The sequence below is a fragment of the Spermophilus citellus genome, assembly GCF_964194105.1.
Source record: "Spermophilus citellus genome assembly, chromosome: 5".
Classification (NCBI taxonomy): Eukaryota; Metazoa; Chordata; class Mammalia; order Rodentia; family Sciuridae; genus Spermophilus; species Spermophilus citellus.
This window is the reverse complement of record NC_138186.1, coordinates 68481998-68554086: the sequence shown is the minus strand read 5'-3', so window position 1 is coordinate 68554086 and position 72089 is coordinate 68481998. Positions and strand designations below refer to the sequence as shown.

Sequence of the window (72089 nt, the reverse complement as noted above, 5' to 3'; positions counted from 1 at the left end):
ATAAATAAATAAACAACAGAAATTCATTTCTCAAGTTCTGGAGGTTCAGAAGTCCAAGATCAGATGCTAGCAGATTCATCATCTGGTGAGGCCTGCTTTCTAGATCATAGATGGACCTCTTCTTGCCATGTCCTTATGTGACAGAAGGGACAAGGAGCTCTCTCCAGGTCCTCTTTTATAAGGACACTGATTCCATTCTTGAGGATTCTGCCTTCATGACCTAATGACCCCCCAAGAGCTCCCCCAATATAATAATTGCCTTTATCCTCAAAGATACATTCCAAGATCCCCAGTGAATGCTTGAAACTGAAGTCAGTACCAAACCCTATACACAAACTCTGCAATATAAGATGGCTCCTTGGTGGCCAGGTAGCAGAGAGCACATAGCATGAGTACACTGAACAAAGGCAGATTGGATGGAGACAGATTTCATCATGCTACTCGGAACAACCTGCAGTCTGAAATATAAATTGCTTATTTGGGGCATTTTTCACTTAAGATTTTTAGACCATGAGCCAGGCACATTGGCTCACGCCTGTAATCCCAGTGGCGTAGGAGGCCGAGGATCACAAATTCAAATCCAGCCTCAGCAATTCAAATCCAGCCTCAAGCGAGGCCCTAAGTAATTTAGCAAAACCCTGTCTCAAAATAAAAAATGAAAAGAGCGAGGGATGGGTCTCAGTAGTTAAGCACCCCTGGGTTCAATTCCCAGTATCAAAAAAAAAAAAAAAAAAAAGACTTTCAGACCATGGTTGACTACTGCACAAATGAAACCATGGATAAGGGGGCACTGCTGTGGTATCACATTGAGAATTAGGACTCAACATGTGAATTTTGATAGGACACAAACGTTCAGTCTATAGCATCAAGAGTCCTTTATGTCTTCTTGATAGTGTTGCATTTTCATCTAATATAATTAGATTTTTCTGTCCAGAAGATTTTCAGAAACTTTTTGACAGTTAATCGCTAGATTTTTTTTTTTTTGAACCTTCTCATCATTGAACTTTCTCAGCTGAGTCTTGAGTTACCTGGAACACGCTCCAGGTCAGCATATTTGGAAATGAAAGTGACCCTTTTAGGATTTCACTGAGCCAATAATGAATATATCAGTGGAAGTGAGATTTTAGTCATTATCCTAGACTAAGATCTTTTTATTAGACCTATTCCAAAGTGTCACTCATCAGCCTTGTTCCATTCCATATTTAATATGGAATATTTAATCATAATTCAATATGGCTAAATTACCTACTTAGAAAAACCTTTAAACTTTCTGTCCTTTCTAACTGCTCTTCATCTACTTTTAATTTTATGGTTATTTTGTCTCTTTTTTAAGCATTTAATTCTTGACCATCTGGCTTCCTGGTTTCTGTCTTTTTCTGTATTGGTTCTCTCTTCTCTAAAATTAATGAAATTCTCTGGGTCAAATAGGAAGTGTAACTTGTGCCAGGTGCAGTTACACACTTTTCCTACTAAAGTTTTGTGAGAGATGTTAATATTATCTCCATTTAGAGACCAAGCTTCCTGCACAGGATCTCTAGGGGACAAACTCAAATCATATCCAAACCATGGCACCTTGCTTCTGCATTCTCCCTTTCAAACTCTTACTCTTATAATCCTCCGGTAGAGCCCCTGTACCATAGAGGTTTGACATTGCCCAATTTATGAATTGCTATCTGCTCAAATGAACTCTTTGTTTGTATGTGGTGCTGAGGATCGATCGAACCCGGGGCCGCACGCATGCCAGGCGAGCGCATTACCACTTGAGCCACATCACCAGTCCCTTCAAATGAACTCTTAATTTTTTTTTTTGTACCAGGTATTGAACCCAGGGGAGCTTGAAAACTGAGCCACATCCCCAGCCTTTTTTTTTATTAGAGACAGGGTCTCCCAAAGTTACTTAGGGCCTCACTAAATTGCTGAGGCTTGCTTTGAACTCACAAGACTCTGCTTCTGCTTCTGAATTACAGGTATATGCTGTCACTCCTGGCTCTTTAAAATTTTAATATGCCTAAATTTATCTTTTAATAGAGGCAAATGTTTTCCTACACCATAGGCCAATCCATAGAATGATTGACATCCGGTCAACACCCTGCCCTGAGGGTTGGAGCTGTGTCTAGCACCTTCTTTCCAATGAACAGCAACTGCTCCTGTCTTTCATTTTTCTTTCCCTCCTTGTCATTAATGATCACAGTCACCATCCTTCTGTTTCACATGTTCTTTTTTAGTCCTGTCCATGCTATTAGGCCACTTCACAATACGTAAGGATTTTGTATGTATCTCCCTTGTCTGATACAGTGTTTAATTTTTCAGGGTCTTTTTTTCCCTAATTCTAATTGGATGGAGGAGATGGGTAGAGATGGCCATTCCCATTGCTATAATAAAACAAACTTTAGAGAACACTTAATGTAAATATAGTGTTACATACGGAAGACAATGGCTTCCATTTCAGTGTTGATTGTCTCTAGGAAGAATCTCTGATCTACACAGTTCTCCACACTGGTAACTGGGCTGCACTCAAAACTCCCTAAGAAGCTTATCCTGTCTCTCCCTGAATTTCAGTGTGTTCATCTTTTGTAATGTTTTAAGTGGAGTCTTGCTCTGTCAACCATGCTGTCCCTGAACTGCTGGTCTGAAGCAACCCGCCTGCCTCAGCCTCCTGAGTAGTTAGAACCACAGAAGTGACCCACTGCACCCAGCAAAATTTCAGTGCACTATGCAGTCAACACTGGCAAGCTCGAAGTCTGACTTCACCACCTACAAGCATGAGGTATCACATGAGAAGCTCAACCTTGTTGTTGGTAGAATACAAGCTTCCCGAGGACAGGTTCAGTACTTAGGAGCCTGGCAATTGACTGACAGACAACACATAGACCAAGGAAAGATAAGACATTTCATCTGATTTCACATTCACAACACACCTATACATGGGGTGCTCAATGATGAGTAACGCAAAGGAGTGGTGGGAATTTGGATATTTACTTACCTACTTTACTTAGTTAAGTAGGGAGAAGGAAGGAAATGCAAAAGGTCTCTGGGAGAACAGATGGATTTCTCTAGGAAAGACAAATGGGATTCTAGAAGAACAAGTGGGAGGTAAGAAAGTTTGTGATGTTTGTTTATGCAGGTGTGAGCAGTCTTTCCATCTTCTTTGTGGCCATGAAACTCATGAAAAGGAGATTTATGGTTTATAGCAGGTTTACTCATAATTGACAAAACTTAGATGCAATCAAGATTTTTGTTTTTCAGTCCTAGTGATGGAACCCAGGGCTCGAGCAGGCTAGACAAATGCTCTACACTGAGCCGTGTCCCCAGCCCTTTCTATTTTATTTTGAGACAGGGTCTTGCTATGTTGCTCAGGCTGACCTTGAACTTGTGATGCGCCTGCTTCAGCCTCCCAAGTAACTGGGATTACAGACATAGCACCTGGAAAGATGTTCTTTAGTAGGTGAAGGAACTGTGAGGCATCCAGACAATATAATATAACTCAAGCTAAAAAGAAATGTGGTGTTGGGCCAGGGTATAGATCAGGGGTAGAGCACTTGCCTAGCATGTGTGAGACCTGGCTTCAATTTCCAGCACCAAAAAAGGAAAAAGAGAAGGGAGTTATAAAACCATGAAGAGTCATAGGGAAACCTTAAATGAAGGTCACTTGGAAAGAAGGCAATCAACTGGAAACTCTAGAAAAGGCAAAACAATGGACATAGTTAGAAGATCGGTGTTTGCCAGGGGACAGTGTTGGGTGATGTTATGATTTAGATATGAGGTATCCCCCTAAAACTCCTATGTTATTGCAGGAATGTTCAGAGCTACGATTAGATTATGAGGGCTGAAGCCTAAGCAGTACATGCTGGTTTGAATGAACTAACTGGGTGGTAACTGTAGGCAGGTAGGTATGGCTAGAGGAGGTGGGTCAATGGGGATGTCCCCAGGATGGATGCATCCTCCATGCAGTCCCCACTGCCACAACTTCCTGGCCAACATGAAAGGAGAAGTGCTCCTCCATCATGCCCTTCTGCCATGATGTTCTGCCTCACCTTGGGCCCAGAGCAATGGAGTTGGCCCACCATGGACTAAACCTCTGAAACTGTGAACCGTGACAAACTTTTCCTCTTCCGTATTATTCTTATGAGGTATTTTGGTCACAGCAATGAAAAGCTGACAAACACAGGTGGGATGAGGAGGCAGAATAAGATTTTTAGGGCAATGAAACTAATTAGTATGATACTACAATGGTGGATATATGTCATTATAGTTCGGTCAAAACCCACAGAATGTATAATACCAACAGCAAACTCTAGTGTGAACTATGAGCTTTGTGTGGTCAGTGCAGGTACATACAAGTAATGCACCACTCTGATGCAGAATGTTAATGGTGGAGGAGGCTATGCATATATGGGGGTAGGGGTACACAGAAAGTTTCTGTAATTTCCACTCAATTTTGCTATAAACCTAAAACAGCTCTAAAAAAATATATAGTCTGAAAAAGAAAAAAAATCAGCATGTTTGGGAAAACATTTGACCTCTAAAGATTATATACATATGTGTGTGTGTCTGTGTGTGTGTGTGTATTACTAATTTGTCTCCAGATATATAAAACAATGCAAGTGTTCCAGAGTCAAGAATCAAAGAGAACCTGTGAAGGTTTTCTGTTTAATTATCATTCAAACAGAACTACTAACTTTTCCCAACCTGGGCATGGGTACGGGAGGGAAGTTAGGAAGCTCAGTAGTTGTAGAATTTTTAAATTCTGAGGGCTTTCGTAAAATACTTTAAAGAGCTTATAAATGCCCTCTCTATTTCAGGGTTGGGATTGGATCTGTTTGCAGCCTGTTGGTTGTTATGCCAGATTCGTGGGACCCCAATAGATGTCCAGGAGCCGAATCCGATGCAAGCCCACAAGAGTCTATTGCAAGCTTGAGCCTGGATTCACAACCGTTCCCCACGCAGTGGTCTGAGGGAGTGAGTCCCGGTCCTTTGTTCAGTGAGATTTTATAGGTTTTGGAGGTACTCTATGCGTCACAACATCACACAGCAATTCATTCCATACCGTGGGAAAGTCAAACAATAACTCTTTTTTTTTTTTAAGAGAGAGAGAATTTTAATATTTGTTTTTTAGTTTTCGGCGGACACAACATCTTTGTATGTGGTGCTGAGGATCTAACTGGAGCCGCGCACATGCCAGGCGAGCGCCCTACCGCTTGAGCCACATCCCCAGCCCCAAACAACAACTCTTAACATTGATTAGCACATTCAATGGCGAGAACAAGTTGGGTAGGGGTGATTGGTTAGTACAAGAGGGGGATTCCTTTGAACTGATTGGTTTAGGCCACCAGGGGTGTACATGCTAAACTACATGGTTTCCCAACATGTTATCAACCACCATAAATTACTAGGGGGGTCACCTGGCATTCCAGGTATTTTCCCTGTCTCATGCTGATTGGTGGTTGCTAAGGGGGTTGCTATGGGTCCTCACCTAGCCTAACTGAGTCAGGAACACCTGGCGCCACAGATCTCTCCTGTTATTTACAGACAAACAACTCAGCAGGGTGGGTAGTGCTTAAGAGAGCTCTGTAGGTTTTTCCAAGGACAAGGGTCACACCCCCTTCCTTGGCCAGGCTTTGCTCTGATGCTGACTTCTCAAAAATGGAGTCACATTAGTTTCTCATGATGAGTGTGGCATTTCTTGTAGCTGACCTGCACCAAGGACAGGGAGATAGCACCAAAGTATATAGCTAAGAGATGGCCACCCCAAGAAAATGCCATGCCCCAAACCAAGAATATGAAGGGCTCTTGTAATTAGGCAATACAGGCTGCTGCCTCCTGCCGTGTTCCTGGCTCCCACTCCCCTGCAGGGCCTCCTCTCCCACTGGGAGGCCCTCCTAACTAGAAATGTTCCCACAGGCTTTCTTCTTCAAACTCACCTTTCACAGTCCTGCAGCACAGAATCAGGCTTGGTGCTGACACTGAGCCAGGGCAATGTGACATGGTCAACTAGGACTGAATGAGAATGTGATGGACAGGAAGAAGCCAGCTCTGGTGCCTGCTCTGGAGGAGGCTGTGAAGGCCAAGGCTGGGCATTCACACCACCATGTGTGCAAAAGTGACCAGGTCTAGTCCTTTCATTGCAATGATGAGGGTGCCCTGGGAAGGGTCATATCAGTAGAGGGTTGGGACATGGTTAGTAGGAAATCAGAACTGCAATACAAAGTGATACAGGTGTCAGCAATCACACAGCCAAATCTTCTTCTGGGACTCTTCAAGTACAAGAAGATTGTGTTTTGGCTATTGGAGCACATTAAGAAGAGCATGATGCTCGTGCAAATATAGCTGAACATGTCCATGGTTAGTGGCCTCAGGAAACAACCATGGGTGATGTTGACCACCACCGTGTGGGAAGCAGGCCCAGTTGAGCCATGTGCTTGAATTATTCGCCAACTGTAGTATGCCACAAGCCTTGAATAGCTTGTGGTCCTCCAGCAAGTGATGCTGAAATCCAGGGGAAACAGGGTCATGTGAGATTCCAGGATGGTGCTGCTTCCTTTTTTGCCATCTCTTGCAAGGGCCTCTCCAATTGCCATCAGTTTGGAACTCCAAACACAGAATCATGCTTCATACCCCAGAACCTGATATCCTTTAAGAACTCCACCAAGACCTGGGTGGACTTCTCTGTTGGCCAGCATCCTACGGTCTGCATGGGTTTGGAAGAAAAAGCAGGAGCTTCATGGAGATGACAGGTAGACAGCTAGAGGAAAGCATGGTCTCAGCTGAGTCCAGTGTGGGCCAGCACACAGCCCTATTAGTTGAGGACAAGAAACAAAGCTGATGAAGCCTCTGAGGGCCTCATTCCTTGCCCCAACACCCACCTTCAAAAAACAGGGAAGCAGGGCTGGGCTCGGTGGCACACGCCTATAATCCTAGCGGCTCAGGAGGCTGAGATAGGAGAATCATGAGTTCAAAGCCAGCTTCAGCAATGGCAAGGTGCTAAGCAACTCAATGAGACCCTGTCTCTAAATAAAATACAAAATAGGGCTGGGATGTTAGAGATGAGGCTCAGTGGTAGAGTGCCCCTGAGTTCAATCCCCAGTACGAAATAAATAAATAAATAAATAAGGTTCCAGCAAGCCTCCCACCAGCTCCAAGTACTCTGTCATCTCCAGCCTTTTCCCTGTCAGCAGATCAAAATTTTTTCTTCTTGCTCTTCCTTCTTTCTGGATTCATCCTGAGACCTAAAGAATGAAGTGGGTGATGGAGAGGGGAGAGGATTTGTCAGAAGGAACAGGGCTCACCCAGAGATGTAATCAATCCTTTCCTCCCAAGGTCGTGGCCGGTTCTGGCTTTTCCTATCAAAAAACACAAACTCCTTCCCTGGGAGTTTGGGTTTGGTGCCCACACTCTGAGAAGTTGGAGCTCCATCAAGACTTTCTGCAGTCACCTGCCATTGTTCCTATTCCTAATAATCTTCAGGAAGATAAAAAGTATGCAATAGGACATAAGAAAATTTATAAAAAGGTAGAAAGTAGACAAAATGAAGGACAAAGGAACATAATTATAATCTAAAGTTCTGCATACCTTTCCAGGCCTGTCACTCTCCAAATTTGTTATTCCTCCAGACCTGTCACTCTCAAATTTCTGGGAAATCTGCAAATCTTAGTTACCATAAATTTACCCACTTATAAAAATTACCTTGCACACTGGTAATTAACCTATGTAATAAATAGATTAAGCAAAGAGATTTGATATTTTAAGAAGCCTATAATCTAGGGTACTCTCCAACATTATCTACTGATGAGATAATCAAGACCACATCAGTCTAAGGATGCTACCAACCTCAAGACCACCATAAACCAGCTTGTGATCAGCAGACTGACGTCATCCCCACATATCTTCCCATGGCAACCCCTCATCAATTTTCTCTTAAAAAAAAAGAGCTTAAGAACCCCAAAAGTTAGAGGTGGCCTTTTTTTCCCTTGAATATGTCTCTGCTTTCCTAACTCTATCTGAATTTCTAAGAGATGTGTCTTTAAATTAATTTCTGCCATGTTCCTCAAGAACCCTAGTCATAGTGAGGCACCATGGCACACACCTGTAATTCAATCAGCTTGGGAGGCTGAAGCAGGAGGATTGCAAGTTCAAAGCCAGCCTAAGCAATTTAGTGAGGCCCTAAGCAACTAGCAAAACCCTGTCTCAAAATAAAAATAATCAATTATTTTTTTAAAAAAACAGTGGTGGCAGGGATATAGCTTAATGGTAGCTATAGATATAGCTCACTTGTCTAGCATGCATAAAGGGAATAAGTGAAGGGAAAAGAAGCTCACCTGAACTTAAACTATTAAGATGCATACAGAAATACAAAGTGAGCTGAAAAAAAGAAGACTGGCTTCCAGATGAAAAGGATTCTGTCTTCATGGAATACATCTACATGCGTTAGGCAGGAAAGGAGTTAGAAAGCGAACTGTCATCTAGAGAAGTGTCACATTTATCTTCATTATTCAAACAATGGATACTGTTTATTGAGCTCTGACTATGGGAGAAATTTTTAACATTCTCTTAGTAACCTGTGGAGAGGGATTGTTATGGCCCTTTGCTTAGAAGAAAATTCAAGTTCCAGGCAACTCAGTGGTCCCTACATCTCACATTCCTGACAATTATGACATAGTACAGAGGTCAGCAAAAGTCACAGAGCAAATATTTAGGTTCCGTGGGATGGAGGATCTTTGTTGAATCTTCTGCTCCTTCTTCCTCTTCTTCCTTGAAGCTGGGAATGGAACCCAGGGACTCAAACATGACAAACAGGTGCTGTACTAATGAGCTACATCCCTGGCCCCCGTTGAAACTCCTTAACTTGGCTGTTGGAACAAGAAAGAAGTCAGGGGCTGGGGATGTGGCTCAAGCGGTAGCGCGCTCGCCTGGCATGCGTGCGGCCCGGGTTCAATCCTCAGCACCACATACAAACAAAGATGTTGTGTCGGCTGAGAACTAAAAAAAAAATAAATAAATATTAAAAAAATAAATATTAAAAAAAAGAAAGAAGTCATACAGAACATGTAAATGAGGACTGAAGTAGCCTTCCAATAAAGCTTTATTTATAGACACTGTAATTTGAATTTCATGCGTTTTCTCAAGCATGGTGAATACTTGATTTTTTTATTTATTTATTTATTTTTTTTTTGTACCAGGGATTGAACTCAGGGGCACTCAATCACTGAGCCACGTCCCCAGCCCTATTCTGTATTTTATTTAGAGACAGGGTCTCACTGAGTTGCTTAGTGCCTCACCCCTTGCTGATGCTGGCTTTGAACTTGAGATTCTCCTGTTTCAGCCTCTTAGCTGCTGGGATTACAGGCATGTGCCACTGTGCCAGCATATCTTGATTTTTTGGGCGTTACTGGGGATTGAACCCAGAGGCGCACTAACACTGAACTAAAACCCCAGCCCTTTTTATTTTTCATTTTGAAACAGGATCTCACTAAGTTATCCAGACTGAACTCCAACTTGTGATCCTCTTGCCTCCTCCTGAGTCACAGGATTATAAGCATGTACCACCCTCCCTGCCTGGCAATATTTTTATTTTTTTTTCCAACCATTAAGAAATGTAAATATTTTTCTGCTGGGCATGGTGGCACACTCCTGTAATCCCGGTTGCTCAGGAGACTGAGGCAGGAGGATCACAAATTCAAAGCCAGCCTCAGCGATTTAGCAAGGCTTTAAGCAATTTAGCAATACCCTGTCTCAAGATAAAAAATTTAAAAAGGCCTGGGGATGTGGCTCAGTGTTTAAATGCCTCGGATTCAACCCCTAGTACCAAAAAAAAAAAAAAAAAAAAAAAAAAGTAAACATTTTTATTAACTTTTTTTTATACTGGAGACTGAATAAACCCAGTGGCACTTCACCACTGAGCTACAACCCCAGCTCTTTTTATTTTTGAGACAGGATCTCACTAAATTGCTGAGGCTGGCTTTGAATTTGTGATCCTCTTGCTTCAGCCTCCCAAATCCCTGGGATTACAGATGTGTGCTACCATGCCCAGTGATATTTTTTTCCTACCATAAAAAAAAAAAAATGTAGACTATTTTTTTTTTAACTTGAGGGTTTACAGAAACCAGCTTTACTCGACATCTGAGTCATAGTTTGTAGACCTCTGATTTATTATGTCTCCACTTTGAAAAAGCAGTCATTGATTAAAAAAAAAAAAAAAAAAAAAGGCAATTCCAAGGAGAGGGGTTTCTCACTCACCGGACAAAAGTGTGTGGTGGAAATGGACAGTCATGCTAATACCTAATCTTCATGGAGGACTACCTTGTGCACCATGCTTTATGTAGACTCTCATATTATCTAGCTTGTCCAAGATCACACTAGTGTGTGGTGAGTGGGGCTTTGAGCTCAGGGAGTCTAGAGCCTTGGGGTGGACTCATTATGCTGAATGCCTTCATCTGCATTAACTTCAGACTCTCTCTCCTCTTTGACCTTACCCTCCACCAACTCTAGCCCTTCCTAGTTCCTCAAAAAGGCCCACTTTGATTGGCCTGTGCTTCCTCATTGCCAGTTCTTTAAGTGCTCCCCCACCCTCTCCTTTTTTGAATTCCTTATATTCCTTTGGGTCTTAATTCAAATTTTACCTCCCTAAAGAGGCCTTCCCTGATCACACAGTTGGAAGAAAAAACAGCAAGGACACTAGGAGCACATCCCCATTTGTTGGCCGCCTCCTCATCCCTGTACCACAGTTATTTCTATCTGAAATTTTTATTCAGTTTATTGTGTCTTCAGTTAGATTGCAAGTCCTTGACCTTGTCCATATTTTACCATGTTATGCAGTTTGTACGACGCCTCACACACAGTAGGTGTTCAATAAATTCTGACTCCATGATTCTACGTTCACCAAGTAATTTAACTTGCGCTCTAATCTCATCTATTGGGAGAGACAATGAAAAAGTTTTCATTGTTACATGAAAACTAGTGGTCCCTGTACAGAATGAATTCTTGAAATAGATAATGATTCTGCTTATAATGATATCAACACCACGTGAAAATCTCTGATCATACTGCACAAATACTTCTGGGCAAGCCAGGTATATTTTGCACTATAAATTAGTAAATCATCATTCTGTTGTCCACTCCAGTCTTCTGCAGAAGGTATCACTGGTCCTTGAAAATGGAAGATTGAGGGCTGGGGATGTGGCTCAAGCCGAGCGCGCTCGCCTGGCATGCGTGCGGCCCAGGTTCGATCCTCAGCACCACATACCAACAAAGATGTTGTCCGCTGAAAACTAAAAAAAAAAAAATATATATATATATATATATATATATATATATATATATATATATAAATTCTCTCTCTCTCTTTCTCTCTCTCACTCTCTTTAAGAAGAAGAAGAAGAAATCTTAAAAAAAAAAAAAAAAAAAAAAAGAAAAAGAAAATGGAAGACTGAATCTGGCCACTAGGCTCTGAGGTGATATCATAGATTTTCCTTCATATTGGTCCTGTAGGTCACCCAAACATAAACTGTGCTTAGCAAGTTTAGAGAATGGTGTCCTTGACATTCTCACATCTGTCTTTCCAAACTCTCTCTTTTTTTTTTTATTATTACTACCCCTACATTGTTTTCTCACCTTCCTTCCTTCCTCCCATACAGACCTGTTCTATGATGTCCCACTCATGGGCAATCACCTTCTAATTTAGTAATCCCCTTCCCATCCTATCAGACTGGCCTGGCCAGTCTCCTATACCCTATGACACTGCTCCTATAGACCCTTTTCAATGAACTCTTACCCACCCCCACCCGCAGGCACCAGGGATTAACCACTGAGCTATTCCGCAGCCCTTTTTTATTTTTTATTTTGAGAGAGTCTCACTAAATTGCTTAGGACCTCCTTAAGTTGCTCAGTCTGGCTTTAAACTTGAGATCCTCCCTCTCAGCCTTGGGAATCTCCGGGATTACAGGTGTGCCAAAGCGCCCAGCTTCAGTGTGAACAGTTCATAGAGAATATGCATGAGTAGAAGATTTAACTCCAAACTTTTTGTGAATTGGTTACAATGTTTTATTTATTTATTTATTTGGTAGCTGGGATTGAATCCCAGGACATTTAACCACTGAGCCAAGTCCCCAGCCTTTTTTTATATTTTATTTAGAGACAGGGTCTTGCTAAGTAGCTGAGGTTGGCTTTGAACTTGCAATTCTCCTGCCTCAATCTCCCAAACTGCTGAGATTACAAGTGAATGTCACCATGCCTGACTCAACATTTTATAATTCAAAGCTAATATTTAAAAGTTAAACCAAGTTATTACTAGGTCAGAGATGGCATTGTTCAATACTCAGTCATTTGAAAACAGCTTTTCTGATTTTTACCATTATTCAGTAGAGTAGATGAAGGATACAGGAGGGAACAATATTCAAAACAATGAGAGCTTGATCACTGGGTGTGGTAGCACACTCCCATAATCCCAGGGACTCCATAGGCCAAGTTTGGAGAATCTCAAATTGGAGGCCAGCCTCAGCAATTTAGTGAGACCCTGTCTCAAAATAAAAAATAAAAAGGGCTAGGCCTATAGCTCGGTGGTAGACCACCCCTTGGGTTCAATCCCCAGTACCAAAAAAAATAAGTGTTCGAAAGAGACCAAGGATCTGTGAAATGGTGAGAGGCCACAGTAACTCATGTCTACACCTCACTTCACATGGATCTCTTGTAGGGGTCCACATGGGGCAAACTCAAGTTCTGCTTTTCAAACTTACTTTTCTGTACTGGGGGTTGGACCCAGGAGCACTACTACGAGTTACACCTGCAACCTTTATTATTTTTTATTTTGAGACAGAGTTTAAATTGTTGGGATTGGACTTGAACTTATGATTCTTCTCTTTCTGTTCTTTGGGGACCATCTGTAATTTTTTCTCTGAATCCATATTTTCTTTCCAAGGTTGGTTGAATTTGCAATTGTAAAATCCATCAATATAGAAGATCAACTGCATCATCTTATTTTTATTTACTTAATAGCCTTTGTTGTTATGTACTTTTTTAAAAACTTAAACTGCATCATAGAAGAATTTTGTTGTTGTTGTTGTTACTATGGATTGAACCCAGAGATGCTTTACCACCGAGGCAGGTCTTACTAAGTTTCTTAGGGCCATGCTAAGTTGCTGAGGCTTGCTTTGAATTCACAGTCCTCCTGCTTCGCCTCCTGAGCCACTGTGATTACAGGCGTGTGCCACTGACCATCAAAGAAAATTTTACATGATATCATAAAATGGAAAACCATTTGCCAAAATGGAAAGTAGCTAAAAATAAATACAACCGAAATAAAACCATATTTTGTTTTATTTATTTATTTATTTGCAGTGTTGGGGATGGAATCTAAGACCTTATGCATACTAGGCAAGTCCTGGTTCTACCATTGAGAAACATCTCTAGCCCCTAAAACAGTATTTTAAAATCTAGCATCATACTGTAGCCTGGTGAGGGGTGGAGTCCTTTGTTGAAAGGATGATTAGCAACCATGAGGTATCTTCTAGGTTTAATCAGAATGGCTGAAGATGCATTGAGCCATTGTTCTAGTTACAGTGAGCCTCAGACCTCTTTTAGAGTTCATTTGCATATTAAGGAAGTCTTCCAGGAGCCCACACCTTGGCTGACGGGAAGAGTTCTGGCAAAATTATATTTCTTGAGAGCCATGTGTGAGCTCAGGTTAGGGGTAGGTTTGGCTGAACATGCAGCCTTTTCTGAAGATAATGCACACTAACATCCAGAGGCGTCTGGCCCCACAGGGCAAGCATTAGGGCCTCTGCCACTCAGACTGTGCACAGACCTGGCCAGGCCCCACATGCCTCATGCAGATAGTCAAGCAAGGAAAACCAGGCTGTTTTCTTTCTTTCTACTGGAAACAATCAGGATAGACAGGCAGTAGAAGAAAGTGCCGCAGAGAGCTAAGAAACTGCTGCAGAAGTAGGCTTCCTGCAAAACTGGCTCTGCAGCTCCCCCTCCCCCTTTTAAATTTAGTCTTTACTCAAGGCTGCAGCTACTGTCCCTGACTACAGCAGAAGATTTAAAGAGAAGATAAATCCTTTAATGTTATGATGATGTGGTAGACAGAGCCCTGGAATTAAAGCAGGAGACCTGAAATCTGATGACCCTGAGTGACAGAGCCCACTGCCAGCCAGTTCTCATTTTCCGTTAATTTTTCTTTCCCGGTGTGAACTGATCAGGCTCTGAGGGCCACCGATGTAAGATGAAAGTGATAGTATTTAACCCCCTTATGAAAGGGAGGAGATTGAACTAGTTAATCCCTTGTAACCATCAGTTTAGGGATCATAAAATCCTATCAGTTAGAGAAAAAAAAAAACTGTACAATGGTGCAAATTCTGGACCCAAAGCAAGGATGAGATACTACCATGCTCACTCAAACCTCAGCCAACACAAGACTGTTGTTTATAGAGATCCGACTATGCACAGTAATGATGGTGACAGTGGGTAATTTTTATTGAGTATTTATTCCTCAATAACAGCACCATGAGTTAATTTCTACCTCTATCCCCACTTTATTTGTATTTTATTTTTTGGTGCTGGAGATTGAACCTAAGACCTTGCACAGTGCAAAGCATACACCCTTCTTCTGAGCTACACCCACCACCCTCTTTCTCCACTTAAGATGTAGAGACTAGCTGGTAGCAGTGGTGCATGCCTATAATCCCAGCACCTCCAGGAAGAGGCAGGGGGATCACAAATTAGAGGAAAGCCTGGGCAACCTAGCAAGACCCTGTCTCAAATTAAAACATAAGAAGGGCTAAGGATGTAGCTCAATGATAGAGTACCCCTGGATTCAATTCCCAATACAAAAAAAAAAAAAAAATGTAGAAACAGCTACAGTATAGCTCAGTGATAGAACACCTGCCTAGCATGCATGAGGTCCTGGGTCCCCAGCATGACTAAAATTTTAAAAATCAAAATAGATGCAAGACTGAGGCACAGAGAACTCAAGTCAATAGCATATGGTTCACAATTGTTGAACCCTGATGCAAAGACCACCAACTCCAATTTTAAATCAAATTAAAGCAAGCTTGTATTTGTGGACACAAAGAGAGCCGATCAGCGAAGGTCTCCCCAACATGGGCTAGAGACCAGCACCCCAGCTTTCCAGGAACAAGGTTTTATAGCACAAAAAGTTGCAAATGGGGGTGTCTTGAGAACTTACAGATACAGGATTTTGACAAACATGATAAAAAGGCAGATTGTAGGTTAATGATCTACATGACTTAACATTTCAAGGTAGGGAATAAATTTAGATCCTAACATCAGAATTTATGAGGCACCACTGGGGTTTCAGAGAGGGTTGTTATCTGGTCAGGGGGAGCCAAGCATAGGTGAGTTCAAGGCATGGGTAGAAATTTCAAACAAGTTTAGAAATCACAGTATTTGATAGTAAAACAGAAACTAACTTTTCATGACTTTGTGATGATATGGCTCCCAATCTTGAGATAGAATTAGGCTGGGTTCATCATCCCCCGCCCCCTTGTCTTAAGTGTCCCTTTAAAATCTTTGATAGGGTGGAGGAAGAGCTCTAAACAAATTTTAATCCCTCAGGTGACAGTTCCCAACTTCCCAGACTCACCCAAAACTGGCTTCCCTGATCCGACCTGACTCGATTTACCTATCTATATTGACTGTCTATCTATTTCTGGCTTTATGTTTCCCACTTCTAATTTAGAAACTTCTTTCTGTTGTAAGAAAAAGGAGCGACAACCATTTTGGTTTCTTCGGAGCTGAGAGGGAGTGATGTGGGGTGAAACAAACAGCTTTGGAGTTCAGGTCAGATTGAAGTCTGGTTGGAGAAGAACAGGTTGTAAAGTTATCTGAGGAGGGGTGCTTCTATGAGAGAGTAACAAAAATGATATGAGTATAAAATAAATATTGTAGCATCTAGAACATATCAATGTATATCATGAAGATGATAGAAGTCAATCATTTCTCACCAGAAGGTGTGAGGGCTGAAAAGTTATTTCCATAATGAGGCCAGAGAGGACAAGGCTTTATTTGGGAATGTAAATTTTTAACATCATCAGAGTTATCAGGAATGTAAACACAACATTTAACTTTTTTTTTTTAATATTTATTTTTTAGTTTTCGGTGGACACAACATCTTTGTTTGTATGTGGCGCTGAGGATCAAACCCGGGCCGCACGCATGCCAGTGGAGCACACTACCGCTTGAGCCACATCCCCAGCCCCAACATTTAACTTTTAATGTTGCAGATGTCCATCCCCATGAGATGTAGTTAAGCTCCTTGATGTCATCTGATCTTGTCAGATTTTTACTGGTATGACCTCCAAGTCTAGTAGAGAACCCTTTATTTCTGTTACTTAGGGTTAGATGATTATGTTAGCAAATATTGATCCTGCCTGTGTAGGAGGTTAGGAAGATCTATAGGTCTTAAACTGACCAAAACTTCTGACTTGGCAGTTTCACTTATTAGTTATTAAGCATTCCTTCCTAAGAATCTCTCTTTGTAGCCTCCAGTCTTACTTATTTTAGGGGGCTAACATAAGTGTATATCTTAAGTTATATTTAATTATTATTATTTATCTTTTAAATGCCCAGGAATGGCTATGTTTTGGTTTTAACTGTCTTTGCTAGGTGTTTAAGATTACTCTTGTTTCTATCTATTATTAAGAGTCAGCTGAGTTTCCATGGGAGTCACTCTTGGGGAAACTTGAGAACAGCTTCTTAGTTCTGCTAGTGCCATTTGCACTAGGATGGGTCCAGGTCTTGCTGAGCATGTGGTTTCCCTTGGAAGCATCAGGGATGTCTCCCTTCACCAACGACCCTCCTACTCACAGCAAGTGCACTGATTGGCTTTCTGTTCTCCAGGGGTCTCATTAATCTCCCTGATCCGGAGGTTATGTGGCCCAGAGTTGCAAAGCTCTTTAGAGAAGTTCCCTGTTCCCTGGATTTAGACTGACTTGGAGGACAAGAGTCAAATATTGGTTTTCTTGGCCCTTTTAATTTAACTTTAATTTTTAAGTCTTGATTTTAAACATCTAGCAAGTTGATCTCACCATTCTTAAATTAAGAATACTGGTATTTCGGGCTGGGGTTGTGGCTCAGTGGCAGAGTGCTTGCCTAGCATGTGTGAGGCATTGGGTTTGATTCTCAGCACCACATAAAAATAAAATGAATAAAATAAAGGTTCATCAACATCTAAAAAATATTTAAAAAAAAGAATGCTGGGATTTAACTTTTTTTTTAGAGAGAGAGAGAGTTTGTTTTTTTTTTTTAAATTGGTTGTTCAAAACATTACAAAGCTCATGATATATCATCTTTCATACATTTGACTCAATTGAGTTATGAACTCCCATTTTTACCCCAAATACAAATTGCAGAATCACATGGGTTACACATTCACATTTTTACATAATGGCATATTAGTGACTGTTGTATTCTGCTACTTTTCCTATCCCCTACTATCCCCCCTCCCCTCCCATCTTCCCTCTCTACCTCATCTGCTATTGTTCAATTCTCTCCCTTGTTTCCCCCCCCTTTCCCCTCACAACCTCTTATATGTAATTTTGTGTAACATTGAGGGTCTCCTACTATTTCCATATGCTTTCCCTTCTCTCTCCCTTTCTCCCCCCCCTCCACTCGTCTTTGTTTAATGTTAGTCTTTTCCTCATGCTCTTCCTTCCTGTTCTGTTCTTAGTTGCTCTCTTTATATCAAAGAAGACATTTGGCATTTGTTTTTTAGGGATTGGCTAGCTTTGATTAGCATAATCTGCTCTAATGCCATCCATTTCCCTGCAAATTCTATGATTTTGTCATTTCTTAGTGCTGCATAATACTCCATTGTGTATAGATGACATATTTTTTTAATCCATTCATCTATTGAAGGGCATCTGGGTTGGTTCCACAGTCTAGCTATTGTGAATTGTGCCGCTATGATCATTGATGTGGCCGTATCCCTATAGTAGGCTCTTTTTTTTTTTTTTTTAAAGAGAGAGTGAGAGAGGAGAGAGAGTGAGAGAGAGAGAGAGAGAGAATTTTTAATATTTATTTTTTAGTTCTTGGCGACACAACATCTTTGTTGGTATGTGGTGCTGAGGATCGAACCCAGGCCGCACGCATGCCAGGCGAGCGCGCTACCGCTTGAGCCACATCCCCAGCCCCTATAGTACGCTCTTTTAAGATCCTCAGGGAATAGTCCGAGAAGGGCGATAGCTGGGTCGAATGGTGGTTCCATTCCCAGCTTTCCCAGGAATCTCCATACTGCTTTCCAAATTGGCCTCACCATTTTGCAGTCCCACCAGCAGTGTACAAGTGTACCCTTCTCCCCACATCCCCGCCAACACTTATTGTTGTTTGACTTCATAGTGGCTGCCAATCTTACTGGAGTGAGATGGTATCTTAGGGTGGTTTTGATTTGCATTTCAGAGAGAGAGTTTTTTAATATTTATTTTTTAGTTTTCGGTGGACATGACATCTTTATTTTATTTTTATGTGGTGCTGAGGATCGAACCTAGCGCCCCGCGCATGCCAGGCGAGTACACTACCGCTTGAGCCACATCCCCAGCTCCTGGGATTTAACTTTAATGTCTATAACCTTACAAACATTTACCCCTTTTTATTAATTGGGTCTGTACTATCCTAACTGTCCTGTAGGTGATAGTCCTGGATTCAGACTGACTTGGAGGACAAGAGTCAAATATTGGTTTTCTTATTATCTTAAATTAACCCAGGTTGTGTGTTCTTGAAGCAAATGTGGCTTCCCTTGGGAAACATTAACAGGCAACATTTAGTTTATAAGAAAAATACAAAATAAAATTAACAAAAATAAAAATATATTTAGTTTGTGTAATAACTATCTTGAATTTTGGCTGAGTTATGTATTATATTCACTGTTTGAGATCCTAGTAATCTTAACAACAAAAAATCAATCCTTTGAACACACTTAAAATGAAATGAAGTCTGACCTGCTTTGGAGTCATTCTGACAAGCAGTAATGTGGGAAGCAGAGCATTATCTCAGGTAAGGCGGAGCTCCTACAAATCTTAGGTGAAGTGTTCTAGTTCTGAAGCTGATCTTTGTTTCTTAAATATAATTTTACAAAGTTTACACATATTGTTGCTTGAGTTCACATGAATGTTAGCTAACACAATATGATATTTCATTTAAAATACACATTAAAGAAAGGCTGAGAGCTTTTACCCTTTGGTGGAAAAGTAGCAAAATGCTTTCATGTTTCACGATATGAACCTTTCTAGGCTCTCATTAACTTAAAATATACTTAAATTGTATCCCAGTATAAAAAGTAATGTAAAACTTTATATCTTATTGATAACAGATCCGGTTATAGAACATTAAATGATATAAATAAATCTCCAATAAAATTTGTCATCCTTATAAACCCCAAATTACCATACAACTTTAGTTTGGAGAATACCAACTTGACATAATTTTCTTTTAAAGCTTCTACCTTAAAGACTTGTACACCTGAAAGATATGAACATAGTTAATATACAAATAAGAGTAATAGCACCATAATTATCTTGATACTTTTATATTAATTATGCTAGGAGCCACAAGCAAATAATATGATGCATGGCACTTTCAGTTGTAAGGTGATGCAAGCTAGCCATTGAGATGACATGATTATGTTAAGATTTACATTCATATGGAAATTGGACTCCTGCTGTTCACCTTGACTCATGTTATGGGACTCCTGGAGAGTTCCCATTGGTTGGGGAAGGATAGTAGGAGGGAATTCCGGGGGAGGTGGGGGGGGCCCTTCTGGTAGACGTGCTCGTGGGTGGACCGGTTTTTGGCTTGCGGGTGCGTAGGGAGTATTGGCGGCTTTTTCAAAAATAAAGTTTTGTTCCTGCTTGAGTGGCTCGTGATTCTGTGCCCAGCCAGACTGAGGCAAATTAAGTTTAGGTCTTAAGGAAATAACATAATTTCAAAATAACAGTTGTTGTTTAACCATAATTGTATGATCCTTAATTCCTTCAAGATTAATTGCTCAAAAAAAAAAAAAACTTGGTAAACATAATGTTATGGGTAAATTAATGTTTTAAGAAATCCTTGTTGGGCTGGGGATGTGGCTCAAGTGGTAGCGCGCTCGCCTGGCATGCGTGCGGCCCGGGTTCGATCCTCAGCACCACATACAAACAAAGATGTTGTGTCCGCCGAAAATAAAAAATAAATATTAAAAAAATTCTCTCTCTCTCTCTCTTTAAAAAAAAAAATCCTTGTCTTTTAAACATGTAGATTAAACTTTGGTTTATATCAGTATATTAGCATTTGACCTAAGGAAAAACTTCAGATAGCCTTGACTGATCCTTTTACATATGTGTGTGTGTGTGTGTGTGTGTGTATCAACTTATATAGAACTTTTAATTTCTCTTTTCCATCTGTTAACCCCCCTTTTTTTGTTCATAATTTGAAACAATCCTTGTAAGTTTCTGAATTTAGATAAATTATTTCATTTTAACAAAAAGAAATACTTTATGTTGTTTATAATACAAAAATTTAAATTGGAACAGTTGAAACTTTGGGCCTTTGTATATAGAAATCTTCAATAAACCTATATAGAATCACATCTATTTATAATTTTATGAAAACACAATGTTTAAGTATATAAAATTATACCTATTGGGACTCTTAAGTTTTTAGGAAAAACTTTTTTAGTGATGACAAAGCAACTTTAAATCCTTTCTTCCCTTCATTTACCAATTTATAAAAACATCGATAATGTTACCCAAGGAGTTAAGAGTACTTGATGGTATATTTAACAATTGGCATTTTAACCTTGTAAATTAATCATATGACTAATAAACACATTTATAAGTAATTCCATGTCAAATCTATTTTACTTATTTTTATCAAGATATCAGACAAGTATATTGAACAGTATTAGCCATTTCTTCCTTGTTGAAGAAAAGTCCTAGAACCAAGGGATATTAAACATTTTATAGACATCAACATTTTATTAGTTCCTGACCACCTAGAGAGACTTGTGAGTTAAGTTTAATTTTAAAGACATCTTTACTTTCATCTGTTTACCCAATTTAAACTGGACTATTTTAAATCACGTGAATTAAAGGTATTTGGATTCATTTTTAAAAATTTTAAAGTGCTCCTTATATATCTGCCAATTTTCATATCATGTACTTGATATATGGACATAAGCATATAGACTTACAACACATAACACAAGTGTGAATATGTTAACACAATAGTAAAGGCCTTGTAGCTTTTCTTGGGTGAAATCTCCATTGCAATGTTTAAAAACTCCATAGTTGAATAAAAATAGGACTGATTGGAAAAACATTAGCCTAGGTCTATAGGATCAAAGTTATGAGCTCAAAAACATACAGAATCTAAGAAAAAGCAAGAGTCCTAGAAAAAATGACCAGCCAGTAATTAGTAAAGTATCATACAATTTACTTTTTAATTTAGTTTAATGTAAGTTCAAGTAAAAGGCACTTTTACTTTTTTCCTAGGGTCAGAGACTGGTCTCCTACTGAACTTCCATTTGCATTTCAATGTAAGTCCTGGCTGAGGTCAGGACAGAGCTGGGGAAACTGAGATTCTGAGCAGAAACCTCATGCCTAAATCGTTTTAATCATTTTTTTTCTAGTTGGTAATTGGGCAGGTTTGGATGTCAAAAATTATAAATACCTTACTTTCTATTACTTTGGAGAACATAGCTACAATGTTAAGCTCCTTACTGAGAAGAGCCATTGGCTGTTGAGCAGGTCCATTTCCTTAAATGACCATTCCTAAGGTTACTCTTCCTCTCTCAGTGACAAACAGGTTAAATCTTGCTCCGAATCCTGTTCATAACTTAGGGGGAGTAAACCTTTTGGTAATAGGCTGTTCAGATATTTCTAAGAGATCTAAGGTGAGAGTGAGAACAGAAAAGCTGGCACTTGTATTCAAGAGAAAATTGACTTCTGGCTCCCTACATAGAAGCAGGAGAAGCATACCTGGGGCATTTGAGGCTAAAGTTTGGCTAAGTAATAGCATAACATCTTTCCAGGTGAGGTCAAACATCTGGCATAAGTTCTGAAATATCTCAATATAAAAATACATTGAGTACATCTGAGCACAAGAACAGTAATGGGAGATTTTAAACTGGCTTGTGAACTAACTATGCAAACAGAGGGAACCTGGATGTTTTCTTTTAGTCCTACACTCTGAATTGCTAGTATTTCTGATAATTATTTTATCTCTGACAAAACAACTTCCTACTGCAAGATTGTACAATATTTCAGAAAACTATTCAAAGATCAGAGGTTACAGTAAAACATCTTTTTTAGACACGTTTACATCTATAAGTGACCCATTCAGCCAAGATTGTTCCCAAGAAACAATATCACCCATGTCTTAAAGGGCCAGAAACAAATACAAACAAAAACACAATGACAGACAAACAGAAAGGATCTCCAAACTATGGCCGACAGACAGAAACCTTTAAAACAGACAGACCAGGTAGGGAAAAATTTCCCAAAGTTCCCAACTCCCATTTAACCATGACTCCTACACCAGTGGCACCACATTTCCCCATGAGTGGACCAGATGCTCCCACAAAGAGGAACCAGAAATGTAAAATCAAGGGTCTTGGGTGGCGACTTTACTGCATTCAGTTTCTTTCTTTCTTTCTTTTTTCTTTTTTTTAAGTAGACAAAGATGGAGCAATCTTTTTTTTAAATTCATACTTGTTTTAATTTATTGATTGATCCTTTTATTATTATTTTTTATTAGTTGCTTATAACAATACAATGATCTTGACATATCATACATTTGAATCAAATGGGGTATAATTTCTCATTTTTCCAAGTGTACAGGTTGCAGAATCACATTGGTTATATAGCCACATTTTTACATACAGCAATACTAGTGTCTATTTTATAAAGATGGAGCAATCTTTACAGTGCAGGGAAGGAAGGCCGTAATTTCCCAAAGCAAAAGGGGCTTGGCAGCTGCTGGGAGTCCCTCAGTCCCTCCCTTTACTTACAGGATTAGCTCCTTTGGTTCACTCTGACCCCAGGCACACTCACCCGTCTCCTAACTTTCCCGTAGTCAGCTCTCAAAAAGTTCATCTTACATCCTCAACATGGAAGTATAGTTGCTTGGAGTGCTAGGCTTCCCCAAGTCCCACCTGGGGTGTCACAATTTGTAACGAAAAGCCAGTCCTTGCCCCAAAGCCAATTAATGCCAATTTAATGATGAGGACATGGTTTTCAGAAAAAAGGAAAAGAAGGTTCATTGCTTTGCTAGCAAAGGAAGAACACAGGAGACTCCTGTCCCAAAGGCTGTGACTCTCTTGATCAAGAGGGACAAGGGGTTTCAAAGAAATTTTTCGAGAGGTACATTTGGGTAGAGGTTGCCAGGGTGCCCTGATGGTAGGTTAGGATTCTCTAGGAGATATTCATTTCCTAGATCCCCAGCTGGCATCTCCCTCCTGCAGTGGGTATGCTCAAGGGCAGCCAACTAGGGGAAGAAAAGAAAACATTGCTTCCCTAATCCTGCTTAACAAAAAGGGGGGTGAAGTTTGTCAAAGGTTCCTGAAAACACAGCTCAAAGGAGTATCAGGCTTACTTGTCTTATTAGCCTTTTTGTTGTTCAATTGTCTAAAGTTTCTACTAAAGAAGACACACCATGAAAAGGCAGAAAAAGCATATAGAACGCAGAACCAAACACAGGAGAACAAGAACCAGGCTGCCAGGGAGCAGCGCAACATCTTGCTAATGCTTGGGACAGGAGTGTATATGTTCCTCCTCAGACACCTCTCTGTTCCCACCAAACCAATACCAAAGGACAGTGCAACATTTCGCTACTCTCCTGGACAGGAGTGCATTGGTTCTTTTCGCCAGGCACCTGTTTGTCACCCACAGAAGGAATTCTTTACCAATACCAGAGGACAGTGCAACACTTCACTCCTCTCTCAGACAGGAGTGTGTATGTGCCTCACCAGGCTCCTCACCATCTCCAAAATGGTGCCACTTACCTATGGAGGTCTCCTGCCCTAAATGCTTGCTAATTGTTTTAGTGAGGCATTTCACTCCAGCAATCCTTGAACCAAAGGCACACCCTGGGGCCTTGCCAACTCCAATTTTTAATCAAATTAAAGCAAGCTTGCATTTGTGTACACAAAGAGAGCTGATCAGTGACTGTCTCCCCAACACGGGCTAGAGACTAGCACCCCAGCTTTCTAGGAACAAGATTTTATAGCACAAAAAGTTGCAAAGGGGGGTGTCTTGAGACTTACAGCTAACAGGATTTTGACAAGCATAATACAAAGGCAGATAGCAGATTAATGATCTACATGGCTTAACATTTCATGGTAGGGAATAAATTTAGATTCCCAACATAGAATTTATGAGGTGCCACTGAGATTTTAGAGAGGGTTGTTATCTGGTGAGGGAAAGCCAGGCACATAGGTGAGTTCAAGGCACGGGCAGGAATTCCAAAGAAATTTAGAAATCACAGTGATTGGTTGTAAAACAGAAATTAACTTTTCATGACTTTATGATGAGATGGCTCCCAATATTGAGATGGAATTAGGCTGGGTTCATCAACAATTAGTAAACAGTAGAGGTGACCATCAACAGAGGCCATCTGACAGGATGGAGTATTGAGAAGCACAGGGCAAAGTTGGGGGAGTGGGGAGATGTTCCATATCCTGATGGAAATGAACTCTATTAGGGTGGTTATATACCCAGTACATTTGTCAAAATTCACAGACCTGTAGCCTGTAGACCAGAAAAGGGTGACTTTTTTACTCTACATAAATTTTATATATATATATATATATATATATATATATATAATTAAGCTGGGGATTGAACCAGGGACTAACCACTGAACCACATCCCCAGTCTTATTTTTATTTATTTATTTATTTAGAGACAGGGTCTCACTAAATTGCTGAGGCTGGCATTGAACTTGTGATCCTCTGCTGAGAGCCACAGCCAAGTCGGAATGATGCATGGCATTTGTGCCAGAAGGGAGTGGTTGAGAGGTGACCCAGTGAGCCATTGAGATGATGATGGTTATGTTAAGCTGTGTATTCAATTGTATATTAGACCCCTGCTGTCCACCTGGGGGGGGCACCTGCTACTTTGGAGTTCTCCTGGGGATTCCTGGAGAGTTTGGGTTAGGGAAGTTCCAGAGGAGGGATTTCTGGTTGGTGTTGCTGGAAGGGCCGCGTGGGCGGCATTCGAGGGAGTTCAGAGAATAAAGGAGTTCCTGTTTTGAACCTGCAAGTGCCTCGTGATGGCTTGGTTATTTTGTGCCCAGCCAGACTGCGGCAATCCTCCTGCCTCAGCTTCCCAAATTGCTGGGATTATAGGCATGAGCCATTGTGCCTGGCTTGTAAATTATATTTGAATAAACCTGGCTTTAAAAACTAAACAAAGAAATAAACAAACCAGAATGAAGCATAGAAGTAAGAGAGGAAGGGAGGGAGTTTGGGAGGAAGGAAGACAGTAGGATTCTCCACTGAGCAGGCAAGACAGGGGGCCTGTGATCCCTAAGTCACTCAGTCACCTTGGGGGCCTGGTCTCCTGGAGCTGTTCTACAGCCCTGGGGAAGAGGCCCACTCAGCCTCTCTTTCCTTTGGGCTTGTTCTGCTGCGCTCACCCTCATGAGGACTTTTTCATTGACATCTTAGTGCTGACCTCTGACAGCCGAGGCCAAACACTCATCTCACTTTGATTTTTTCTTTATTATTTTTTTACATACAGCACAATAGAGGAGTGCCTTACATTCATAATTTTTTTTTGCATTACAAGTCTTAATACACCTTTATACCACAATTTATCAAATCTCTGTTTATATATAAGGTATGTTGACACCAAATTCACATCTTCATACATGAATTTTGTATAATGATGACCATCTCCTTCCACTATCCTTGCTATTCCCCTTCTCCCTCCCTTTCCTTCCCACCCCTATTCCCTATCTAACCAGAGCAGCGTGTTCCAGGAACAGGACAGAGAGGAACCCAGAGGTTTGGGGTAAAGATTCTGACTGTATTGATCCAAGTAAATGAATAGGTTAGAAACTTTACTGGCCAGCAGCCTGGTAAGAATTGTTGAAAAAACACCTGGAGGGGCCCAGTAGAAAACCACAATATCCCCTGCCAGCATCTTCCCTGGTCTGTGGAGAAACCTTTACAGACTTCTATTTGGCACCTGTGTCTCCTGTCTCACCCCAGGCCAGAACCCCTGACCCTCTCTGGACACTTGAGAGACAGGTCATTCCCTCATCACAACCTGTTTATTTCATCCTAATTTAAGGTCCTAAGTCCTTTGCTGAGTTGTCATTTTTCAGATCAAAGTGCATTTGTTAAAGACAAAAAGCTGATTGATTAGGAAAATAATAAACATTGTATCTTCCTAAATACACCCAGATCCCCAATTTCATTTTTCAAGCTAATAACTTGTGATTTGTGCAAGTTAAATTTTTTGAGGGTTGATGGAGGTAAAATGGGGATAATCTACATCTGTCCAATCAACTGAAAAATTAGGTGAAAACACAAAGGTGAAGTCAGTTAGCAAGCAAATATTCAGTTTGCTCAATTAACAAATATTCATTGAGTCAGGCATTGTGACGCACACCTGTGATCCCTGCAACAAGGGAGGCTGAAGCAGGAGGATCATAAGTTCAAAGCCAGTCTCAGCAACTTAGCAAGACCTTGTCTCAAAATAAAAAAATGAAAAGAGCTGGGAATGTAGCTCAGTGGTAGAGCATCCCTGGGTTCAACCCCCAGTACCAAACTGGTTTATAACAACAACAAAAACCATTTATTGAATACTTTTTTTTTTTTTTTTGCAGTACTAGACACTGAACACAGAGATGCTTTACCACTAAGCTACAAAAAAAAAAAAAAAAAAGTTTTTTGAGATAGTCTCACTAAGTTACTGAGGCTGGCCTCGAACTTGCAATCTTCCTGCGACAGTCTCCTGAGTTGCTGGGATTGAGCTGCACCTGGCTCATTGAACACTTTTTATTCCGAGCACTTGAAATGAAATAATCAAAGTGAATAAAACAGACAAAAGCATATTGCTTTGTAAAAGTTGTGTGTTAGGTCGGTGGTGACGACTTGGTGGCGACTTAGTGGCAACTTAGAACAAAGCAGCCCCAGCGGGAAAAGAACATCAATCAGGGGCTGGGGATGTGGCTCAAGCGGTGGCGCACTCACCTGGCATGCGTGCGGCCTGGGTTCGATCCTCAGCACCACATACCAACAAAGATGTTGTGTCCGCCGAGAACTAAAAAAAATAAATATTAAAAATTCTCTCTCTCTCTCTCTCTCTCTCTCTTAAAAAAAAAAAAAAAAAAAAAAGAACATTAATCAGATGCCAACGGAAATGCCAGATCTCCTGACTAATGCCTGTCAATCAGCAGGACCCCCTGGCCAATCCTGAAGTTCAGCCAACTCCCCTGACCAACTCCAAGGGGGCAAGGGACCCTAGAGACACCTTTTCCTGTCCCAAGCCCTTCCCTTCCTGCTGTAAGCCCCATAAAAGTCCAGTCCGGTGGAGCTTCCATGCGGTTTCTCCTCAGACCCTTCCCCTGTCCCCTCTGTGGGTCTGATTGAGTTCCGCCCGGGAGTGATATCTCAATAAAGCCTGTTCAGCGGCCCTTTTAAATCTGCCTCCTTTGGTCGCTGCCTGCCTCGCCTGATCTGACATTGTGTTCTATCAAATTGCATAATAAGGACATTGTATATGTCAGAAATTGACTGAGCAAAGTCAAACAGCAGGACAGCCAAGGATTCTGGGGAGGTCACACTGAAAAGGTGACATCTGAGCAGGCTTGAAGGTGACAAGGAGGTGGGCCATACTGCTCTCTAGGGAAAGGCATTCCAGGTAGAGGGAACAGTCAGTATGAAGGCCCAGGGTGGGGGCAGACCTGTCTTCTTCCAGAGGCAGGGGGGATGCCGGTGTGCTGTCCTAGGCCAGGGGGGGGGGGGGATGTGGTTGGGGGTGGGGATGAAAGGGGGGGGGATGTGGTTGGGGGTGGGGATGAAAGAGAGGGGGGCAGGGAAGCAAGCCAGATGGAGAGGGCTTTGGAAGTCTAAGGAACTTTGGCTTTTGCTCTGAATGGAATGGAAGCCTGGTGGAGTGTTTTGATTTGATTTCTATTTTAAAAGCTTCTTTTCTCCAGGAACAGTGGTACGCAGGCTTGTGCTCCTAGTGGCTTGGAGGCTAAGGCAGGAGGCTTGTGAGTTCAAAGCCAGCCTCAGCAATTTAGGGAGGAGGCCCTAAGCAATTCAGTGAGAACCTTTTTCTAAATAAAATATATAAAGGGCTGGGGATGTGCTTCAGTGGTTAAGTGCCTCTGGGTTCAATTTCCAGTACCAAAAAATAAGTATATAAAATAAAAAGATAAAAGGTTCTTCTTGCTCCGGGTAGAGAGGATTATGCCAGACAAGGGTAAGAACAGGGAGTTGTTAAGAGGGTATTGAAGTCATCTGGCTGAGATTGATGAAGTGAGGCTCGATCTCATGAGAAATGGTCAGTTGTTAGAGAAATTGTGAACAGAGAGCCAGGACTTCCTGACACCGTCTGGGTGGAATGGGAAAGAGCAGCCAAAGGGGATTGCGTGGATTTAGACCCAGAAGGAGGCATGAGGCTGCCAGGAACTGAGGGAAGGAAGACAGGCTTGGAATGGAGAGATTTCAGTCTGGGCTGAATCTTTTGGATTGGCACAATTGATTTGTGTGACAGGGGGAGGGTGGTTTGAACTTTTATTTTCAGTATATATATATTGAAAAGATTCTTCTTGCTGCCGGTAGAGAGGAGTATGCCAGAATTATATATATATAATTATAAACACACATATATATATAATTATATATTATAATATATATAATATATATATTACAATTAGAAAGGTGTATGATGCATGCCATATTCCCAGCTATTCAGGAAGCTGAGTTAAAAGGATTATTCCAAGTTTAATTTTAAATAGCCTGAGCAATTTAGCCAGACCCTGTCTCAAAATTTAAAAGGCTGGGGGTAACTAGAATTTTTCATCACAGAACAAGCCATTGAAAATTTTTGTTGTTTGACAGGAATTTCACATCAGGTTCACCAGGATGTGGGTGTAGTCCAGAGGCCCGACCCTCTCCCACAACCCTCCCTTAAGGTATGTGACACCCAGCAGGAGAGGCACCCTGCTCTCACCAAGACCACTCCCTCACCTGGGTCTGGACGTCCAATTGCCAGAAGCCACGGGGGCTTCCAGTCTGGGAGGGAGGCTCATAGGACCCCTGCTTGAATTTGCAAGGACATCCACCTTGACTTCACCAGTAGAGTGAAGAGTCGCCACACCACACCCACCACCAACAGAAGCCCCAAGGGCTCTGCAGCCCCCACAGGGCCCAAGGTCAGCCAGGCTTGATCAGAGGACAAAGGACAAGGACAGAGAGAGCCTGCCTCTCCTTTTCTACCAGGTGGTGGCTGCGCATTTTGGGGCCTCCTCCCATAGCTCTCCAACACCATTCTGCTGCTCCAGAATGAAGGCCTATTCGTCACACTGCACCAAGCCTTCGGCAATTTGGGCAAATGAAGAGGAGACAGGTAAGAATAATGAAAGAACATTCCCAGGGTTAGCATGGAAAGTCGGCAGTACGATCTGTGATATGATTTTCCAAAGAGAACTTTGCCTAGAAAAGGAAAAAATATATATATTTTTTAAACTGGGGATTGATCCCAGGTGTACCCTACCAGTGAGCTACATCCCCTTTTTATTGGCCTCGAACTTGTGATCTTCCTGTGTTGCTGGGATTACAGGAATGCGCCATCATGCCTGGCTGGGAAAGGAAATCACCAGTAGACACATCGTGTTGTTGAAATGCACTCACTTTTTCAGGGAAAAGGAGAATGAAGTGTCCTGTGAGAGGGGAGGGCAGTAATCAAGTGCAGATGACCCTGGTTTCTCCTGGGAGGCTGATTTTTGAACTGTCTGATGCTCAGGTGAACATACTAGTAAGAAGCTGAATAAGGCAGCCAGGGCCTCTGGATGGGTGGGATTGGAGGAGAGCTGGTCTTAACAGCCCTGAGACTGCAGGAGAGGGCAAAAAGAGTCTAAGAAGTTGTGGGCTCTCCAGTGATAAGAGAAAAAGAGGAAGAGGAAAGCAGGCTAAAAGGAAGCATCCTGCAGGCAGGGAAAAAATCAAGAGGGCGTGGTGTATGAGAAGCCACTTGGAAAATAAAGTGCTCTGAGGCAGAAAGGGTCACCGCTGTGTCACATGCTGCCTGCTCCTCGATCAGGTAAGTTGAGATCAAGGATGGCTGCTGGATTTAGTGAGGCTGGAGTAGATAAGAGAGGTTTAAAGGAGTCTGGGGGTTTGGGCTGTAAATGAGAGCACTGACTGGTGGTGGGAAGGGAACGCAAGGTAGTGTTTAGGTTTAAATGAGTTTTTTCCCAGCACTAGAGATTGAACCTGGGGTGTTCTACCACTGAGTCACATCCTGGCCCTTTTTACTTTTTATTTTGATACAGGGTGTCTTGCTTACCCTCACTAAATTGTGGAGGTTGGCTTTAAACATGTGATCCTCCCCCCTCAGCCTCCTGAGCCGCTGGGATTATAGGTGTGCACCACTGCGCTCGGCAGCAAAAAAATAATTAATTAATTAATTAAGGTTTAGAGGAATAACAGATTTTTAGTAGACTAAAGGGAGTGAATTATTAGGACAAAGAAAAAATAATGATGCAAAATAAGGTAGAATTTGTAGGGCAACATCCTGAAGTAGGGGAGAAGAGACGGATTTAATGGCTTTGGATTAGAGCATATAGTTTATAGCAGAGGTCAGCAAACTTTTTATTTTCCTGTTACTGGGAATTAAACCCAGGAGAATTCTATCACTAAACTACCCCTCTACACACACATACTTTTTAATTTTTATTTTGAGATAATCTAAGTTTCGGAGAGACTGGCCTTGAACTCAAAATTTCCCAGCCTCCAGAGTACCTGGCAATACAAGCATGCACCACCATGCCCAGGTTGAAAACTTTCTATAATGGACCAGAGAGTAAATATTTTCATATTTGTGGGTCATATGATTTCTGTGCAAAATATTCTGCCACTGTGACTGTAAAGCAGCCATTGATGATGCACAAACGAACATGCTATGTTCCACTAGAGCTATATTTAGGATCAATGAAAATCTTTTTATTATTATTATTATTATTTTTATTTTCAAAGAGAGAGTGAGAGAGAGAGGGGGACAGAGAGAGAGAGAGAATTTTAATATTTATTTATTTTTTCTTAGTTCTCGGCGGACACAACATCTTTGTTTGTATGTGGTGCTGAGGATCGAACCCGGGCCGCACGAATGCCAGGCGAGTGCGCTACCACTTGAGCCACATCCCCAGCCCAATGAAAATCTTTTTAAAATATATTTTTAGTTGTTGATAGACCTTTATTTTATTTATTTATATGTGGTGTTGAGAATCGAACCCAGTGCCTCATACATGCCAGGCAAGTGAGCTACCTCTGAGCCACAGCCACAGCCCTCAATTAAATTTAAAAAAAAATTAGTGGTAGATGGACACAATACCTTTATTTTATTTACTTATTTTTTATGTGGTACTGAGCATTGAACCCAGTACCTCACACATGCTAATCAAGCACTCTATCACTGAGCTACCACCCCAAGGATCACTACAATGTTAATTTCATATAATGTTCATATGGCAAAATATATTCTTTTGGGTCCCTCTCCCCATTTGAAATTGCAAAAAAACTCATCCTTAGCTGGAAGTCTGTACAAAACCAGGCAGTGAAACTGGATTGGGCCCAGGGCCCATAGTTTGACCCCCTAATCAATGTAACAGACAAGAGGTCAACATAGTAAGTCAACATGTGTAAGTGGATAGACATGTGGGAAATTTGAGTGCTTTGGTATTTTCAATGAAGTAGGACGCTAAGGATGAGGTGAGGGAGAAGCAGAGGAGCACAAGCATAAAACAGTGTGAACTGACGAGGAAATGCAGGTGGAGCAAGGTCTATCATCATGAAGGAAACCCACCTGTGTCCAGTGGGGATGCTTTTCTCCAACTACAGGCAGTTGTATGGATGGGGACACAGCTGTCAGAAAGGGGGACCTTAGAGCCAGGCATGGTGGCACCCGCCTATAATCCCAGCAACTGAGGATGCTGAGGTAGGAGGATTGCAAATTTGAGGCCAGCTTCAGCAACTTAGTGAGGCCCTAACAAAGCAACTTAATGAGATCCTCTCTTAAAACAAAAAAATAAAAAGGGATGGGGAGGTACAAGCACCTCTTGGTTCAATGGTTCAATCCCCAGTCACCTTCGCCCACAAAAAAGGAAAAAAGGGGTCTTCACCTCAGCTGATGTCTTGCCAAGTAAGTTTCAAGTTGGAAAAAGCCAAGAAACTTGAGATTGTGAGCAGCTGCAGAGCTACTGGTGATGACAAGGGCTAGGGTCCAATTATGAGTGGGGACGAGTGGGTAGCACTGGATGGAGTACACATCTTGGAGGTAAAGACCTCAAGGAACTGAGAGTTCAGAGGGATCACATGCATGGGTGGTGTCCTGGCAATGCTGGAAAATGACAAATAATTGCAAGCTTATCATATATCCAACACTGTAGGGACATTAAATGAAGATTTTAAAATTGGCTTCCAGGTTAGGGTGACCTATGGAATCTGCAGAGGTGGGGGGGAGTCATTTTAAATAAGAGGGAGGTCCTTGAATGTTATGCTAAGAAATGTTATGCCCCCGCTTCCTGTGAGAAGGTAGCAAAAATCAGTTAAGTCAGCATGCCACCATCCCATTCAGTACACCTGAAAAGGGTTTTGAATGCTTGAAACAACCTCTCTCTTAGTCCTTGAGACTTTTTATTCCAGAGTTAGAGGTGAGACAGATAAGGTAGCTGGTTCTTGGTTTTATTGTTCATGTGTATGTAGGGATGAGGGTTGGGTCATTAACTACATTTTTCTTTTATTGCCTGTTATGATTTCATAAATTGGAACTGGATAAGCTGCAGTTAGTTTTTTAGTTGTTAAAAAAAAAAAAGCTTTCATAATCTTTTAGTTGCTTTTCTTTCCTCCTCCTCCTTGTTTTTTGGTGCTGGAGATTGAACTCAGGGCTTATGCTAAGCATGCACTCTACCACTGAGCTACTTGCAGCCTGAGTAGCTTTTCTTTTTAAAGAGGAGAGATTTATAAAATGCTTTAAAGAATTTTTCTTAAGCAAGTGAACAAAATCAGGCTGAATCTGAGACCTTTCAAGTAAGCCCTGGATACCTGTGGTTGGTGCTATCCAGTTGGCCTAAGGAGAGGTTAGGGAGGAGTCAAGTGACCTGCTCAGGTGGTTGGATCAGGCTGGTTGGTTGGTTCAGAGCTTTCAGGAGAAAAAAAGGAGCAAGCACACATTTTGTGCTGAGTGAGGCCTATGCTGCTTAAACCTGTATACATCTCGATCCTTGGTCATTTTACATGCAGGTTGTAGCTGAGGTTTGGAAACAAAGTGGAATTCAAAGGATTTGGAAGGGTTGTAGAGTAGTCAGGTTTTCAGATTACAGCTTTAGAGTTGCCTCTGGAAAATGCTGGATAAGATGTATGGCCACCTCTTTAAAAGTAATATTCATTTTGGTATCTGATCAGAAATTGAAAATGATGACTTCCGGTCTATTTTCATGGGTTATTTGCACAAGTATAAGATATAATAAGTTCAGGAAAATTACTCAGTAGAGTCAGTCAGTCAACAGCATCGATGGACATCCTTATGAGGGGTCTTAGGAAAACAGCATCACTGAAATGGGCCCTCCAGCCTTAACCCTAAAGTACTCAGTTTCCAGGAGCAGAGGTGTTTGTTCACAGGTGTGTCCAGTTTCACTAGAGCTCCTGGAACAGGAGGTCAGTTGGTTTTTTGTTTTGTTTTGTTTTTGTGGTGGTGGGGGGGGGATTGAACCCAGAGGCACTTTACCACTGAGCTATACTCTCAACACGTTTTATATTATTTTTTTTTAAGAATTTTTTTTTAATATTTATTTTTTAGTTCTCGGCGGACACAACATCTTTGTTGGTATGTGGTGCTGAGGATCGAACCCGGGCCGCACGCATGCCAGGCGAGCGCGCTACCGCTTGAGCCACATCCCCAGCCCCATTTTATATTATTTTGAGACTGGGTCTCATTTGGTTGCTGAGGCTGGCTTCAAACTTGCTATCCTATGCCACAGCCTCCTGAATCACTGGAATTACAAGCATGCACCACCATGCCTAGCTAATAAATATTTCCCGAGTAAGTCAGGATAGTGAAGGAAAGCCTTTGAAATCTTCTGGGATAGCTTTGGCCACTTATCCAAATGGCTTAGGCCTAGTCAATTAGCATCTCTGAGTCCCAGTTTCCTCATCTGAATGAGACTAATTTTGGCCAACATCTCCACATCTTTTGCAAAGATTAAATGACACCACACCTAACATTTAAGATTAATGGCTCTTTTGGTACTGAAAGAAAAATGAGGAACATTCTTTGTTTGGTGGGAGGCAATTGTTGCAAATATTTTACAATTTTTTTTTTCAAAAAAGAAAACCTTAAAAAAATGTGGAGGGCTGGGGATGTGGCTCAAGTGGTAGCGCGCTTGCCTGGCATGCATGCGGCCAGGGTTCGATCCTCAGCACCACATACCAACAAAGATGTTGTGTCTGCCGAGAACTAAAAAAAAAATAAATATTAAAAATTCTCTCTCTCTCTCTCTCTCTCTCTCTCTCTCTCTCTCTCTCTCCCTCTCTCTCCTCTCTCACTCTCTCTTTAAAAAAAAAAAATGTGGAAACCTTGGAGCCTAGGGGAAAATTCTCCATGTAAAATTCATTATTTACTTTGTTTCTGTCTCTTCCCCCAACCCATACTGGGGATTGAAACTAGGGGTGCTCTATCACTGAGCTGTGTCCCCATCCCTTTTATATTTTTATTTTGAGACTGAGTCTCTCTAAATTGCTGAGGTTGACTTTGAACTTGTGATCCTCCTGCCTCAGCTTCTGAAGTGGCTGGGCTTACAGCATGAGCCATGTAGTCCCGGGATTGAACACAAGACCTCATGCATGCTAGGCAAGTGTCTACCAGTGAACTACATCTCTAGTCCGTTTTATTGTTTTATTTTAAGACAGGGTCTTGCTAAGTTGCTGAAGCTGGCCTGGAACTTGTAAGCCTCCTGCTTCAGTATCCCTCATAACCAGAATTAAAGATATGTGCCACTGAGCCTGGTTTATTTACTTTCTATCATGTCAACTCAAATGAAAGACAGTTTACCACCCATTATCTCATCTAACCCTGGAAAAAATACTTGCAATAGGCACTGTCCTGAAAAAATATACCAGGTATGCAAAAGGCTAAACAGTAGCAGGCTAAATGATAGAACAGGACTTTAGACCCAGGTTGTCTGATATCAAAACCTGTTATTTCCACTACAGCAAAATATAGACTATTTTCAGTGGTTTAGTTCAACCTCACACCCAGAGCTAAAATATTCATAGTAATAGTTATTTCTAGAATTAGAGCAATAATGGTGCTGGTTATTCAAAGATTTTTTTTTCCTCCTGGGATGGGAAACTAACTCAGTGGTAGAGCACTTACCTAGCACACAGGAGGCCATAGGTTTGCTCTCCAGGACTACAAAGAAAAAAAAAATCCCCCCAAACTGAATTCTGTCTCTTATCAGTTTCACCCCTGCAAAACTGGGTCTGGCCTCTGGAGCTGCCCAGAGGAAATCCATTGCTCCCTGAAGGTGCAGAGGATGCAGCTGTGTCCTAAGCAATCACCCTGCACACAGCTGGGGGAGCCCCTGACCCTCCACAAGGTGGACACTCAGCCTTCGCTGCACTCGAGTTTCTCCCTGTCTCAAAATGATTGCTAACAGATGAAACAGCTCCCATTGCAGTCACCGCAAGGTTACTGCTGCTGTTGTGTTACGTGAGACAGGCTCTAAGCTCCAACTGGAAAACCTCCTGGGAGATGGATTTGTTCTCTCATTCATAGAGTCCAGAAATGTTCAGGAGTGCCTACTCGGTCCCAGGCACGGTTGTTCATGCAAGATCCCTATCACTGAAGGACAGACACCTGCTTTTGTGGAGCTTTTTCTCTTCTAGTGTGAGAAAACAGAGGACACAAAATGAATATGTAGCCTTTTAGAAGGTGACAAGTGTTAGGGGGAAAGGAAAGGGGGTGGACCTGGAAATGTCAGAATGGGAACTGTGGTGGTTCCCACTTACCTGGGTTGCCCACATGGCTGAAGGCTAAAGAGTGAATAAACTGGGTAGATAACCAGGGAAACAGCAGTGGAGGCCAAGGGAACAGACTGTGCAGGCCCAAAGCTCAGGCATGCCTGGGGGCTGGAACAGCATGGCAAGGCCTGGGTAGAGGAGCAAGGTCTGACAGGTGATCAAAGAGAGATGGTCTGCGCTGCACTCCACTACACATACCTCTAGTCCATGTGGCTGCTGAGCCCTGGAGTGCAGCTAGTGCTGTAGGATTAAATGACACATCAGATTTCAAAGACTTTGATAACAGGGGAGGAATTTCTCATTTTTTTATAGTGATTCCATGTTGCAGTAATATACTATTTTTTAGTTGTTGGATTTAATAGAACATATTATTAAAATAAATTTCACCTTTAACTTTTTATTCTGAAATGTCATATGTGGCTCAGATTGTGTTTCTGATCAATTATACTGGTCCAGAGTCACCTTTCTAAGGATTTTGTTTTTATTTTGGCTGAGGTGGAAAGCACTGGGGAGTCTTCAGCAGAGACGTCACATGGATATATATAAAATTGGGAAATGAACTCAGTAGTGCTTTACTGCTGAGCTGTATCCCCAGTCTTTTATTTTTGAGACAGGATCTTTTCTGTGTTGCTCGGGCTGGCCTTGAACTTGAACTTGAACTCAGCCTCCCTAGTCACTGGGATTATAAGTGTGTGCCATCATGCCTGGCATGATCTGGCTTTTTTTTTTTTTTTTTTTTTGTAAGAAAACAAATCACTCTGTGTGCCTTTAGTTCTCAGCTATTTGGGAGGTTGAAATAGGAGGATAGCAAGTTTGAGGCCAACTTGGGAAATTAGACCCAGGTTGAATAAGAAGGGCTGGGGGTATAATTCAGTGATAGAGTGCTTGCCTAGCATGCATAAAGCCTTGGGTTTGATTCCCAGTACCACAAATGCACACAAAGGGATCACTTTGGCTATTGTAATGAGAATAAATTGTAGGAGCTCATACATGGAAGAAGGGAGAGCAGTCTGGAGTCTACCGAGTAATCAGTAATGCAGGGAAGAGATGATGGTGGTAGTGGAGGTGATGAGATGTAGTCAGAATCCTGCTCTATTCTGATGGTAGCCCTAAAAGGATCTCCTGTGGGATTAGATGCGGGGTGGGAGAAATGGTTTTGGCCTGAGAAATAAGAATGATGGGGCTGCCACTGACTGATATGGGAAGGCTGGACAGTACAGTGGAATATGAGGATATCGATTTAGGTTATTAATTAGTGAGATGGAGACATTGAATAGTTGGATGTTAGTGTATGGAGCCAGGGGAAAAATTTGAGTTGGAGATAAAAATTTGGGAATTCTAATATCAAAGTAGTATTTTTTTTTAAGTCAAGAGACGAGAGGAGTTCACTAAAGGAGCATGATAATGTTTAAAAGCAAAGAATGAGGAATGAGCCGTAATAGAGGAGAAATGGATAGTGGAGTAAAACATAGGAGAGGAAATTCAGAATCCACAAAGAATAAAGGACAGAGAAGGAGCCAGATGATCCTGCCTGGGAGCCAATGAAGAATGAGATTCTGGGACAAGGAAGCTGTCAACTCTATGGAGAGCTATTTAAGATGAGAACAAGTTGACAAGTTGGTTTAAGTGATGTGAAGTCCAGGGGATGTCTCTTTGGGTTGATGTGAGTCAAAGTCTGATTGCAGGAGGTGCAACCAAGAACAACAGAAAAGGCTTTGGAGACAGCTGATATCAGCATGTATGGAAAACCCCACAAATTTTACCAGGAAAAGGATGAGAGAATTGGGGCCAACACTGATAGAAAGCTGGGGCTAAAGGACTTAAATAATGATGTGACAGATAACAAAAGATTTGTCTCCTAATAGGAACAACCCAGTAGATAGGAGAAAATTGATGATGGGGGGAGGGGAGGTGGAGTCTTGTTCCCTTGTTGAGAGGGTGTTTCATCTAGTGGGGGGAAGGCTTGCCCTCAGGGGTCAGGGCAGTTCACTTACCATAACCAGCAGGAAAGTTGACCAGGAGGGTGTGTTGTGGTGGGGCCATTGTGTAAGTTCTGTCTTGTGGCTTCATTTTCTCAATGAAATGGTAAGTAAGGCCTTCAGCAAGGTGAGGTGTTGGAGCTCAGTAGAGAGAACTGCAAGAGCAATCTAATTATCTGGGAGAGTGAGAGAATGACTGGAAAGGGTTTTATGGACATGGTTGTAAAGTGATGACCCACATTGTGTTATCTGCAGGATGTTGAAGGTGTATTCAAGGGAGTGGTGTGTGTGTGTGTGTGTGTGTGTGTATCACAAAGGATTGGACCCAGGGGCACTAACCACTGAACCATATCTCCAGCCCTTTTTATCTTTTGAGACGGGGGGGGGGGGGGGGGGGGGGGTCTCATGAAGTTGCTTAGGTCCTCACTAAGTTGCTGAGTCTGGCTTTGAACTTGAAATCCTCCTGCCTCAGCCTCCAGAGTCACTGGGGTTAGAGGCGTGCACAAAGGGAGTGATCTCAATGATTTATCAGAGTTGACTCACTCAAACAAATATTTGCTGGGTGCTTACTTTCATCCCAGCAGCATATAATGAAACTGCTTTTTAGGCTCAGAGTTGCTCAGTACCTGCTGCCTCCATTAAAGCCCTGCTTGTTCTTTCATTCCCCTGATGGCCCTCGCGGGAACTGCGGTCCAGGCAACACACGACACACGGCTTCCACCTCGTGGCCAGTAGCTGCTACTACGAGTACACCACACTAACACCTAGTACTGGACTTGCCCAGGGGCTTGGGTTGGTACCTGGCAGAAATTGTGACCTGGCCAAAGGCTAATTCTTTGTGGCCGTTGCCTCTGCCTTTCCCCATAGTTCACTTTTCCACTTTTATTCCTTACCAAGGTATGACCCTCTCCTGGGAAGCTTCCATTTTACCAGACAAGTCTGAAAATCAGTAAGTCATTGAATTTCAAGCTTTTGTGGAAAACTAGCGCAGGAAATATTATAGATACCAGGATCTGCACTGTGCCTCCACATCCTACCACTAAGAGGGGCACCATCCTCAGAGTAATACTGAGCCTGAATTTTGTTCTTTTTTGTCACAATTCACATTAGAATTTGACTGAAAATTCATGATGCCCGATGCCCCACATAATGTCTTTATTACTCAGTGCTTTAGTTTCTGAAAACTTGATTATTCCCCAGTATTTACATTTATTTCCTGTGTTGTTTAAAAAAATTTTTTCTTTTGTACCAGGGGTTGAACTCAGGGTACTTAATCACTGAGCCACATCTCCAGCCCTTTTTGTAATATATTTAGAAACAGGATCTCACTAAGTTGCTTACGGCCTTGCTAAGTTGCTGAGGTTGGCTTTGAACTTGCGATCCTCCTGCCTCAGTCTTCTGAGCTATGGGATAACAGGCATGCAATATCACTCTCAGCTCTTGATTAAAAGTTTTACAAGGGCTGTAGATGTAGCTTAGTTAGCATTTTTTCTGGCAAGCATGAGTCCCTGGGCTTGATCCCCAGAACCACAAGAAAGAGAAAATTTACAATAGTCCTTTTAGAAGTAGAGTGATTTAAAGAATAAACAATCTGATTGGCTGAGATAACATATCAGTATTTGTTTTATTAATTTAACAGATCAACTACCTGACAATAAGGCCCAAAAATATTAGTGCTGCAAGTGGGCAAATGTTTTTCAATTAAAATTTCTTTTTTCAATACTGGGGATTGGACCCAGTGACACTTTACCAATGAGCTATACCCTGAGACTTTAAAGAAAAATTTGGAAGCAGGAATTAAACACAGGGGCACTTAACCATTAAGCCACATCCCTAGTTCTTTTCTCTTTTTTATTTGGACACAGGGTCTTACTAAATTGCTTAAGGCCTCCCTAAGTTGCTGAGGCTGACTTTGAATTTGAAATCCTCCTGCCTCAACCTCCTGAGCTGCTGGAATAATAGCTACGTGCCTATAGCCAAATTTTTTATTTTCAGACAGAGTCTCGCTAAGTTGCTGAAGCTGGCCTCGATTGGCGATCCTCCTCCCTCCCTCAGCCTCTCAAGTAGCTGGGATTATAGGCTTCTGCCACTATACCCACCAGTTAATTTATCAAAGTAATACCTACATAAAAATTGAATTATTACATTAGTTGGCTTTCCATTACTGTAACAAATATCTCAAATAGTCAACTCAAAAAGAAGACATGTTTATTTTGGATCACTGTTTCAGAGGTTTCAGCCTAAGATCAGTTGGCCTTGTTGCTTTTGGGCTTGTGGCCAGACAGTACGCATGGTGGGGAGAGTATGGTAGAACAAAGCCATTTACCTCATGGTAATGTAGTGAAAGGGAGACAGAAAGAAGAGACCAAAGGGCACTCAACCATTAAACCACATCCCCAGACTTATTTTCTATTTTATTTAGAGACAGGATCTCACTGAGTTGCTTAGCGTCTCATTTCTGCTAAGGCTGATTTTGAACTTGCAATCCTCCTGCCTCAGCCTTCCAAGCCCCTGGGATTACAGGTGAGCACTAACCGCGCCCAACTAATGGGTTCCCTTTTAAGGAATCAGTGTGCTGCCGTTTTCATTGTTGAGTCCTGCACTGTCCACATTTCTTTTTTTTTTTTTTTTGTGACCATTCAATTTCTACAGAAAAAGGATAATCCATTTCCTACAGCCAAATGGTATGGAAGTACAAGCTTTACTGCTGATCCTCTGAGGAGAGGATGAAGAAAATGACTGAGGTCCCTACAGTGTCATGGATATGGGAGAAATACTCAACTACCCAGTTCTTCAACATTGAAACAATGCTTTTGTTTTGTTCAAGTCTGGCCTTCCTGGTACTTGGTATCTCCAAACATGAAGCTGTGAGCCAGTTGACTCACTCTCCTCCCCCACCATATAAAATTCCTTAGGTTGTTCTAGGGGGGTTTTGGGAAGGAGGGGAGACAGGTGTTTGGAAGGTGTGTGAGAAATCTGCCATTTTTAACTGGAAGTTTTAAAAAGACCAGTTATCATTAAGAATCAGAGGAGCTGGGTATAGTAAAGCAGGCCTGCAATCCCAGCATCTTGGGAGACTAGGACATGGGATTACAAATTCAAGGACAATCTTGCCAATTTATTGAAGCCCTGAGCAACTTAGCGAAATCCTGTCTCAAAATAAAAGATAAAAAGGGTTGGAGATGTGGCTCAGTGGCTAAACACTCCAGTGTCCAATCCCTGGTGCCAAGAAAAAAAAAAAGTTAAAAGCTTTTTCTGGGAGGGAGCTTAGAGGGTACACAGAAGGCTGAGCATGCCAGGCAGCTTTGAGGTGCTCCCTAGGCAGAGCTCAGGATGGTGCAATCCAAGGTCTGCAAAGAGGAGGACACCAGGAAGGCTGGAGCATCCAAATGACAATCATCCCTTTGCTCTGGGTAATCCTCCTTGGACCAGCCATCATACATAAAATCAATTAAATATCCACTTTTTCTAAACTAAGCTTGAGGATCAAAAAGCCATCAAGTCTCTTTCTGTCCAACTTGTTCAACATTCTCATCACATTTTGCTGATTTTCTCTCATTATTACGAAGCGTCAGATGGAACCCGGGGTCACTTCAATTTTCTTTTTCTGAAATCTAGGTTAGCAAGCCAGATCTTGTATAGACACACTTTCTGTATTTATATACACAAATAAATATTTGCTGACATGGCAAGAAAATTTCACCAAAAAATATCCCATGGTCAGAAGGACCTGCCACTGTTGTCTAGCATATATTTCTGGGCCATTACAGTTAGGAAGAGACTTTGAATGTCCTCCCTACCCTGTTCTCCCTGCCCTGAAAAAAAACAAAACAAAACTTTGATATGAAAGTTAAAGGCTTAAATATAGTGGAAGCAATTTAAATATCTCATTAATAATGATGAGAGATATTGGGGACAGAGAGACAGAGCTGGAGACCCCTGTTGGTGTCCCTGATCCCACATTGCCTGCCGATGAGCTAATGGCTGAGATCCTCAGCTTGGCTATAAAAATATCTAAATGTTTACCTTGCCCATATTATAAGGCCATTGTAAATTAAATGAAAATAATTTATAAATTGTATACTCTGCTGTTGTATTTATGGATAACTTGATGGAATTTGCCAGAAACTTTGTAGGGGGTAATATGGAATGTGAAGTTAAAAGGATTACAGTTCCTGACCTTATGAAACTTAGAATTTAGTAATATCTCTTTAGAGAAGAGGGAAAAACAACAAAGACAAAAATCTGGCTTTTTTTTTTTTCAAACATTGGAATTTGTTTTTCAACTTGAAACAACTGAGTGCATTTCTCTCTGATTCCTGTCTGTTTCCATTAGTTCTAGTTTGCTTTTTTTCCTTTGCCTGTTTTTGAAGCATATCATACTAGATTGTATTTCCAGCAGCATTCAGGAGCTGCTTTGGGTCTGGAGTGTAGCTCAATGGTAGAGTGACATGAGCCCTGCCCTGGGTTCAGTCCTCACCTGTCCTCCCTACCCTGAAAAAAACAAAACTTTGATATGAAAGTTAAAGGCTTAAATATAGTGGAAGCAACTTAAATGTCTGTTAGTTGTTGCATGATAAACCAAATGTGGTATATGCATATAATGGGATATTAGTCTTCAAAAGGGAGGAAGTTCTGATACATACTGCACTATGGATGATTCTTGAAGACATTATGCCAAGTGAAATAAGGCAGCCACAAAAAAACACAAATCCTGGAGGATTCTATTTATATAAAACATCTAGAGTAGTCCAATGCATAAAGACAGAAAATACAATGGTGATTGCCAGAGGCTGAAGGGAAGGGGATTTAGTGTCTAATAGGTACGGTTTAGTTTTACAACATGGGAAGAGTTCTGGAGATGGAGAATAGTGCTGATAGCTGCACGATAGTGTGAATGTGCTTCCTATTACTGAATTATGCACTTAAAAGAGGTTCAAAGGGTAAATGGTATATTATGTATATTTTACCACAAAAAAAGAAAAGAGAAAACAGTTGAAATGCTGTTGTTGGAAGTGTTTAAATTCGGTAGCATCTTTGGAAATAAAATCAGGGGTGCACGCTGCCTTAGAGTTATTTCTATGAGAACCACACAGCAGTTGGTGATCAGTGTACTTGTGGGATCCACCATGTGTTGGATTGTTGAATTTCTACGTGGCGGCTTTTCAAATGATTTCAAGCCTGAAGTTGTTCTTAGGCTGAGTTTTCTGGACAAAATTTGAAGAAGCTAAAGGAAAGATGACTAAAAGCGCTTTCAATTAAAAACGAAGGTCATTAGAGAAAAAGCATCATTGTAGGGATTTTACTTTGAAAAGGATAATCCAGAACTGGGTCTACAACTCAGTGATAAAGCATTTGCCTTGCAGGCCTGAGAGACCCTGCCTGTGTTCCATTCTCAGTACTATAAAAACAAGAAACAGAACAAAAAACATAAAAGAGGGGCTGTGGGCGTAGGCCAGTAGTAGAGCACTTGTCTAGCATGCATAAGGCCCTGTTGGGTTCAATCCCCAATAAAACACCACACACATACACACACACACACACACACACACACACACAATACAAAAGAAAAGTCTGTTTCAGCTGTGTTGTATTCTTAGCCTTCTAAATGACTGGGATTTTTGGTAAATGACAGGCTGCTCCCCACCGCAGAGGTCTTGGGCAATCGCCTGGTTCAGTTTATGCCTTCAGGTATGTATGATATCATCCCAAGTTGCAGATGAGGTGACCCTGGTGCCCAGAGAGGTTAAGAAGTTTGCCTCAATTCCACCAGAGTGGTGGCCAGCACTCTGTCTCCCAGGACCTATGTTCTGTATATCCTGCTGTGTGCTTTATGGAACTTTGGGGTCACCATTTTCTACTAAATTATAGAGTTAAAAATATTAGATGGCCTAATTATTGTGCAAACATTCTTTGAGTTTCCCAGACAGTTTCTTATCTGGATAAAGGTGTGTGATCAAAAACCTTTCAGGGGGAGATATGCTGTTTATCTGAGATCAAGGCCTGGACTCCAAAGGAATCTGAGCCTTTGATCAGGACAAACTGATGAAGCTCTCTAGATCTCAGATTCCTAATCTGTTTAAAAACATGCCCAACTCAAAATGTTTTTGTGAGAGTTCAATGAGGTTGTTTATGAATGCATCATGTATGGTATAAAGTAGTGTCTTGGGGTTCTCTGGGTCTTGGGAGGTTTTTAAGATCAAAATGAGTTCCATTGTAACACAAAGGTTTTACTTACCTTCATGACTATAAGTCTCTCACAGGTATAATACGGTGGTATGTCCAAAGGCTGTGAGATGTGGGATATTTATAACAGATTGAATGCAGAAAATATGAGATATTCAACTGGCTTCTGATGGGCCGGGTATTCAAGGTTTGCAAAAATATTAAATAAACTCTTCTCATTTATTTTTTGATCGGAAGGTAGCTACTTTTCATAAAACTGTCTTATGTTTAAATGGAATGTGTTAGGTATCTTTTAGGTTAATAAAATTTTAAAAATAATGTTTTCAGTTCTGCTGGGTATGGTAGCACACAACTGTAATTTCAGCAACTCTAGTGGCTTGAAGGAGGATGATTTCAAGTTCAAGGTCAACCTCAGCAACTTAGCTAGATCCTGTCCAAAAAAAAAAAAAAAAAAAACAGGGTATAGCTTGTTCAGTGGTAGAGTACCCCTGGGTTTAATTCCCAGTACCACCAAAAAAAAAAAAAAATTCAGTTTGAATTTCCCATGTGATAAATATTGTTAGTTATAAGTACATAAACAAAAGCTCTTTGAGGTTCTTATGAAATTTTCGAAGTATAAGGTCAAAAAGTTTGAAAATTACTGATATAAAATACTGTACAAAATAGCAGATATTTTTACTTTGCATCATTGATTTAAGAAGAAAGTATCACATGATTAGAAGGGATGCAGGCATCTTATAGAACACTTCAAAAATTATAGATATATCCAGGTGTGGTGGTGTACACCTATAGTTCCAGTGACTTGGGAAGGCTGAGGCAGGAAGATAGCAAGTTCAAGGCCAGCCTCAGCAACTTAGGGAGACCCTCAACTACTTAGTGAAACTCTGTCTCAAAATAAAAAATAAAAAGGGCTTAGGATGTGGCTCAGTCGAAAATCTCCATCCCCCCCAAAAAAAATAGAAAAAGAAAAAGGAGTAAAATATTATAATACAAAGAATGACTATTGCCTTTGTTGTTATTGTTTATTCCCCACACACTGAGGGGTGCTTTACCTCTGAGCCACATCCCCCAGCCCTTTTTATTTTTTATTTTGAGACAGGGTCTCAGTAAATTGCTCAGAGCCTCTAAGTTGCTATGGTTGACTTTGAACTTGTGATCCTCCTACCTCAGCCTTCTGGGCCACTGGGATTACAGATGAGCACCACCACACCCAACAACTGTTGCCATTTTTTATATATATTTTTCTCAGTGGTATTTATTGTAAATACAGAGCCTGTGTCTTTTCCAGTCTACAAGGCTATCTTGTGGTAGCATTAGGACTTTTAACTATATTTTGCTGGCCTTTGAACTAGGTGCTGACGTTAACTCTGCTCCAGTTATTTCCGGTTTGTGTAGTCTTTAGATGTTGTCTCATGTCTTCAGGTCTTGTACCATCCGCTCTCTTCTTCTCTTCTCTTCTAGCCCTCCTTGGTGATGTTGGCTGTTAAGGTCTAATGGCCTGCTGCCCCTGGCAAGCCTTCCCCTTTGGGCTCTGCTGAGTGTTTCCATTACCAATGAGTGGGAGCTCTTGAGGTATGGAAGGGGTGTGTGCTGTATGTGCTAGAATCAGCCCTGGGTGCCCCCAGGCCTTGTTGTGGGCAGGGCCTCCCTCTCCTTGAGTGATGTTTTGCTGTTTTTGAGTTTTGTTTTTTTTTTTTTTTTTTAAGAGAGAGAGAGAGGAGAAAGAGAGAATTTTAATATTTATTTTTTAGTTTTCAGCGGACACAACATTTTTGTTTGTATGTGGTGCTGAGGATTGAACCCGGGCCGCATGCATGCCAGGCGAACGTGCTACCACTTGAGCCATATCCCCAGCCCATGTTTTTGAGTTTTGATGATACAGAATTTTATGAAAGTATTTTTTCCTCCCCACCCCACCCCATTTTGATTCCTACCATCTTTCTAAACCTGAGATATGAGCCTAGGCAGGGTTGGAGATGGGACAGAGGGGCTGAATATCATCAGAAACAACCTCTCTGGTGGCCTAGGCTTAGTACCTAATATAGTGGAACCAACCCAAAAGTCCATGGATGGATGAATGGGTAAAGAAAATGTGTCAGATACATTCAATGGGATAGTTTATTCACTGTTAAAAAAGAGGGAAATTCTGGTACATACTACAACATGGATGAACCTTGAGGATATCATGCTAAGTGAAATAAGCCGGTTATAGATAGACACATACTGAATGGTTCCACTTACATGAAAAACACCTGGAATAGTCAAATCATAAAGACAAAGAGTAGAATGGTGGCTGCCAGGGATGGAGGGAGGGAAGGGGAGGTATTGTTTAGTTTTGCAAGATGAAAAGAGTTCTGGAGATGGATGATAGTGATGGTTGCACAACAGGGTGAATGTGGTTAATATTACTGAACTGTACCAAGTCCAGCAGCAATGCTCAAATATTTTAGTCTCGGGAGTCTCATGACCACTTCAAAGAGTTTTTGATTATGTGGCTATATTTATTAATATTTATCATATTAGAAGTTAGAACTAAAATATATTTTGAAATATTTATGGATTAACCTAAAGTGATAGTAACATCCCATTACATTTAAACATTTGTGTGAAAAATAACCATGGACCTTACTCCACTGTGGAAGTGGTGGGATCATAACCCTTTTTTGTTGTTGTTGTTGATGTTTTGTTTTGGAACTGGGGATTGAACTGAGGGGGCTTTAGTATGATATGCAGCCCTGGGATATGAGTCTAGGCATGGCTAGAGATGAAACAGTTTATATTCAGAGTATAATCTGAATATTATCAGAAACAGCCCTTCTTTCTGATGGCCTAAGCTTAGTACTTAATACAGTGGAACCAACTCAAATGTCCATGGATAGATAGATGGATAAAGAAAATGTATTATATACATTCAATGGGACTTATTTATTTTATTTATTTATATTTTTTTGGTACTAGGGATTGAACACAGGTGCTCAACCACTGAACCACATACCCAGCCTTTTTTATTTTTTATTTTGAGCAGGGTCTCACTATGTTGCTTCAGGCTTCAATAAATTTCTGAGGCTGGCTTTGAATTTGTGATTCTCTTGCATCAGCCTCCCAAACTTACAAGTGTGCGTCACCGTGTCCAGCTTCAATAGGATATTTTATTCCGCCTTAAGAAGGAGGGAAATTCTGGCACATGTTACAACATGGATGATCCTTGAGGGCTTTATGCTAAGTGCAATAGGCCACCATGCCTTGCTTCGTAATCCTGATTTGTTTGATCATATTTCACAAATTTAAGAGAAGTTGAAACCGGGCATGGTGGTGCACGCCTGTAATCCCAGCAGCTCAGGAGGCTGAGACAGGAGGATGTGAGTTCAAAGCCAGCCTCAGCAAAAGTGAGGTGCTAAGCAACTCAGTGAGACCCTGCCTCTAAATAAAATAAAAAATAGGGCTGGGGATGTGGCTCAGTGGTCGAGTGCCCCTGAGTTCAATCCCTGGTACCCCCTGAAAAAGAGAAATTGATGTTGATTTCCCAGTTTGCAAAATACTTAAAAAGTAGAATGATTTTCTCAAATTTCTGACTTTAGACACACGTTTTATTAACCTATAGGACATGACATCCTGTGGCTTATCTTTTAGCACAAAATAGAAGGACAGTAAAGTATTTTAGGAAATTGGAAAAACTATAAATTTGAGAGTTTTTTCATTTTTTTTTTTAGGAGTTGACAACGGGTCCCTGGTGTTGATTTTGATATTACATATGTTAGTCATTGTGTCTGTTAGTGAAACAGTCTCAAGTCTCATAAGTATATTTGTGTGTGTGGTGCTGAAGACCAAAGCAGGGCTTCACGCATGTCTAGGCAGGTACTCTACCTAACTACATCCCCAACTCTCAAGCCTTAGAATTAAAGTAAGTGTTTTTAAAATGGCATAGAATGTTCCAAAGAGGACCATGACCTTCAGGGGCTTCCCCACCGAACAACCAACTAGGGACATCAGCACTCAACCCAGTTGGTCTCATTTGCTAGAGATTTAGAAGAGAACACAGGCAAGCCTCCTCTTTCTCAGGAGAGAAGCAGCTCAGAATCCAAGTTAAGAGGATACAGTTTGGTCTTCAGGACTAAAAGTATATTATATTAACTTTGGAGAAACTCCACCCAGAAGCCACAATTGGCTTAGAATTTGAGAAATGAAATTCTAAGGGAAACACCAAAGTTCCGTTGGAAAAGTGGTCTCTGAGAGGTCCCTTGATCACCTGCTGTGGCAAGCTCCTGCTGAATAAGTGTCTAACAGGTAGACAGTGACTGTCCTCTGTGTCCTGCACACCAATTCAAGTGAGACTTTACCAGGCATTTTCTGATTTTAAGGGATGTCATACAAATCACTCTGGATGCTTACTTTGAGAAGCATAAATGAAAAGGACAGTAGGTTTATTTTGAATTATGGGCTAGATTCAGGCTTACCTAGACTAGGGAGACAGGAAATGTGCTAGCAGATCTCTGACTGACAGGGGTGAGTTGAAGACACCCCGTTCCAAGCATTGAAGAAATAAAGTATTTGTTGGGTCACCTAGTGGGAGAGGAGCATGTTGGAGCTGGCCTCGGGCCTATGTCCAGGCCTCTCTCCTTCCCCTCCCCCATTGTCCATTCCTTTCCTCTTGCTGGCTTTATTCTCTTAGATCCTGCCGGGTGGCAGGAGAGATGACCATCAGCAAGTCTGAGGTCAGGCTGAACATCTGAGATGAAAGCACCATTCCCCCCACCTCTAATTTGAAAAATTCCAAGGAATGACTAGGCAAGCTAGGTCCTATGCCAGAAGGGACAGAAAGTTCCAATGGATAGCTTTGGGGGGTAAAACAGTTTCCTAAAATATGGTAAGGTAAGGAGGCAGGAGAGCCATGGCCAACCAGAAGGGATCACAACGTTAGACAGGTTTATTCTACCATGAAGGGAATTATTATTGTTGTTGTTGTTGTTATTAGTGTGATGCTGGGGATTGAACTTGGGGCTCTGCACATGCTAGATAGTCACTCTACCACTCAGCTCCATCCCCAGCAGAGGAAATGTTTTTGACATGGTTCTTCTTAGTTGATGTTTCTCCTTTGACCAGTGTCAGTTTGCTGATGTGAAGAGGTTGGTCATATATATAATCTTTTAAGATCAAGTTATTTAACTCTTCTGTGTCTCAGTTTCCTCTTCCTCATTTCATACTAAAATCATTTAATAATATTGTATTTCATAAGATGGTTGTGATGATTAAATATTTGGGGACTGGGGATGTGGCTCAAGCGGTAGCGCGCTCGCCTGGCATGCGTGCGGCCCGGGTTCGATCCTCAGCACCACATACAACAAAGATGTTGTGTCCGCGGAAAACTAAAAAATAAATAATAAAATTCTCTTTCTCTCTCTCTCTCTCTCTTTAAAAAAAAAAAAAAGATGTTGTGTCTGCCGAAAATGAAAAAATAAATATTAAAATTCTCTCTCTCTCTTTCTCTAAAAATAAAAAAAAATAAATATTTGGAACAATGCCTAATAAATGATAAGTATTAAATAAAAGTTTACATCAGAGGGACCAAGCAAATGCAGGGAACTAAGGCCTGGAACATCTCTTGAGATAAAAGAGAAATCAGGAGGACAGACTGAGCTGTACGTGTGGAAGTTCTTCCATCAGGTAGAGCTAGGCATGAGAAGCTATGAGTTGGAATCCACAGGTGGTCCTGGAAGCAAACCCCGCAGCATACAGGGTGTGGCGTAGCCATCCTGAACCAGAAGCAGTATTCTGCTACCCCCTCCCCAGCCCCCATGAACATTTGGAATTTGGAGTACTGGATTATGGTTAACACTGACTGGGATGTTGTGGTACCTAGTGCCTGAGGATCCCGGGAATGGGACATTCTACACATAGAAGAGTTATCCTTCCTAGAACATCACTACTAAAGGAAGACACTGGAATGATCTGGGGAGGCAGGCCTTCAAGTGACAGGGAATGAAGAGCACAGATACTGAGAAGTTTCAGCATAAGTGGTCCAGCTCAATCACCAAGCATCAGGACCTCTAGCCCCCTAGCTTATGGCAGGATTCCTATCTCCAGGGAGAGGGCAGAGATTGGAAAGAGACACATGGAGCTATGAGTATATAGGAACCAAGACCAAGACTCCAGTGACTAGCACAGGGCTCTCCTTGCAGAACCACAGTCGGCAAACGAGTCTGAGTTCAACCCCAGTTCTGCCAACCCTGCGATGGTATTTCTCTGATTCTTACTATCAAGTGTGATAACACAAGAGAGACCCTTAGCACCTGACGCACTGTGCATGTTCAATCAAGGGAAGCTGCTATAATTTCTGCTGTTATCAATAACATTGACAGAGAGCCAATGAGGAGAGCTCAGAATTGAATAAGTCAGGACCTCAGCTTTAAGAAAGCAAAAGGACTATTACCAGCCTGGGACAAAGCGTCACCGCTCAAGAGTGTGGAGAGAGTTCTTGTTCCCTCCTGCGTCAGAGGAGGGTTGGTTCTTGGGACAAGGATACCTCTAATGCTGCAGCTGGAATCCAGCAGGTCTTCCTGTGAGGAGAAAGAGGAACATGGAAGAGGAAACTTCACCATGAAGGAACAGCATTCTAGCTGGGAAGCCAGGACTAACACTCTCTAACAACTAAAAGCAATAACATGTACAGTAGGATTGCTACTATACATAATAATGTCTGTTTGATTATGTGTGCAGGAAAAACCAAAACCCTAAAAGGGCATGACCAAAATGTTGATAGTGGGAATCTCCAGGAGATGAGAGTATGTCCAAAAAAAAAAATATATATATATATATATATGGAAAAAAAACCCTTAATCCTAAATAATATAAAACAGAATAAAATTCAAAATTCTCTAACACCCCAGAAATGAGAAATCACGTGTTCTAGAAAAGTATTGGAAGGTCTTATAAGAAGGAACCAGGTGGGTTAGATAACCTGTAAGATAACCAGGTCTTAAACTAGGCAAGAGAGGATTTTATTCATGAAGGGAAATACTAGTAAAAAAATCTCAGCATTGCCAGAGGTCTCTTGATAGCTGCTCAGTACAACTGTGAGGCTTACAGGCATTTTACCTTTTGACTGCACATTCCTTCCCCCCAAGCCTCATCTCTGATAGTCTGGACCTTCCTTCCAGGAACTGACCCCTGGTAATGTTGCCCATGATGTAGCTACTACTTGAAACACTTCCATTACTTGATAATACTTATCCTATTTATTCTTCAAAGGGTTGCCTGAACATGCTTTTAGTGAAAAAAGTTTTGATTCTTCTTTTTGTGGTATTGGGAATTGAACCCCAGAATTTTTTATCACTGAGTTATATCCTAGCCCCCCAACCCCTTCTTTTTTTGTTTGTTTTTTATTTTAAGACAGGGTCTCACTAAATTGCTGAGGCTGGTAGTCCTCCTACCTCAACCTGCTGAGTCACTGGGATTACAGGTATGCACCACCCCAGGTAGCTAGAGTGAACTTTTTCTTTTTTCTTTTTTTTTTTTTTTAAAGAGAGTGAGAGAGAGAATTTTTTAATATTTATTTTTTTAGTTTTCAATGGACACAACATCTTTATTTTTTTATTTTTATGTAGTGCTGAAGATCGAACCCAGCACCCCACGCATGCAAGGCGAGCACGCTACCTCTTGAGCCACATCCCCAGCCCCAAGAGTGAACTTCTTAATGGCTTTATATTATTTTGGCACTGGGGATTGAACCCAGGAGCACTTTACCACTGAGCCACATCCCCTTTTATTTTTTATTTTAAGACAAGGTCTTGCTAAGTTTCTGAGGCTTGGCTTTGAAATTGCAATCCTCCTGCCTCAGCCTCCCAAATCGCTGGGATTATAGGTGTGCCACCACATCTGACGATTAATGGCTTTAATTCTCCCTGGTATCTCCAGAGCCTAGTGGACCACCTGGAACATAGCAGATGAACTGAACTTACACAGCTGGTACTGAGGCAGCACTCAAGGAAGAACTGCACTGAGAACATCTTGAGAAGAAAGATTTGTATTATTTGGGGGGATTTGAACACTCAGAATTACTGTCATTGTTGTTAGGGATAGGATAGCATTTTGGTATTTCTGGTTTAGGAGATGTTGGCTATTTGGATTCTAATCCAATAATTTCTACCACCATAATATCTCTCTACCTGTCTATGTGTCTGTCTTCTGTCTTGTACACAGGCTGGATAAATGATAAGAGAATGAAGATCTACAGTGATTGAATCTGTTTGGGCTTACCCTATGAAACAAGAAGGAAGACATCTGTACTTCTTCACAAGGTTCTTCTCAATGTCCATTTCAGTTACAAGGTCCTCAACATAAAGAAGGGGAAAGTTCAGAAGCACACCATAGAATATTCATTACATTGTTGGCTGCTGAGAAGAAACAGGCTGCTTTTACCTATCCTGAGCTGAGAGCATCTAGATTTTGATTGGATTGTTGCCAGAGCTCATTAGCATAGTGTACCCTGACCTGGAATAGGGAACAGGAAAATGACCAGAACTTACTGGGACCTGAACGGGAGATGAGTTCTTGACAATATTGTCTACATCTGGATAAGAAGTCAGAAGGTAAGGAAGCCAAAACTATTGAGAAGAGAGGTAAATGTAAAGGTTGTGGTAATGGGCACCCACTCCTACATGGTTTTATTTGTTATAGTTCATTCTCTGTAGAAATGATGAACATTGAATATACTTTGGCCAAAGTGCTTTAAAAAAAATGAAGTCTTGACAGATTTAGTTTTTTTAACCTGGAAGATGGTTTGCATTTACTTGTTTAAGGGCCAAAAAGCAGTCTTTTGTTTTCTTCTTTATATTTTTATTTTATTTTATTTTGGTACTGGGGATTGAATCCAGAGGCACTTAACCACTGAGCTACATCCCTAGTCCTTTTTATATTTTATTTTGAGATTAGGGTCTCACGAAGTTACCGAGGCTAACTTTGAACTTGTTAATCCTCCTGCCTCAGCCTCTTGAGCCGCTTGGATTACAGGTGTGCAGCACCATGCCCGGCTAGTCATTTTATCTTTTCTGTTTTGTTCTTAATTTTCAGGGAAATATTAATGTTCATTCATTTAGCAAAAGTTTATATCAGAAAAAATATAAGAAATAACATAGCTTTCCTGAAGTATGACTTTTAAAAAACAAATTTTCTCTTCCCTTAATTTTGTCATGTATTTATTTTTGAGATGGGGGTCTCAAGTGTTGCCCAGGCTTGTCTTGAAGTCCTGAAAGCAAAGGGATCCTCCTGCATGCTGGGACTACAGGTGTGTGCTACCACACCCAGCTCCCTTCCCTTAGTTCAAAAACTCCCTTCCCTTAATTTAAAAGCAACAATTATATTTATTTTGGAATAGGTGAACATTGGGAATACATGTATGGTAGTAAATTATGAACATATTCAAAGAGAATGAAGCATGGGTTTTGTTTGTTTGTTTGTGGTGCTACAGAATGAACCCAGGTCCTTGTGCTTGCTATGCTACCACTGAGCTATAAGCCCAACTGTTTTTTGAATTTGAAAATATAAATTTTATTTTCCAAAGTTTAAAAAAAATCCATTTATTTTTATTATTCCATGCTGGGAAATGAACCTAAGACCTCATGCATGTACTCTACTACTGAGCTATATATTCCTATTCTAGAAATAAATCTATTCTAATTGTTTATAACAAAACTTGGGCTATCAAAGTTACTATTGCCAACGCCCTAAGCAACTTAGGAGACCCTGTCTCCAAATAAAAAATATAAAGAGCTTGGGATGTGGCTCAGTGGTGAAGTATCCCTGGGTTCAATCTCTGGTACCAAAAAAAAAAAAAAAGTTACTATTGCTACTATTCAAAAGAGGTAAGTACATAAAATCGATGCTTGATACTTGTTATTTAAGTCCTTAGAATTAAAATATTTTTTTCCAGCAGCAACTTAATGTTTATTTCTTAAATGTAGAATTTTACTTAAAACTCATGGGCATTGGTCTAGGGTATAGCTCTATGGTAGAGGTTTTGCATTACACACACAAGGTCCTAGGTTCCATACTCAGCACTGCGGCAAAAAAAAAATCACAACAGCAATAACAACCCTTCTCCGCATTTAGTCTTGTATGTTAATGTTTGAACTGGGGAGTAGGGACCTCGTGTGCTTTGAGTCTGTGGCCACTGGGATGGGAAGAGGGGTAGAGGGGGAACTCACTTTAGCTTGTTATTTAATGGCTAACATTTCATTTATATGTTCAGATTAACACTCCTTATATACATACACTTTTCCTCAGTGGAGTTTGGTGATGGGTGAGTATAAGGAATAAATAAAGATAAATTTAAAAAGTCTGCAGGAATTGCTAAACTTCATTCTACTATTATAACTTGTATTTTGAGTTTGCTGTTAAGTGGCTCTATATAGCATTGTTATGTCCCTGGATTTTATAAGAGTGCCAACAAATGAGAGTGTTTCATAGATGAACATGTTTCACTTTGGATTTTGTATCCTACTAGCGAGAACATTTTATCTGTAAAATGATTAGTTTTTTTTTTTTCTCAGTAGAGAACATTTCAAAATTTCTTTTCCTTTCTTCCCTCCTTCTTCCCATCCTCACTCCTAAATCTTTTTAAACCAATTATAGTTGGAAATTAGGGCAGTATTTCTTTTAAGGAAAAAATTTCAGTTCAAACAAACATTTTTAAAATATCATTTACATAATACAATTTAATCAAAGAAGTTAGACAACATCTTTTTAAGAAGGTGGGGAGAGAGCTATTGTTGAAGATAGTCAAAAAAATCTTTTTAATTGCTTTTTTTTTTCAGTATTGAAGATCGAACCCAGGGTGCTTTACTACTTTCCCAGCCCTTTTAATTTTTTATTTTGAGATGGGGTCTTGCTAAATTACCAAGGCTGGCCCCCTGAGTGGCTGGGATTATAGGTGTGCCCACCAGGCCTCGCTACAGTCAGAAAATCTTCAAGTGTGCTTTAAACATTTCTCCTCAATACTGGGAATTGAACCCAGGGACGCTCTGCCACTGAGTTATATCACGGCCTTTAAAAAAAATTTTAATTTAGACTCAGTATCATTGCATATGCCTATCATCGCAGCAACTAGGAAGGTTAATGCAGGAAGATGACAGGTTTGAGAGCAGCCTGGGAAACTTCCTAAGACCTGTCTCAAAATAAGACCTGTCTCAAAAGGGCTGGGGGACTGGGTGTAGATCAGTGGTAGAACACACTTGGATTTAATCCCTAGTATCACGCAAAATTTCTTTAAATCTAGAATTGAATTATTATTTACTTTGTTGTATTGGAGATTGAGCCCAGGGGTACTCTGAACTACATTCCCGGCCCTTCTCATTTTGAGGCTGGGCTTGAACTTTCGATCCTCCTGTAGGAGAAACACTATGTTATTTTTTTGTTATTGTTTGGTACCAGGGATTGAACCTAGGGGCACTTAACTATTGAGCCACATCCTCAGCCCATTTTTTATATTTTATTTTGAGACAGGGTCTTACTGAGTTGCTTGGAGCCTCGCTAACTGAGTTGTTGAGGCTGCCTTTGAACTTGCAATCCTCCTGCCTTAGCCTCCTGAGCCACTGGGATCACAGGCATGCACCACAATGCCCCCAGAAACACTATTTTAAAACAGCACTCTTGAACAGCCGCCTTTAGCCCCTGTCTCATGAAAAATGGTCTAGAGATATTTTGGGGTATCACAACTGAAAAGGGAGGTGCCCTTAGTATCTAATGGATAAAGATTAGGAATAATGCTAAACATTCTAAAATGTGCAAGATAGCCCCCACAACAAAGAATTACCTAATCCAAAATGTCCATAGTGCTAAGGTTAAGAAACCATGTTTCAGAGAATATTTGATGATGGTATTTGAACATCCACAGACATATTTGGGAGACCAAAATTTTTTTTTTAAAGAGAGAGTGAGAGAGGAGAGAGAGAGAGAAAGAGAGAGAGAGAGAGAGAGAGAAAATTTTTAATATTTATTTTTTAGTTCTCGGCGGACACAACATCTTTGTTGGTATGTGGTGCTGAGGCGAGCGCGCTACCGCTTGAGCCACATCCCCAGCCCGGGAGACCAAAATTAATCTCTATGGCTTCCAGATAAATCCAATGTGATGTTCCCCTTGTGTAACTTCATGGTAATTAATTTGTGAAATTGTTTCTGTGGAAAAAAGTCCAAAGCAGTTATCCTTCCCTGCCCTAACATTTATGAAGAAAAGGGTCCTACCCATTTGCTACACACAACAGTAGTTCTTACTAAGAACTAACTCTATAACCTAGCAATGAGAAAGGAAGCCCAGACCCAAGAGTCAAAATGATGATCTCTGTACTTCTAGTTCCCAATGGTCAAGGTTTATTTTAACAAGCTCACTAGTAGCTTCTATATTTTTTTTATTAATATGTTGGTACTTGAAAAAATGTTGGTGAATCAGATATTTCTGGCAGATGAAACGGGTTTTTATCTCTTGAATGGTTGATATTACTTACTATCATTTATTTTTTAGCCTCTGAAAACAATCTTCTGTTTATGTTACTTGAACAGGCTGATCCACCTATATCAAGAACCTTTGAGAGCAAATTCTCAAGTTCAAATTGAAGGAAATTGAATAGAGGAAAACGTGTGGGTGACCTGACTTTATCATGGAACCTGAAGACTTTGATTCTGAAGACAAAGAGGTATTAAACTGGGACATTAATGACATGAAACTGCCACAGGTATGTACTTGCTATAGGACTATCTTCTGCATTTGGCTATGAATCCTTGACTATTATGAACCTGCTAGGACCTAGAAGGAAATTGGTGAGGGTCCCAGCTGTGTGAACTCCCTTAGACCTTCAGTAGACATCTGATGGAGGATTTTCTTGGTGTTGTGTTTTTTTTTTTTTCAATATGGGGGATAGAACCCAGGACCTCATGCTTGCTAGACAAGTGCTCTACCACTGAGTCACATCCCAACCCTTTTTACATTTTATTTTATAGGTACATTTTCCATTCTTTTTAAAATAGTTTTACTAAGTTGCCCAGGCTTCCCTTGAACTTGCCATCCTCCTGTCTCAGCCTCCTGAGTAACCAGGATTTACACATGTGCACCACTACACCCAGCTCAACTGAGGAATTTTAAGAGGAGACATGATTTGAGCAGCTCTTTACCTATCAGATCCTCCCAATACTAGACTGAGACAAAGAGTGTGCTAATTCCTTTCTCTTCCTAAACTGCCCTGCTCAGGTTGTACTCACCCTGGCCAGTTGGTATGATCAAATGCATGGCAATTTATTTGTGCTTCATTGTACACAAGTCCCCATACCATTTTATCTTATAATAATGTCCTGTAGCTGCAATGTCTGACTGATGGCATTTTTGTGAAATATGACATGCTCTTGTAGGACTTCTGTAAATACCACACAGCCAAACTGGATTGCATTTTAGATACAGAATGCCTTTTATTTTATATTTTCTTTGACCTCCTCTTTGGTAATTGACTTTCTAAGTCTTAATTTGATTGAAAGCACTGGTTGTTTAAAACTGATTTTTCCATGTATAACATTCCTGGCTTCCTTGTCCTCTCTTTTGGGTGTTTTAATAATGTTTTCACTGGAGGTTGTTTGAAAAGGAGACTAGGAAGACTAGGGGTGGAGACTAACTAGTACCAAGAAATGAAAAGGTCCATCTAGTCTGCCTGATTCTGGGAGCAAGGAATTTGAATTACCCCAAGCAAAGGAGAGGAGACAGAGATTCCAGAGTCTTGATTTATAACCAATTGGTATTTTTACTTTAATGAAGATGTCCTTTTGTTTCTCCTTAAAGTCCTCTCGTATTCTCCCTTGGTAGGTCTTGGGAGGGCTGAAGAATGGAAAATGTACCTATTTTCTACTCACCTGAAGGTGGCTAAATGAACCACAGCTAAAACATACCCGTGTCTATTTTCAGGAACTTATGTTTATAACTGCTCTTAATTTGTATTACAATTCTTATAGCTGTTGTAGAGATGCTCTAAGGTAACTTTTAATTACTCCTAGCTCTGGGACCCTTATTTTGCCTGTTTCTAATTTTAAGATGGCAACTCATAAATAGGAGTTGGAGATACACAAACATCAAGAACTGAAGTTAGCAGATGCATGGAAGATGTTGCAATGTCACATTCTAGAGCAGGGTTTCAGTAGAATCAGAGATCTCCTTGAAGTGGTAGGCAATACTGTGTGTTAACACACACTTTTCTTTCTTTCTTTCTTTCTTCTTTTTTTTTTTTTTTTCTGGGACAGAGGATCCATATCACTCATCAGATCCATAAACAAAAAAGGGAAAGAACTACTTCCCTGAAGGGAAACTCAGGCTCATAGAAGCTCATGTTCCAACATGAATTTCCAAAAACAAGGCATTCTTAGTTACCTGAGAGAGTAAACTGAGAAATCTAGTGTGAAAATATAGATTCGGTTTTGGAAACATATCATTTAAAGTTTATAGAAAATGTTCCAAGATTATTTAGGGAAATAGTTAAGTGCCTTCAACTTGTTAAATATACCATGGAAATGATTAAAAAGTGTAAATATTTCTTAATTTCTGAGCAGAGACCACACCATCAGCCACCTCTGAAATTATATCAAGAATCAGTTGAGGGATTGAGGTTGTGACTCAGTGGTAGAGTGTTTGCCTGGCATGTTTGAGGCACTGGTTTTGATCCTCAGCACCGCATAAAAATAAAATAAAGGTAAAGACATTTTTTATTTTTAAGAACCAGTTGAGGTAAAAAATAAAAAATCTGGGAAAGATTTTCAAACAAAAGGTTTTATTTTTTAAAACATATCTGGAAGCACTTTAGTGCATTATGGAAAACTTAGGACTTAGAGATAGCCCTGGACTTGAGTTCCAACTAATAATTCTAGGATTCATTGGTGAGTAGCTGTATTGCCTAATGTCTGTGTGACTCTGAACAAAATCATTTTTCTTACGTCTTTGATACCTTCTTACATATCTTGCCTCAATCTCTAAGCTATTTGGAGCAGTGTTTCCCAATTTGTAGAGTACAAATGACAAGGAATTTTAAAAGGTCTTGCTGAGAAAGTAAAGGGGCAATGTTAAGTACAAAGAAGCTAAACAAATTTCTTTACTGCAGATCTGTATTCTGTTATTCCATCCTGTGTGTAATGGCTCTTCTGAGATAAGGTCATATTAAGAGGTATTGCCCTAAAATATTTTCACCATGGGCCTCTTTTTGCATGAAGACCCACAGATTATTAGTGTTCCAGTTTGCACAAAAAACTGTGGTTCAAAGAGTCAAATGCAATGTCTTCTTCTTATAAATTTCCTCAATTACATTTTCTCTCCCACCTATAAAAATAATTCATGGTTTATTTTTCATAATTTTATATTCTTGCTGGAACAATTTACTTCGGCAACATATGGTACAAATTCTTTATCTGTTCTCAGCTTCTCACATGCTTCCAGTTTCAATCAGTAAATGCTAACTTGGTTATTTTGGGTAATTGGTTACCCATTGGCTAATCTTCCAGGCCTAGAATCTCTGCATCCTTTTATATCCCTCAGATATATCAAGATGTGTGGATTAAGTTTTGACAACAGTGAGAGTGATGTCCCCTGGAGCAGGCAGAGAGATGCTGAGGCCATTCGGCTATGTCGACTTCCATGGAAGGGCTCATGGTCTCTGGTCTAGTGGAACAAATACAGTGTCTACATAGAGAATTAACACCAAGTAGAAAAATGCTAGAGGAGCTTGGAAGAGGGATACGTGTTCAGCCTGACTCTGGCATGGGAACAAGACAGAGCCTCTAGCAAATGGCTTTGACCATCAAGGGAAAGCATAGGGCACCAAAATCTGAAGGCTCTTAGATGTCTCCACCTGAGGGAGCCATGCAAAGGAATTCAGCAAGAATATTTGGAGTGTTACTGGCTGGACAGGTGGGTTGGAAGCGGGCTATCCCCAGAAGACAGGGCTATCATACAGGTAGTGAGAAGCCATTAGGTTGTTGCACTGGAAACCATCATGTTCAGATCCTGGGCATAGAAAGGCCCCATCCCTCCAACTCCACCTGCCCTCAGTAACTCTTTCTGGATATCTAGGCATTGAACCCAAATGAACCCTCCTCCTTCTGCTGTATTATGTCTTTACTAATCTTCATGTCACTGTTTCTATTTGAATTTCATTTCTGCTTAATACAACCATTAGGAAGCCAGCCCAGAAGTGTAGGTACCTGAAGTATAGGAATCACCAATAAAATCTCTTTTTTCTAAGCCAACGTAATCCATCAATTTTGTTTTCCCTTTCATTCCCCTTACATTACATATACTGGAAAGTTCCATTCCAATTGCTTTAGTGAGTGCTTGGTTCATACAGCAAATGTTGGGTGTTGGTTTATTTTTACCTTCATTAAAAATGTAGATTATGTGGTCCCAAAGAGTGTCACGCTCTCATTAAAACTGATTATAACATTTATGGAAGAGCCTTGTAGGAAATTTATTTTTTTTGTTTGAAAATTAGGAAGAAATTCAGTTTCTTTTTCTACTTTAAAGTACCCATTTCACAGAGGGAGGTTAAGTATCCATTCTGTTCCTAACACCAGCCAGTTCTTCCAAGCAGAAATCTGTTGTTTCAATAACACCACAGCAGAAAACACACTGAATCATTTTGCTCCTCATCCCTGACTAGTTTTCAGATCAAATCCATGGCCAAAGCCACACTAAGCAATTAACTCACACGATTCCAGGGGTTTCTTGATTGTTTTTGTTTTATAATCCTAGGGATTAAAACCATAGCCTAGTGCATACTAAGCATGTACTCTACCAATCAACTACAACTCTAGCCCAACTCCACGTTTCAAGTACTTTGTTTTTGGTAAAGAAAACATTCCCCCATCTGGACATGGTGGGGCATGCCTAAAATCCCAGCAACAAGTTCAAAGCCAGCCTCAGCAATTTAGTGAGGCAACTTGGAGAGATCCTGTCTCCAAATAAAAAATAAAAAGGGCTGGGGATGGGCTCAGTGGTTAAGTGCCCCTTGGGTTCAATCCCTGCTACCAAAAAAAAGAAAGAAAGAAAACATTTCCTAGAATAGACTAGTAGGGAAAAAAAAAAAAAAAAGGGTACGAAAGGACTGTCACTCCAATTTGTTTGTTCCTGGATTATGATTTTACCTAGCAAAATTTCCTTTAACTCTGCAGAAGATGATCCCAAAATTGTGAGCAAAAGTAACTTGTAAATTTTTCTGCTAATTCATAAGACTCAGTGTAATCAGAACAAAGCAACTGTAGGAATCTGATGTGTCTTGATGCTAAGGAGCTAGCAGAGAAACCGGATTCTGGATTTTTCATCAATTACAATTTGACTACATGATCAGGTCACATTGTTGGTCTGATGGGGACACCCATGACTTGACCCTCTACCTAGCATTCTTTTGGACCTCAAGGTCATGTGAATGTTCTTGGCACAACTTCACCTATATGGACTCCCATGGTTATTTGGGTTCCCACTACTAGGGCCGGGATTCTGCCACTTTGGGCTGCTGCTGTGATGGGGATAGGAATGTTCTTTCCACTGTGGAAGTACAGACGCTCCTCAGGTGTCCTCCAGTAGGGCCCTTACTTAGGTGGTGAAGAGGGAAAGGAAGGGCAGAAGAGAAGAGGGAAGTAGGCGACAAAAAATTTGGAAGCTGGAGTAACTTGGTCTCACTTAGTTTTTTCAGAGCAAATAAGGAATTTTATCCTGAGTTGTGGTTCCTGAACTCATGTAGGAAATAGCAAGTTTAATGTAAGGAATCATTCTAAGATGATCAAATGCATTTTGTTGGAATGAATTTCTCTCCTTGATGATACTTGGAATTTTATTTCCAGTTGGCCCAGAAGAGAGAAGTTCCTGGAAAGTTTTATGTAGATCAATATGCTGCTTGATTTTTTTTTTCTCTAAGTCACATCTAATGTTTTCTCTATATTTGATTTGCTTAAAGGTGTTTCTGTTTGCTGTGCCTTCTGTATTTGGAAATATTTATTATAAGGATTTAATAATCTATTCATATAATTAAGGAAAAACCAGCAAATCATTGCTTTATATGAGTGCTCTATAAATACCAGTTGTTGGTTTTTTTTGTTTGTTTGTTTTCAGTCCTAGGGATGGAACCCAGGGCTTCTCACATTTGAGGCAAGTACTCTAACACTAAGCCCCATCCCCAGACCCCCTTTTCATTTTTATTTTGATACAGGGTTTTTCCAAATTGCTGAGGCTGGCCTTAAATTCAATCTTCTTGCTTTAGCCTCCTGAGTAGCTGGGATTGCAGGTAGACATCACCATACCCATAAATCTCAATTTTGATAAAATGACCTAACATAAATCATTTTGATATTTCAAGAATTGAGTCTAAACTTATTACTCTTATATAGCAGTAATATCTAATTCTTAGCTGGGTGTGGTGACATCTCCCTGTAATCCCAACTTCTCAGAAGCCTGAGGCAGAAGAATCACAAGTTTGAGACTAGTCTAGGCAACTTAGCGAGATCCTGTCTCAAAGTAAAAAATAAATAGAGCTGGGTTTGTAGCTCAGTGATAACGTGCCCCTGATATCACAAAGAAAAAATAATCTCTAATTCTTACAACACCCTACCAAAATTTCAAGAGGTTAAGTTAAATTAGAATTAAGGGAGTATAAACAGTGCTCTGAATACATAGCACTCGGAAAGCTTTGAGTGAGTTAGAAGATTAAATCTCCTAGTAAAACATTATACAAAGAATTTATGGAAATATCAATTAATTTCCAATGATGTTATCCATGAGATTATAAAATATAAATTAGTTAGAGTTGCATTGCAGAAACCTTAGGAATATTCCCTTTCAATTATAAACTACTTAACTAAGAGGAAAAACAAAGAGTTACTCATGAAAAGTTAGAAATTAAGATAAACAAAGGATCTAAAAAGAAGCAAATATTTTATGGGGATTTGCTAAACAAGATTAAGAAATGATTATTCTTTCATTTTAAATTTTACCTCTCCGATGCCTTAAATTTAAATGGCTTTCAAAAATTCTTTTCTCTTATTCAGGCCTGCAGACATAGCTCAGTGGTAGGGCATTTGCCTAGCACATGTGAGGCCTTGAGTTCAATCCCCAGGACTGCAAGAAAATCTTAGTCTGAGAAAATCAGAGCCTGAGAAATCACTGTCATCCATTTGACTCTTAAGTTGTTTTGCATTATTGGAATCTGAATTTTCTCATAATTTCAAAGTAAAAGATGTCAAAAATCCCACTAAATGTCAGGTTAAAAGACTGGGTGCAGTGGTGCTTGTAATCCCAGCTACACAGGAGGCTGAAACAGGAGGACTGTGAATTTGAGGGTTAGGCAACTTAGTGAGACTCTGTTTCAAAATAAAATTTAAAAGGTTTAGGGATGTGGCTTAATGATAGAGCGCACCTGGAGCCATCCCCAGTACTGCCAGACTGGGCACAAATAAATAGCCAAGAGAATCATTTGATCACATTTACTCTTAGTGATTTTCTCAATCCATATACTATCAAGTATATGGATTATTATTCATGAATCTGAATTACAGTATTGTTCATGAATCCTGAAAACCAGGGTGCCAATGGACACCCTGCAGAAATAAATAGACTAAATGATGTGGAGATCACTTCTTCCTCCACAGGAAGGGTGTCTTTGCTTTAGTCAGAATATCTAAGACGCTAATAGATTTATTCCTCGTATTCTGGGTCATAGAAGTTATGACCTAGATCAGCCCGAAGAGGACACTTGTCTTTAAGAATCTCAACTTTTCTCTAAGTCCCTCTTTTCCCCTGTCTCTGTTACTCTGATAACTGTGTGTTATATTGCAGTAATCCAAACAATTTCAATCTACCAGATTTTCATAGTCCAAATAATTAAAGATAAGTACATTTTTTAATGTTTTAATTTGCACTTTTTATCATTTCAAATAATAAAATACTCTGTTACACTTTCTATGGCATTTCTATGGGACAAAACGAGAGCATTATGTAGGTTTTTAGTTAGAACAAAGAGAAGGTGGGTGGAGAAAGCAAGAGGTTGGAGGCTGGCTGGGCAGCTTTTCACCCCAGGCATTAAATTTTATGAAGCTCAGAATTGCCAGGGGACTGGGGAAGAAAGGGAAAGTCCTGGAAAGGACAGAGAGACAAGTCTGGCTGCACCTTCCTCTGGGATGCCTAATGGACCAGTGGGACTTCTCCAGATGCCACTCTGTGTGCTTTACAACCTTCCTCCCTTCTCCTCTGGGGCTGCTTCCTGTTCTTTGGCATATTCTAAACTTGAAGTGTAACTCAGTAAACGCCTATCCATCCTGAGGTTGATGTTTGTGTTTTTCTTTCTAAAAAATTTTTGTCTTTATTATTTTCTCATATTCTGGACTGTGCTTTCCTGTTGGAGAGGCACCCTGATCTCTTCCTCTGAGCCTTCTAGAATTTTCTATTTTGACCTTCCACAGTCTTCTGGAGGAAAAGTGTTCTTGCTAGTTATTTGACAGTTGTGTAATTCTGACTACTCATTTCATTCTAAGAACTATGCAGGATCTGTCAAATGTAGCATCTGTTACCATTGTTGGGCCTGGGATGTGAACTGTTCTGTCAGTGGCTAACATCTACATAGGGCCCACAGCATGGCAGGTGTCATGCTAAATATTTTATATTTAACCCTCAGAACAATTCTTGAGATTGGCAGGTCTCATTATCCCTGTTATACAGATGAAGAAACAGAAGCACAGAAAGCAAAATAACTAAGGATCTGTATCCCTGAACTTTTGTTGTTGTTATTTTTGCAGAACTGAGCTTTGAACTCAGGGATGCTACATCCCCAACCCTTTTTAATTTTGTGACAGGGTCTCAAAACATTGCTGAGGCTGGCCTTGAACTTGCAACCCTCTTGAGTAGCTGGGATTATAGGTGTGTACCTGTGTGCCAACATGCCAGCCTTATTATTACTTTATGGTGCAAATTTGCCAACTTAACTTTTTTTTAGAAAAACAGGAATTGAACCCTGGGGCATTTAACCACTGAGCCACATTTTTATTTTGAGGCAGGGTTTCATTAAGTTGCTGAGGCTGGCCTCAAACCTGGGATTCCTCCTGCCTCAGCCTCCAGAGTCTCTGAGATGACTGGCATGTGCCACTGCACCCAGCCATTTTAACCATTTTTAAGTATATAGTATAGAAATGGTCACCTCATGCACTTTGTTATGTAACCCCTCTCTAGAACTTTTTCATCTTGTAAAACTAAAATTCTGTATCCATTGGATAATAGCTGCCTCATCTCTGACCTTACACAGAAGAGTTTAATCAGATGTTCATACACAGGGAATAGCATCTGTCCTGGGCCAGGATACAGCTCCTTCCTGAGTCCTCTGCCATTTGAGGCATACATATACAGTGATAGAGAAAAAGGGAAATAAAGTGGGGAATAAAGTGACTCTTGGGACCTTTGTGAATCAGGGCCCTCCAGTCTCCCTATTGCTTATCTCTAGTGACTTTGCACAAGCCTGTGGGATTCCCAACAAGGTAACCGCAGTGTGGTATGAGACATTATCTTACTGTCCAGTTACAAAGTTTTCCATAGTTATTGTGAAAGAGCACAGTGATTACTTCACTCTCAAAAATTCTTCCTTAGAAATGGTCATTACTTTTATCACCAAGGACTACAGAAACATCAATCAGATAGAACTCAAAGGGCCTAAATTCCAGCTTATTTTGGTTCAGCGACTGGACAGACACAGCAGTCTCTCTGCAGCTGTTGTGCTGTGCAGATATCATCTCCAGGATTCAGTCTAGGCCAGACTTGCCAGCGGTCTCATGCTTTGCTCTCGATGGCCGAATCGTCCTTCATGTCTATTGACTCTTCCATGATGAACAGTTGCGTTTTAGGGCTCAAACTCTAATAGCCACCTTTGTGTTTCTATCAGAATGTGAAAAAGACTGACTGGTTCCAGGAGTGGCCAGATTCCTACGTGAAGCACATCTACAGCTCAGAGGACAGGAATGCACAGCGGCACCTGAGCAGCTGGGCCATGCGCAACACGAACAACCACAACTCTCGCATCCTCAAGAAGTCCTGTCTGGGTGTGGTGGTGTGCGGCCACAACTGCTCTACCAAGGAGGGGCGCAAGGTCTACCTGAGACCTGCGATCTGTGACAAAGCCCGGCAGAAGCAGCAGAGTGAGTGGGACTTGGTGGTACTGGCAAGGAAACTGGTGTCCCTCCAGATGCCTCTGTCCAGATGGGCCAGTATCTCCCAGCACATCCCTAAGGCTGTGTTAAATCCCAACGAACCCTTCACACTTTAGTGCAGTGGGGAGCCAGGCTGAGTATATTCAGGGGAACCAACCCACTCCCTTGTTCCCTAACCTCACAATTCTACACATCCAGAGCTCCCACCGAGAAACTGCTCCCTTGGGTTAGGCAGCTGATGCAAGCCCCTTGTTAAAAAGAAGATAGATCACAACTTCTATCATGAACTCATCAGTGACCCATGTAAAGTTTAGTAGAATTAGAAAGTAAAAGTTTAGTATGAAGTGGTTTATCAGACTTGCCATCTAACATCTTGGCAATGAGCCCCTGTGTGACCTTAATGCATGCATTCATCTGGAGGGCAATCGTGGGATTAATTTAAAGTTAGATTTAGATCTGTCCACTTAGGTTCATATCATTATCACAAGCTGGAATGTTTGTTCTTTTTATTTTCTGTACTCATGGATTGTGAAATAGACACTCTTCATGTTCCCTGTTCCAAAGCCCACTGCAGACCCCAAGTTATTTCACATTCTTTCCTAGTAATTTGTTTCCAAAACTTGCTCTCTGGTCAGAACCTGTTATTAGTCATTCATACCCTAGTAAAAATTTAATGGCTGTGTTCTCTCTCCCAGGGGGTTTTTCCCCTTGATCCTTAGTTCAATTGTAAAATGAAAGAAAATTTTTCTCTACTCTAAAAGAATTTTAAATATCAGCAAATAAGTAGGGAGACCTTTTTCTGCTCAAAAGAGCTCCTTGTTGACCTGCTAACTACCCATACCCCACTTAGAAGGTAGCATCTTGCTGTATCCATGTATAAGACCAATCTAGGCCATTATGGTGGCCAGGTATTCTTTGGTCTGGGGGGATTTTTATGGACAGAAGTCCATAAAACCACCCAGGTATATTTGCTACCATACAGAAGTTGAGTCTGTGCAGGGCTCATAAGTGCCCCATGTGACTCAGCCAGCCAGGTACCATCACTTTCTTTTGCTTTTTGTAGAGAAAAGTTGTCCCAACTGTAATGGGCCTTTGAAGCTGATTCCTTGCCGAGGCCATGGGGGCTTCCCCGTCACCAACTTCTGGAGACACGATGGACGCTTCATATTCTTCCAGGTTGGATTTGAGTTAGTTATGTGATTCTGTTTCTCTGTAATTTGACAAATGTTTGCAGAGTTTCTTGGAAAAAGTAGGCTCTTCAGAAGCTAGAGACACTGGAGTGAAGACAACCCTGCACCAATGCTGGGAGTCCCTGCTCAGGGAGAGCAAATATCTGCACCCCACACTTCAGCCAAGGTTGGAGGTGCTGGGAAGCCCTGGGGAGGAAGCTGGCTAAGAGGCCCTAGCTCCTGAGGACAGACAACAGCTAATCAGATCACACCTGGGCTAGCAGCCTTCAATGGCCACCTCTGACTTTTAACTATCTCTGGAAACTTGAACAAGTTACTTTTCCCCTAAAAGCACCATTTTTTGCTAAAACATAAGAAATTCAAATGGGGGCAGTGGTGTAAACAGTCATGACAAATGGACTCTGATATCAGACTACCTGGATAGTCTGATATCAGAGTGCAGTACTAGCTAACCAGATATAAAAAAAAAAAAAACAAAAAAAACAAGTAGTCCTGATTTGGAATATTTGCCAGTTTCTGTGATGTGACAGTTCCCTCCGTGACTGATGTTAAGCTGCCAGCCTTTTTTAACAATCAGCTCACAAAATTCCTAAATGTTTCACAATTGGCTCTCTGTTTGGCTGGTTCCAGTGAGGGGAATCCCAGCCAATCCCTGCCCCAACCACACTGCCCCTTACAAGGGGAGGTTACCCAGGTGGTTCAATCTCTCCTTGCCTCAGTTTCCCATTCTGTAACTGGGGGTGGAAATGATGGTGTGAACCTTAAGGGTCGTGCTGGGTGAGATAGGCTATAGGAAGCACTGTGGATGAGAGGAACCACAGGAAGAAGGAGTCTCATGAACAAGAGCAGACAGGCAGGAACATGGGGGGCTTAGGAGATACTTCAGAAGTTTTTCTCATCCTGTTGCAATAAGCAATACCACCACCATACAGTCGTGCGACAGTAAAAAACTCACACACCACAAAGTACAATCCAGTTCTTTCTTTCTTTTTAACTTCCTTGTCTCTTTTAAGTCAAAGGGAGAGCATGATCATCCAAAGCCAGAAACCAAGTTAGAAGCTGAGGCAAGAAGAGCAATGAAGAAAGTGCATGGGGCACCTGCCTCTGTCTCCCTAAAGCTGAAGGGGAACCCAGGATCCAAGGTAACCTGACATCAAGTATGCTTAAAACATACAGCAACTTGCCACCCCTGTGGTGTGGATGGGAATGGTCTGGTCTTTTACTGACAAAGAGATCCAAAAAACATACACTGTCATGCTCATTTATAAATAAGCATCTACCAAAGAAATGGAGTTGTTTTTCTCTTTCTTTCTTTTATTTTTATTTTTTTCCTGAGGCAGATCTCTCTAATTTGCCCAGGCTGGTCTTGAACTAGGGATCCTCCTGCCTCTAGTCTTAGATTTGACTCTTAATTTCTGCTCCCACCACACTGCCCCTTACAAGGGGAGGTTACCCAGGTGGTTCAATCTCTTCTTGCCTCGGTTTCCTATTCTGTAACTGGGGATGGAAATAATGGTGTGAACCTTAAGGGTCGTTCTAGGTGAAACAGGCAGTGTAGCATGCTCTCAACCATAAAAATCTATGTAAGTGTCCAGTCATCTTCCCTACTACACTTAAAAAAGAGAAACCTGAATGAGTGCTTTGGCACTCTATAATTTTATTCTAATAGAACCAAATTATAATTAAAATAATCTCCATCAAATAGCCTTGTGCTTTTTTTTCCCCTCAAAATTTCCATATGCCTCCAGAGTAGCTTGTTTCCTTAGCTTCCCTACCAATATGAAATAAAGTTTCTGAAGATTAAAGAAATCGCAGGACAAACTAAGGCATTTCCTCCTGTTCACTCTGGTTGGTCATATCCTTTTCTCTCCTCCCCTAAAACTATCCTCTTATTAGCTAATACTTTGACATAAACAAGAGTATAACTTAATTCTGAACCAGGTTCTTTTCTTATGATTGACTAGTGAGTAATATAATTCCTCCATTTATAAAAATAAATTGACTCTCCAGCACTGAAAGAAAAGTGGAGGACAGGAGGGAAGGAGAGAGGAGAGGGGAGTGGTTTGATTTTTCTTAAATCGGTCTTAAAAAGTTTCTCAGAAAGACAGGGTATTAGGTTTATGTTCGAGTGTGAAATATCTTAGGCCTGGCTGTGTGTCCATAGAGAGAAAGGACATCCAGCTTTTACTGGTTGGAAAGGTTTAAAATGGAAACCGAGGCAGCTTTTACTTCCCCAGTCTGTGGTGGCTGGGAGGGAGCTGCTGTGTGTCCCTGCTTGAAATATGCAAGGAATGAGGGGAATCTGATGAAGCACGTGCTTGTAGAGGAACTCGTGGGTGTCTGTGGTAGTTGTGTGGATTTGCTTAACTTATTAACATGAGCATTTCACTTTCCTTTCCAGTCTCTTCCAGGTGAAACACAAAGTCAGGGAAGTTTACCTTTAACTTGGTCATTCCAGGAAGGTGTCCAATTGCCTGGCAGTTACAGTGGACATTTAATAGCTAACACTCCCCAGCCGAATTCACTGAATGATTGCTTATCCTTCTCCAAGAGTTATGGTTCAGGGGGAACCACTGATCTGGCAGACCCGACTTCCACCTTAGACCCCACTAAGCTGTATGAAAAATGCAGATTTTCCAGTAATAGGATCTACAATAGTGGAGACCTGTTTCAGCCTTCTGCCTCTGGAGTCTACTCAGATTATGACAATCTGCAAGCATGGAATAAAAACGCTGCTTTGGGGAGAAGCCCTCTCAATGACAACTATTGTCCCAATTATCCTTTTCCTCTGACCGGCTGGCCTTGTGACTTCTTTCCTTCCCAGAATTCTTTGGAGAACTTTCCCCAGCAGATTCCCCTGGAACCACCTGCTGCCAAAACTAGCTGCCACCCATTATGGCCAAATCCAGGGGGCGAGCTTTATGAAGAGAAAGTGCCTGTGGATTTCAACAGCTACGTTCCTTCTCTCGCTTACCATCCACCACAGGAAGACCCCTTTCTGTTCACCTACACCCCCCATCCTCACCAGCAATGCTCCCTGCCAGGCAAGAGCACCAAGTGGGATTTTGAGGAAGAAATGACATATATGGGTTTGGATCATTGCAACAATGAAATGCTTCTAAACCTCTGTCCTTTAAGATGACTTAAATTTTTCGACAATCCCTTCCCTCCTGCAAAAAAAAAAAAAAAAAAAAACGAAAACAAAAAAACTACTTTGAGAAATGGCTGGAAGAATTTCCTTAGGAAGCAGCTTTTAAAACATAACTACAGATAAATGGGAATCACAACAAGTGGTAGGCAAAACATTTTTCATGCAAATAATCTTTTTGCCTCCTCCACCCTAATGCTTCCATCTTCAGTAAGGACTAGAAACTTACCCAGCCTGCTGTGTGAAATGCCCTCTGATCTCCCCACCCCACACTCATTGTTTGGGGCTTTTAGCACCTCTGCTACCTATTGGGTTTCATTGTCACAGACACATATCAAATGGAGCAAAGATGTGAAGAGTCCACCTGCTTAGGATCTCCTCCATGCCTTCTTTTTCATAACAAAAAATGACAAAACCCAGAAACAGGGTAGAAAGAGCTGCAGAAGTATATAAAGATAAATAGTCTAGAATTGATATATTTAATACTTTGTTTAGTAATCAAATTCATTTATAAAATATATATTTTCTAGTTGATTTCTAAGACTTGTCAAGACAGAAGCATGAACCAACTCCATAAAGGACAGCAAAACTAAATGGACACATGAAGAGAATTCCAGTGTTCTCCTACATTACTCATGTCCTTCTCCCTCCTCCTCGCTGACTACACCTTTTAAAGGGATTCCTGTCCTATTTATGTTTATTCTTTATGGCACCTAGCTCAGTGCCAAGTTCATAATATGTAAGAACTGTTTGCTTAGAAAAGTATCTTTGGGGACTGGGCATGTTGCTCAATGCTGAGGTGTATTTAGAACGCACAAGTCCTTGGGTTCAATCCTCAGCACCGAAGAATAAGAAAGAAAAGTCTGTACAATTAACATGGTAATGATTGGCTAGCCATATTTGAATGCCAGTTCCTCCTCTTTGCTGAAGTGTGTTAATGCAAACAAATAAGTATTTTTAAAAATAGATGATTTTTTTTATTTGTAACAAACGCACATGATATAAAATTAAAAAATAAAAAATAAGTTTTTTGTTCCTTGTCTTCTTGCAACACTGACCAGCTTTTCATCTGTTGTTCTAGAGATTAGATATATTCTCTCTATATATATGTATACATTATATACTTATATCATATCAGATTCATTTCTAATGTGACT

At 40.9% G+C, this 72089-nt stretch overlaps 1 protein-coding gene across 1 annotated transcript; it reads left to right on the top strand.

Annotated features, from left to right (window-relative positions):
* Positions 1-57050: 57050 nt before the first annotated feature.
* Positions 57051-70926, top strand: GCM1 (glial cells missing transcription factor 1; the record flags this gene model as incomplete). Its single annotated transcript, XM_081295919.1, has 5 exons — positions 57051-57125; positions 66330-66582; positions 67658-67770; positions 68798-68926; positions 70186-70926. 5 exons carry the CDS (start codon positions 57051-57053, stop codon positions 70924-70926), a joined length of 1311 nt encoding a protein of 436 aa, XP_081152045.1.
* Between the last annotated feature and the right edge of the window lie 1163 nt (positions 70927-72089).